Consider the following 72089-nt stretch of genomic DNA (forward strand, 5'->3'; position numbering starts at 1 on the left):
CTTCTCCTCGAAAATCGAGTAATCGTCCTTCCTGATCGACAACGTGTAACGTTAAATCCGTAATGCTCCGTACGATGATTGGTAGGTAAATGATGTGCGCCGATGTTTCCGATATCTTATATCCTGGTGATACCCTCGGTAAAAATTCGTGTATCGTATGAACGAATTTGTCGTTGTTGTACGCACCCGCGGTCACATTACATTCATATAATGTTCACGTTGATAATGTTAATCGGCAACGTCCGACTCGAACCATTTTCGCGGCTGCAGTATAAGGTTCGAGAATCCTAGCAGCGATCCAATATTGTTAGGCTTGCTAAAATGTATTCTGTAGGCCCATTTGATCTCGCTCCTCATCGTATTGTAATTAGCGCGGAGCACTGTCGGCCATTCTCCATCCTCAAAGTCATCGTCGTCAGTGTGTTTTTTATCACCATCACGAACTGTGTGTTGCGAAGGTTTTCGTGAAATTGTTTTTTTCAAAAATTCATGTATCGCTTGCAGCTCGTACGATCCCTCGGGAATCGTAATTTCCGCATCTTCTACCATTGTTTTCATCCTTCATCAAACCCGGAACTTTTTTATTCATAAGCGGTATACCATACGCATTGTTTATCGCATAGTCGCTTGGGTCGAACTTGTCGCACTTTATATTCTCATACACGTCTTCACACTCAATGTGATATATGAGACTATCCGTGTCGGTATACATGACTTTACATTTTTCTTTATAGATTGGAATCATGTAATCGTGATGAAATTCGTACAAACACATCTTGGATACATCAAGTATACACATACCTACATAGATTGGTTTGTAAAATTTCACCTCGAGTCTATGCAATTCCACAGCGATTAAATTTTCCGAAAAAATGCTCCTGCTATTAAAATTTGGTTTCGCGATCATTGCCTCTGCGTCGTACCTATCGTCCCATTTTATTATAAGTTTAACAGCTACGCGATTGCGCACATTTTCCATCGTTTTGCCGAAAACTGCATTATTCATTAATTTGTATAAATTCTTTTCAAAATCATTTTTCGCCATTGTTCTAAATTGCGTGTTTAATTCAATATATGTACGTAACCATGGAGATTGCGCGAATTGTAATATGCGATGAATTTTTGTAACGCGAAGACCGTGTCGCGTACATTGCTGCAGATTGCGGTAGTGTATTACGTATCGTTTCTTATCGTATAAGGTTGCGAGCAACTTGTTCTCTCGCTTGCCGGGTGGCTTGTCACGTGTCGGACAAAACGATAAGTCAGTATGTGCGTCATGAAGATGTTGCGGGTACTCGAGATCGACTTCGAGGATATAGCCTGTAGGCGAATCGGACGCAATCGATGATAGATCAAAATTGGATATATTGTCGACCCATTGAAAACTAGCGTAAGGCAAAGGTTGACACATTGCCCATCCATATAAATTATTTACATCGAAATACATTAGATACGATGACGGTTTCAATGAGTCGTATGACTGCATGTACTTGTTATTAGCATGCGCGTATCTGTTGGAACATTGACTCAAATCACCACGTATACCTCGTTCTATATACATTATCATATCGATGTCAGTGAGCAATTCAAACTTAATGTTTGTATGCTTCAACATGGCATCCCACGTGTATCCGGGAAGAGTATAGTAATGCGCAGGGTCGAGCCCGTAACTCTTGATACAATTGTCACGAAAATTTTCAAAAACATCGTCTAATAACAAGACATCAATTTTTAAATATAGATCGCTATATTCGCTTAGCGTTCTAATGGAGAATCGGTTCCCAACAGTCTCGGCGTGCGCGTAATCGCTCTCGGATACTGTGTCATGGGTTAAGGAACTGTAAAATAATTCGCGCGGAGGTAAACATGTATCGTGCAATTTATCTACACAATCGATATATTCGTACGGAAACCTTTTCGCGTTAACAAATCAAAGTCTTCTACACGCAAAATTTGATATTCAGATTGTAAAATTTTTAATTTATCTTTACTAAGAAAAGATGCTAATTTGTGGAGATTTGTTGTAAGAAATTTAAAAGAATCGATGATAATGTAATGTGATTTCGTGATTTCTCTTCCGTAAGTTTAACATCTTTTGTAAATGAAATAAATAAAATCTATTTTTCTTTAGTTATTGGAAGTAGGTCGATTCTTCCTTTAAACGCTGTGGCTATTTCCTCGATTATAAAATGTGAATCGCAACCGGATAAATTGTGGAAAATAATTGGAATATAAAAGAATTCCTTATAATTTAGATTGCAATTTGAATGCGGGGAACCTCTGTACCGCCCAGTGAGGTGACAATGATCGTGTACGCGAGTATCGTCTTCCACGAATGGTTTCTCACATATATGACATTGAGTAGGACTATTAAACTTTTCCAATTCTTCACGCGTCAAATTTATCATGGAAAGATTTGTAGATAAAATTGTTTTCACGCGCGTTGCTAAATTTTTTAATTCTTCAGCAAACCATGCAACGCAATTATTATCCTGACATGAATGATACGCGGATAACGATTTGTCGTACGAGCAATGTACATAATAAGCGATACTAAACATTTGATGATGCTGGTATAAATTTTTTTCTGCTTCTTCTTTGTCCGTATTTCTCAAAACACATTCCAGGTCGGCATATACGACGAAAGGAACCTGCTCCTTCCTGTTATAGTTGTTAAAAGCGAGCCACTTATCTTTATCGCTCGGTAATCGAATAGCACAGTCATTCATCTTTCCGCAGTCTACAGTATGTGACTGTAGTTTCTCATTCGAATAAAAACAATGTAGGCATCTATAAAAAATAGAAATAATAATTATATATTTGAACATCTATAAAATAGGAATAATAATTATATATATTTTGAAGAAAAATCAATAATATTAAATATACATACCGATCGCAGATATGTTTTTGTCCATTGTGTTTATTTAGTTGCGAACTCACGAGCCGGGATAAATTCTTGATCCACGCGAAATGTCCGATATCTTGCGCATCTTGAATGTAGAGCAAATTGGCGTGCTTGTCCCTCTTTTGCTCCGAAAGACGAACAGGAACAATATTTTCGTTTTGGATGATAAACACATTGATTGAAATATTGTTGTTAATTTCTTAATAATTTCTTCTAACTTTTTAATTTGATTAAGAGTCACTGGAAATTCAATGTCTCGAAGATTTAGCGCATCCATATAATGCGGGTACGATAATTCTTGTTCAACGCTTCTTTCAGCGGGATACATAGCAGCAGTCACTGCCCATGCAAAACATGCATTGTCTTTGGATCGCACGTTAAGTACCGCTCGTTTTATCATTATCTTTCGCGGTAATATAATATAACATCCCGCACGCATAGGATTATATTTATTTATATTTACAGTCAAATTAAGTATACACGGTAATGCCCACCCACTATCACGTTCTTGAAATTCTTCAAGAGATGCTAAAGTGGGCTCGATAACACGTTGCTCGTACCATTCGCGTAAATCAAATGTACGAAAGAGTTCACAGTTTTTTGTACTTACACTTTTATTGTCGTGCTTTTCACCCGCCACAAACTCACCGTTAAACACGCTATTCACTTTCACACTGCAGTGTGTTTTGATAGCGTCTCGCACATGTTCGAGCACGATATCACTCGCGTCTTCGAGAAACTGGCGAGATTCGATATAATTGATATTGATTATCGCACCAGTCGATATACGGTTCTCGAACGCTGTATCAATTTCTCGCCAAAATAGTGCAGCTTGATGCGCGCTGTGTCCGGTACCCGCGTGTACGAAACGTTTGCGCAACGCATTTTTCCTTCGAGTCGCGCGATCATTGCGATCAACAATTGTCGATATCCGATTGATATTCGACTCTGCTCTTCCAACGACTTGATATATTCATCGCATCGCACCTCCCACGCAAAGTACTCCTCCACCGAATTTATCAAGGTGGATTGATGTGTTAAAACCTGCTTCATTTTTTACACATAAGGTACACTCGCACAAGCTTCGACAATAATGGTAAAATGTGACTCTCTGTTCTGATTTATATCTCATCGTTATATTCTTTTCGCGTTGCGAAACGTTATTCTTTCGTGTAAACATCCATCATTTATATAATATCATGTCTCTTTATCTCACACATATTTTGTGGTAATGTAATATAATATGACATCCTGTACGCGTAAGATTATATTTATTATTTATATTTATAGTCAAATTAAATATACATGATAATGCCCACCCACTGCGAAACATTATTCTTTAGCGCAAACATTCGTACTGTCGGCGTTCTGTATATGTTTTCATTTAGTAAAAAAATTTTATCTCACGCTTTGTCGTATACATTTGTAACCGAATATTTGAATCGATTTCATCATACGGCAGCCATCCACGGCGCTCGAGAAAGCACGTGGGGATGATTTTTAATAATTTTTAGCAACCTTACATTGACGCTTGCAAAATTACGTCAGAAATACTCCCGTCCTCACTACGTTTTGCGATATTACAAATTGCTCGCAGTACTTTGAATAGTTTAGTATCGCATCAGTTGTCCGTACATAAGGTTGTGCTAAAAAATATGCTCCACAAAAGAAAGCAACAAAATGAATTTTTACATTCCAATTGAGAACGGTGAAATTCAATCAAAGAAAATGTAAGTTTCATTTATTTTCTAAATATTATTTTCTAGATATTATTTTCTAAATATTATTTTTAATATATTTTAATATTTTATATAGCGTTTCATCTCGTCGTGCGGTTTGCATACTTGGGAGAAGGTATACCTTAACCCCGACATCTTACAAATATTTGGAGATTGGAAAAAGCGTTGGAGCTATGTCGTATGTGGAATTGATACTTGGTAACAACCGAGGTAATCGATTAGTATTGCCTATCGTACTCTGGCACTCATTGATGCAGAAACGTACAGACATGAACGACATGTACAATTGACTGAAAGTCAACCATTATGGATCTGCGATCTATCTATCCAAATGATTGCATTAAACGGATCGAGGATTATTAAATTAACATTATCTAATAAGTCTTCGTATATGCAACCTCAAACATTATTACATTTATTCGATTTTGAAAATTGTATCGATCATATGCATTCATGTTTGTGTCGTAACCTGATGCACTTACCTGGAAAGGAAAAGTAAATACATAAAATTAAGAAATAAGAAACTAAAATCAAGCAAGCAAAGCAAAGCATTAAAAGAATTAAATAAGAAAATTAAATAAGAATTAAATAGAAAGAGAAATTAAGAAAGAAAAATAAGACGTGACCAACAAGAAAGCAAGTCACGGTCAAGCTGAATAAGCATTACGACATCCGAGCACGGAGCACATCCCGTGCTTCGACCCGGAAAACCTCATCCTTCCACCCTCGAAATTAAAGCGATATATAAACCGATCGCGAGACTCATTGCGGTCGCTCGTAAGAAAGTAGCTAATAAGAGAGCCGCGCGTAAATAAGTTATCGACCTATCGATACGGTTCGTCTACACGACGACCGAATACGCGAATTAACAGTAGTGAAAATAAGTGTAACGGTACGACCGAAATATATTCTCTTACTAAACTAGTACAGAGTGCGTTTATTTGCTGCCTGAGTTCCAACTCTTTGGGCGAATATCCCAGAAGACCCTATCCTCACGGCACGGGCACAACATTAATTGATGACAGCGGTGGGATACGCCAGCACAAGTAACGCAAGGGAAATAAAGGACGTCGTGACCAAACACACCCACTACAACGGAGAAGACAACCAGGAAACTTCCTGAACACCCGGTACGCTGAGACGACAGCCGGACTGCAACCTGAGAAGACACCGATCTACCTCAAACAGCGAGAGCGAGCAATCAAATAACGTGCGGTTCATCATACTAATGTAAGTCGAACGAACAATTTATTATTGTAACGCGTGAATGTCGGAGGGACGAAACGAACGACCAAATAATAGAGCGAACGCATCGTGGCTACACAGCGGATCGGCGGAAAGAGCCATAGCCAATAGTTTAATAAGCTCGAAAAGAATAGCAGAAACCGTGCTTAGAGACATTAGTAATAAAGTGCGTAGACATTTAGAGGCATATTACTCAAGCGAAAGTTCTCCCGAAAGCGAACCCGGAGCGAACGTATTAGCAGAATGCGAACTCCCAGTCAACGAAATAGATCGTAGCATAATCGCGAATCAAGACGGTCAGTTATCCGACGCCGAGTCAGCGATAAGCACACCAAGCCGTGTGACACACCGACGCGAATTTTCATTAACGTCCTACGACTCCAGCATTTTTAATCCGGAATTAGAATACCGCGAGAGAAGAAACATGATCCGAACACTTCCGGCAGCTCAACCGAACGTCACTGCCGTCGAGGTCGATAGGGAAATCGAACGCTTACACAACGAGATAAGCGAGGAATCGGCGGAACCACATGCACAGAGACACGTCGAACCGAGACCCGGAACAAGCGGTACAAACGATAATAGTAGAGAGATGATACAAATGCTGATGCAGGAAATTCGGAACTTACACCTTGAAATCGATTATATTCGCGAAAGACAGGAAACGCGAAATAACAGAAGCCTAACGCCAACAAATCACAGACGCGAAGTTGAAGAAGATTACTCGCCCGACGATGTACGATACCGTCGAGGACGCGGAAGTTTACCCTTGAAAGAAGCACGAAGCCTAATACCAGAATTCGACGGATCGCTAAATAAACTACAAGAATTTTTAAGCGCGACAACATACGCGGTCGAAAATATTGACCCATTAGATGAAGTCACTCTGTTAGGTGCCGTACTATGTACCAAATTAAAAGGCAGAGCGATGCTAGATTTTCAGACGCGAAAGATCCGAAATTTTGTACAATTAAAACAAAAACAAGAAGCGCGCTATGCTAGTAGAAAGAGCATGACACATTTGCAAATAGAATTCAATACGCTAAAACAGAAAACCGACGAAAGCGCGAGGACATACGGACTTCGAACAGACAAACTAGTAATAGAGCTATAAGAGTCGATGCTAGATGGACAAAATTATGCGACGGAGCACAAGCGGATAATCTTTAAAATAATACAGCAGCAAGCCTTAGAGAATTTTCAAATCGGATTACACGACGACATTAAAACCGTGGTACGTTCTCGAGGATACATGACACTGCAAGAAGCGATATCAGCCGCGAGCGCGGAAGAGAAGGTTAAGGGATCGGCATGTGCCGGCGCAAGACCAAAGAATGCTACAACGCCCGTGTATAATCATGATAATAAAAGAACTGCACAATGCCAGAAATGCGGAAAAATGGGGCATTACGGACGAGAATGCCGGACGAGTCGATACGCGACGCGATTTTCATTACCAAAACCGGAGCGACCTTCGCGCGTGAATACCGTGGATAAATATTGCAACCATTGCAAAAGAACCGGACATAGGCAAGAAGAATGCTGGATATTACACGAACGACCGTATAAGGACCAGCCTAATCGTACAAAACGAAATCAACCACGGAAAATTAAAAATCGGTATAACGATGAAAGAAGAAAAAAGAGATCTGATTCCACTCGAAGTAGCGACGAGGAGGAGAAAGAAGATAAGAAACAACGTCGACCTGCCGCCGAGTATCACGTATCACACGTAAGACGAACGCCTCACTCACACACAGGCCTAGACTTAGTTGCATTTCCCATGCGAGAGGCAAAAGGAAGAAAAATAAATTTATTATGCGATACGGGAGCAGCCATTTCTCTTATCAAAGTGAGAAATCTAAAAGGAGAAACGATGATAACCGAAGACAAAATAACCCTCACGGGCGTGACGGGACACCAGGTATATACCATTGGACGAATAAATGCGACGATAAAGTTGCGAGATGAAAAAATAAAACATAGATTTTATGTCGTAAAAAACGATTTTCCGATTGAGTACGAAGGAATAATAGGAATAGATTTTCTCAAAAAACAATGAGCGATATGCAATTACTCAACGAAACAGCTAAAAATCGAACGAAATATCCTGAGACTATACCCTTATCAAAAGATCACATTACAGCCTCGGAGCGAGACGATAATACAAGTGGCAACGACAATCAACATGATGGGAGTAACCCGAGCAGAGGAAATAATACCAGGTGTATTTATAGGGAATTGCCTAGTCAAACCCGAAAAATTTTTATGCCCTGCGAGCGTAATGAATACAAGCGAAAACGAAGTCGAAATTACAATGCCACAGATAACAGTTGAGAAAATTGAAGCCGAAGACGCAATGGAGATAAATCTCGCACAGTTGACAACGGCGGAGAAAAAGCCTGCGACGGACCGAGAAAATATTAGAAGAGCTCCGTACCGGACATCTAAATAAGGAAGAGGAAAAAGCGATAAGAGATATTTGCGAGGAATACAGCGACGTGTTCCACACCGACGGAGAGCCACTCACATGTACGAACGCGGTGACACATCAAATTGCAACACGAGCAGATAGCGCACCGGCTAACGTACGACCATATCGACTCCCAGGAAAACAAAAGACGGAAGTCAATCGACAAATGCAAGAGATGCTGAATAATGGAATAATTAGGGCAAGCGTGAGTCAATGGAACACACCTTTAATAGTCGTTCCGAAGAAATTAGATGCATCCGGAAAACAAAAATTTAGAGTGGTGGTAGACTTTCGAAAATTGAACGACCTAACAATAGGCGACTCATTCCCTTTACCGAATATTATGGACATATTGGATCAATTAGAGAACGCAAAATATTTTACTACCCTCGACCTGGCATCAGGATATCACCAGATCGAGATGGAAGAAAGTGACAAAAGTAAAACAGCGTTTTCCACGCCATACGGACACTACGAATTTAACAGAATGCCGTTTGGATTGAAAAACGCCCCCGCCACATTCCAGCGATTAATGAACGCCGTGTTAAGCGGATTGTAAGGAATAAAGTGTCTAGTTTATTTAGACGATATTGTAATTTTTGGAACTAGTCTAAAGGAACACAATAAAAGATTAATCAAAGTATTAAAAAGATTACGGGAAAATCGACTAAAATTACAGCTCAACAAATGTGAATTTCTGAGAAAGGAAGTAACATATCTCGGACACATAATTACGGAGAACGGAATATCACCCGACCCAACCAAATTAAAAGCTGTAAAAAATTTTTCGACGCCAAAAAAGGTCAAGGATGTACAAGCATTTACAGGATTGGCCGGATATTATTGGAAATTTATTGAAAATTTTTCCAAGATAGCGAAACCACTCACAAAATTAACCAAGAAAGAAAACAGATTCGAGTGGACGCAAGCGCAACAGAACGCCTTTGAATTACTAAAAGAAAAACTAACGACAGCATCGGTACTGAAGTACCCATATTTTACGAAAGAATTTATAGTGACGACAAATGCATCCGACTATGCAATTGGAGTCATATTATCGCAAGGACAGATAGGACAAGATCGACCCGTAGCGTACGCGAGTCGAGTACTAACAAAGGCAGAACAGAATTACAGTACGACAGAGAAAGAGTTACTCGCTATAGTATGGGCCGTTAAACATTTTCGACCATACTTATATAGAACCAAATTCATGGTCGTGACGGACCACAAATCGTTAGTGTGGTTATTTAATGTCACTGACCCCGGATCTCGATTGACCCGATAGAGACTTAAATTAGAAGAATACGATTATGTAATAATACATAAAGCCGGAACAGCGAATAGAAATGCTGACGCGCTGAATCGACACGTAGCGGATATCAATGCGATTAAAGAGGAAGAGGCACGCGACACGAGAACAAGGCAAGAATACACGGAAGATGAGAAACAAAAGATATTATACAAATACCATGACGCCCCCCTAGGAGGACATTAAGGAATCGAACGAGCGATAAATCGAATTCGACTAATGCATAATTGGAAAGGAATAACAAAAAACGTCGAAAATTATATAACGAAATGCGAACTATGCCAACGAAATAAACTGTTAAGAAAAAATAAGGCACCGTTAATAATCACGGATACTGCCAATAAGCCATTCGGAAAATGTGCACTAGATATAGTCAGACCACTAACAACTACAAATACTGGAAACAAGTATATCTTAACCTTCTAAAATAATTTAACAAAATTTAGTAAAGCGATACCAATAGCGAACCAAGAAGCCGCAACAATCGCAAAAGAATTTACAACGAAAATAATATTCGAGCACGGTATTCCAGAAAAAATACTAACCGACCAAGGAACAAATTTTCTAAGCGAGATGTTTAAGAATACTTGCAAATTGTTAAAAATCGAAAAGATACAAACAAGAGCGTATCATCCAGAGAGCAACGGAGCGCTAGAAAGATCACATCGTACACTAGCCGAGTATTTACGACACTATATCAACGCAAATCAAACCGACTGGGACGAATGGATCCCACACGCAATGTTCACGTATAATACTACCCCACATACAGCGACAGGATTCACACCGTTCGAACTAATTTATTGGACACAGAGCAACCCTACCGACAACTCTATCGCAGCCGTCAAAATCTACATATACGTACGAAGACTACGCAAGCGAACTGCGAGAAAAGTTACGCGCAATGCAACAAGTCGCAAAGGAACACCTACGCAACGAAAAAATAAAAGCGAAGGAAAATTACGACAAGAAGAACGCGAAACTACATTCAAAGTAGGAGAGAAAGTCCTGCTACACGACGAAACGGTTCGTAGAGGGCGATCAAAAAAGTTAGATTCCTTATGGCTCGGACCCTATCTAATTATTGAGAAGAATTCGAACGTAAACTATACGATAAAAATGGGAAGAAGAACGATATGCGTATACGTAAACCGATTGAAAGCGTTCATCGAAAACTAGGATAGTAGACGGCGACGCGCGTAGAGGAAGGCGATAGAGAAGCGAAGAAGAGTAAATGTAAATAAAATAAATCCTACCTTAAAAGGGACGAGCGTGGCCACGGCTGCGAACGGGACGATAAAGTCTCCCGTAATACCTGAAGGCACCCCGGTCCCAAATGTGGCGACCGCGCCTTGACAGCCACCACCGGTGAGGAGGCACTGAGGAAAACGGCGCGTTCGGGATAGGCTCAAACACCACCTCAGAAATACTAGACACCAGTCGCGGAACAAAACTGCGGGAAAAGTGGTCTTCTGCGGGCTCTTCGCGAGAAATAAGATCACCACTGTCACGCACAACCTGCTGGTCACTCGAAAAGTGTACTTCACCTGCGTTAGGAGCCATGAATACAACCGAACAGAAGGAAGACAACGCGGATAAACTGCACGGGATCGCGACTGAAGACTAACTAAGAGCAAGGAAAGAACAGCGAACGCAGCCACATATACAAAAGCGCAACGCGAATAAAGAATGCACGAAACATTCTAAGAAAGCGCAGTGATATAATATGATACTATTTATATTACAGGAGTCTAATTACTTGGAGCACAGTCAGGACAGAAAAAGTTGACACCGATGAAGCCTGGGAGATAGAAAGATTCTCAGGAACCAGGCATATATTTCGAGAAGATAGGAAAAATCAATCAAGTAGAGTCCACATGGAAAATGGTAATCAAAACGGACATTTCCGCAATAGAGCACCGACAAGAGCAGTTAGCAGGATACATGGCGCAAACGAGAGCGTTATGCTATGACAAACCTCTGGAAGAAAAAATGAAAAGAACTTGCAGCCTCTTACTGCAACTGACAGAACAAGAATACGAAAAATCAGTAACTCTATTAACACGTTTAAGAACGACCTATCAGTTAGCAAAGAAAACAAGGAGAGGACTCGTAGATGGACTAGGAACCATAACCAAAACGCTATTCGGCACGATGGCTGCCGACGACGAAAAAGTAATCAACGAACAATTGAAAATGCTAGAAGGAAATCAACAAACACTACAGCATGCGTTGAAGAATCAAATTAAAGTGTTAAACGCAACCATTGCACACGTAGAAGAATCAGAGAAAATAATACAGGATAATGAAAACAAGTTTTTAAATGTGACAGAGAAAATGCGACAAAGCTGGATACAAATGAAAACAGGATTCGGACGCAGAGAAGAGATGGACGAACATTTCATCGTATGAAACGCGATCATCAGAAGATTAATAACGGATATTACCGATATCGTAACGCATTTAAATAGCGCGAAAAGCGGAATAATAAACATAAGAATACTACCGATCGAAACCATAATAAATAATCTTAAGGAAATCGCAACACAAATACCGCAAGGAACGCACTTTCCGTTCAACATTGCCCCAGAAACTTGGGGCGAGATCGAGAAATTTATAAAAATAAGCGCATACTACGATAGTATAGGAATAATTACGATAGTAAGATTTCCATTAAAATAAGGTAAAGAAAATTTACCGTTAGTAAATTTTCTTTTCCCAAAGGGGGAAGGATGTCGTAACCCGATACCCTTACCTGGAAAGAAAAAGTAAATACATAAAATTAAGAAATAAGAAACTAAAATCAAGCAAGCAAAGCAAAGCATTAAAAGAATTAAATAAGAAAATTAAATAAGAATTAAATAGAAAGATTAAGAAAGAAAAATAAGACGTGACCAACAAGAAAGCAAGTCACGGTCAAGCTGAATAAGCATTACGACATCCGAGCACGGAGCACGTCCCGCGCCCGACCCGGAAAACCTCATCTTTCCACCCTCGAAATTAAAGCGATATATAAACCGATCGCGAGACCCATCGCGGTCGCTCGTAAGAAAGTAGCTAATAAGAGAGCCGCGCGTAAATAAGTTATCGACCTATCAACACGGTTCATCTACACGACGACCGAATACGCGAATAACAGTAGTGAAGATAAGTGTAACGGTACGACCGAAATATATTCTCTTACTAAACTAGTACGGAGTGCGTTTATTTGCTGCCTGAGTTCCAACTCTTTGGGCGAATATCCCAGAAGACCCTATCCTCACGGCACGGGCACAACAGTTGTGTAAAAATACACATCTCGTGAATGAAAAATTTAAACAATTTTGTAACGTTTCGCAACGTAACAATATTACTAATGTAAATGATGCTGTGAAAGCGATTCGCGAGAGTGACGCGTTCGATAGCGGATCACTCGTAGATTGCGAATTGTTGGCGTGTGCTATAAATGATATACTTTATGATACTTGTAACAAATAAAAAATAAAAATTATTATTATAATTAATGTTTCTCTTCACACTATTTTATTCTACGACTTTTCCTCCTCCTCGCGCTATCTTAGCCTCAGTCAAACAAAGACGTTTACCTCTCATAAGATCATATGCATAGTCTATTTAGAAAGAGATGAGATATGGGATCTCGTGTTATATGTTTGAAATAAATGCGCGTGGCGCGTGGTTAGTTTTTTCTCTACGCTTTAAGAAGAAGTTTATTACAGCTCGTGTCGCGAGTAAATCTATGAATTGTGCTTGTGTCGCGAGTAAATCTGTGCATTGTGCTTGTGTCTTCCGAATATGGATGAAAATAATGGTGATGATTATTTAATGATCATTTCTGACGAAGAGGAATCGGACATTGAAGTGCCACTCTTAGAACTATCTAGTGATGATGATGAAAATAATGACAATGTTGGAAATATCGGTTTAGATGATATTGAAAATAATTGTGATAATAATATGGACAATTCTGACGAAGAGGAATCGGACATTGAAGTACCACCCTTAGAGGACAGTGACTATGAGAGTGACGAAAGTGTTTTCGAGGAAAGAATCTATCGTGAGTAGTAATGGGGCAGGTATGGTCCGTCAAAACAAACCCCTACCACCGCGCCCTCGGGCACCGTGGGGGGTGTCTGGTATTTTCCTCCACCACCACCAGGACTGACAGGAAAAAAAAGTGGTGGTTGGAGGGGGAAGGGTTCGCGCTCAGGTAAGAAAAATTTATTTTTTGGAAAAATTTTCTGGTTTTCTCGGGACTTAAACCTGGGTCCTTCGTATTGCTGATCCTTCTTCTGGTGTGCTGAGCTAAATAATAACTTACTAGAATAAAGGTTAGATAAGGTATTTATGTTACGTAGTAGGGCAGGTATGGCTCTTGGGGCGATATCGGTTACGATAACGGTGGTGGGACGGAAAAGCGCTTTGGCGTTCTGCACGTGGGGCAGGTATGGTCCGTCAAAACAAATGACGTCATATGGTAGTTGACCATGTATAACGTCATGCCTGTGAAAATGAAAAAAAAGATAATAACACAGGAACGTGCAGGTTCTGTCAAACGCGATGGTATGACGCAACGAAAGAAATAGTATTATCGGTGTCTTATATTACGCTGAGCGCCTATTGTTGAAAGAAGTTGCGGAACATCCACTTTCAACAATAAAAGTAACGGAACTACTTATATGTAAAATGGGAAAGAGGTGTGGGTGAAAGAATTCGACAATAGATTTAAATGTACAAATATGTAACGTTTATATTTAAAATTTTTTACAAAATTAAAATTATTCAAGAAGTTTTTACAAAATGAATAATTGAAGAAAATATTCCTGGGATAATGATTACAATTTTCGTTTTGTTACTATCATATGTACAATTTGATTGAGGTAAAGCGAGATTATTTCTAAAAATGTTATTTTAAAGTATATATCGAGAAATGATAAATCTTTTAGCTGAATGCGAACGTTACGTTCTATTTCCTTGCTATTACTATTGATCAGAAGTTTTATAATACTGCTATTAATATTACTATTGATAGGAAGATTTATCTTTATTTCGTTCATTAGATATCGTGCACATTCGTTGACACTGTTGGAAATTAAATTTAGTTGATTCAAACGAGCGTTTACACATCCAACTATATTTTCCAGTCCCAGAAAGGTTGCTCTCTGCATTACTATCGCAACGCTGTAAGTTTTCCGTTTCTTCGGTGTAGGTCCGTTTGCGTTCGTATCCTCGATGTTTTCGGAAAGAAGATCTTCTTGCACGTTTTCGCGATACGCTACTAGCACAGCTCTAGCACCATATGCGGTAGTAAAATTTATAATTATTTTGTCGATGATAATCGTACTCTGTTTAATTTTATCACTGTTTAAGTACAAAGATATCTGTTCCATATTTTCTTGAAATTTCTGCCACGATTCCATATCGAAGCAAATTCCTTCAGCGCTATGAGATGATAATTTAACAATCGGTAGAAAATCCAGTTCCTCTTCATCCGACGCCATAAGGCCCACATGAATTTTCTTTGTATAGGATGAGTTCAGGTCATATGTTGTAGATAACAACATACGTTGCAGTTCGATTTTTCCCACGAAATTGCATTCTGACTTAGAAGCGCTGACTGAATACAAGGATTTCTTGAAATTTCCTTACAATTGTCCATGATAGCTGCTTCTGCGTAGAAAATCGAAGTTCGAATAATCACGCTCAGAATACAAACAAAAACAACGAACTTTTACAGTTGAACTTGCTAGTTTGGATGGCAGGAAACGACTGAACTTAATTTTCCCGAATACTTAAATTAGAAAGATGAAATAGAAAAGTGGTGGGGAAAATGCGCGCGCAAAATAATAAAAAATTATATGTGTATGGAATTTTAAATCAATTTAAAAAATAGATTATAAAAATGTACGTTACCCTCCGTAGCTTGCCTGTGTCGCGTCTAAAGTTCAGAGAATAATATTTTTATAACGTAGTTTTACAAAAATCATGAAAAATATAATAAAAGAAAATTTTATATATATATATATATATATATATATATATATATAAAATTGTATTCAATATAAATTTAGAGAAAGAATTTCTAAAAAGTGCCAAAAAAAAAAAAACTTTGCGTCACATATAAAAGTTATAAAAAAAAAGATATTTATTTATTGCTTGTTGGTTTTTCCAAAATTTTTTCATGACATATTTCTTATAGCTAGCCGCCGGGAAAATAAAGAAAATAATAAAAATTACTTCGCGTAACAAAAAAAAAAAAAAAAAAAAAAGGAATAAGCGTTTATTGCTAGTTGGTTTTTCCGAAATTTTTTTCACGATATATTTCTTATAAATAGTCAGCGAGAAAATAAAGAAAATAATAAAGATTACTTCACGTAACAAAAAAGGAATATTCGTTTATTACCGTACGTAATAAGAAAAGAAATGTAAACGTGGGAAATAGATTATTTCCAAAACTTTCTTTGAACTTACCGTTAATCCATCATTAAAGAAGAAAATATAATAATAAAACATTCTTTCGAAAGTTTTGCATTGTATTGTCTTATCGCATTTTGTTTAACAATCCGACTAATGCAAAATCAAAGAATTTTCCCCTCTTCCTAAAGAGGCGTTTTCTTTAAAATGTATAAATATGGTTCTCCGTATTGGAAAAAGTATATTTCAAGTTCCAAATTTGAATTTTATCCATCACGCGAGTTACAGTGCAAATAATTAATTATCATGTCGAATCTTAAAAACGTTGTAGAAATTTGCCTTTCACTGGCACAGAGTTTATGCGGCCAGAAATTTGATAAATTGTTATCGGGATTAACAAGCGACGACGAAAAAAATTATAGCGTCTTCGGAAAGTTCGCTGGCGAGTGTCCTAGCGTGGTGCTCACGGTATTATTCCGCTTAGGGCATTTTTGCAATTTTCGCGAACTTTTGAATATCGCCGGAGAAGTTATCGAATCGCGGATCTGTTTTGGTTAGGAAGAGAGCGATGCTGGTGGGCACATAGAATTTCTTCGGCTGCATTTTCATCGATTTCTCCAGAATTCGAATGGTAAGTTTTTATTTTTACTTTTATCGGGTTTAAAATTATAAAAATATGTTATTTAAATCAAACAATTTTTAGACTCAACGCGCCCGATCGCGATCGCGAGAGTCGAAGGAAATCGTCACCCTCGAATAAACGAAGATCGAACCGGTAGATTAAGTTTATGCAGGAGACATCAAGCAGACACGTCGTCAGAGGCGGGACCTTCACGTAAGTTTTAACACATATTTTATAGCGTTGGTGAAAAACAATATTATTTTTCAAATTTCAAAATATCGTACATTTCAGGACGGGCTCGCATAGTGTTAACTCCAAAACCTCCTGTTATCGATTTAACGGAGGGGGAAGAGAATGACACTGAGGAACCGCTTTCCGGAGAAGTTAGCTCGATTGACGAATTGGTCATATTCTCCCAGATTGCAAGTAAGTAAAAAATATTACATCGAATAAAAAAAAATAGTGCGAAAGATTTTTTAAACAAGAGAAATAATACAATATTTGTTAGATTACATCGCAGCAAACGAAGAAGTACGGAATGAAGACCTGATGGAGGAAAATGAAGAGTCAGAAATAGAATCGGGCGAAATGACTGAGGAAGAAGTAAAAGAAGAAGAAGAAGAAGAAGAAGAAGAAGAAGAAGAAATGAGAGAAAAGGAAGAAGAAATGAGAGAAGAGGAAGAAGAAGCGGAAGACGAGGAGGAGGAAGAAGAAGAAAATGATATAAATGACGTGTCCATGATAGAAGAAGGTAATAACGTAACACATTCTTTAGTTCTTCTCTTACGTTTAAATTTTATTTTAATTGAAAAAATTTTACTAGGAAACTTTTATTCAACAACTATCGTCTCTGACATTTCATACACGCCGGTGTACGATCCCTAAAGATATACCGATGTAACGAAAAGTTAAAGGGAGAAGATTAAAACGAGTAAGTTAACTTAACATAAATAATAACGTAACAATTTTACATTATTAACAAAATTTAAACGTAAGAGAAAAATATTTTACGAAATATTTCATCAAAATAATTTAATTATTCTTATTTTTCACAGTACAAATCGGGGGTGGAAGAAGCGGCGAAATACAACGTCAACAACATCAACATCAACAAGTACGCGTAGGAGAAAAAGAAAATCACTCACATGCAGATGAGGAAACACTTGACGCTGTGGAAAACGAGCCCGATAGAAGAGAAGAGGAGGGTATATATACTGGCGATCAGGTAGAAAATAATTTTAGAAGTATTGTATTATTATCGGAAAACGTGCGCCAATTTAGAAATTTCGGTATAGAGGGACGCGAAATTAGTTTTCGTATCCGACCCGTACCCGAGGGGGCTAATGTATATAACTGGCTAGAGAACGCGTTTCGGGAACTTCACACGTACGTAACGCGTTCGTGTTTACCAGGTGATTACGTCGGGATGACTTTTGATTCCGGAAATTTTACGCGTGGACCCGCAGGTATATCGTTCCGACCATTTCGCGACTTGACTTACGAGAATATTTGGAATCTTGTAAGTTCGTTAGCGCAAAGTTGCGACGGTCATGATATAGCTCTAGCGTTTAATATCCGCGTTTCTAAAGTTACTCCTCCTCAGGGACGCGGACGTAACGCTCTTACACGGGATATTATTGTTAAGCGTTCGATTTTAACGATTTCCAATTCGGACAATTTATGTCTCCCTCGTGCGCTTGTATCCGCTTAAATTTTTAACGAGTGTGGAAATTTGCGCACGGGAGAGTTACATGAAAAATGGAACGCAGTGAGACGACAAAACTCTGTGTTACAACGCGACTTAGCGTTGCAACTTACGAGGAATGCAGGTGACACGATTCCTGAGAAAGGAAGCGGAATTCCCGAAATTGAACGCTTTCAACAATATCTCGCCGGGGATAATATTGCTATAGTGATATATAATATTGTTACTTTTGGTCGGGGCGGTAAACCGTTGTACAACGGAGTTGAATTCTTAGCCTCTCTACAGAGAGAGACAAGTACGTGCTTAAATATATTATTTCATCCGGACATAAAGCATTTCGACGTAATTTTAAATTTAAGGGCCGCCGCGGGTGGGCGAGGATACTGCGTTCCGTGTAATTTAAGTTATCGCTCCGATAAGGGGGAGCATCGATGCTCTAACAAATGTCCGCGATGTAACGCGATGCCGCCGTGCGAGCAAACAGACACGCCACATATTAGGTGCGATAATTGTGGACGGGGATTTTTTAATCGTGAGTGCTTGGAGCGTCACCGTGCGCGGAAATCATACGATAGAAAATCGCAAAAAAGCGTTTGCGAAATTGTACGATTTTGTAACGATTGCAGCCGGTTAATTCAAAGAAATAAACAACACGAATGCGACATGGCTTATTGTGCCGTGTGTCATTCTTTACAATCGCTGAACCACCTTTGTTATATGTTACCTATTCGGCGCGGCGATAATTCCAATCCTTATTGTGCGGAATTTATCAAAGAGAATGGGGAGCAACAACAACGGAGGAACGGCGGCGAAAATAATTGTATACCCGCACGTAAAAAAAGCCGCGTAGCATTCGTGTTTTACGACTTTGAGACAAGGCAAGACGAAACGCTCCAAGATATCACGAATGTAAAAATTCACGTGCCTATGCTCTGCGTCGCTCATCAAATTTGCGAATCATGCGCGGAAATAAATGAAACCTCGGTGCGATGTCGTTTGTGCGGGATTCGGGAATATGTATTTCATCGTAATCCTGTACAGGAATTTGTAGATTTTGTAACGCGTCTAACAAAATATTTTAAACAAATAATTTGTATCGTACATAACGCTAAATCGTTTGATGCTCAATTTATTTTATATCATATCGTGGAAAACCGTATCTCGTTAGAGCCGCAAGTAATTTTAAACGGAACGAAAATAGTTGTATTAACGGTGGGACGTACAAAATTTATCGATAGTGTTGTTGTGCCTCCGCGAAGGGGCACGGGATTTGTCGGGATCGTTTTGGGAATGGCGGAGATGCGTCGGGCGGTTTCCCCTTTTTTTTGTATTACGCTTTTCTTTTAAATGTAATCTTTTTATTCTACTAATTTCACAACTTGTATAATCCTTTTATATCTCGCGAAAATATATGACAGTTTAATTAAAGTCAATGGTGTGATATTTTGTCACTGCTCCCAGCGAACGTTATACTACTCGCGCTTGCTATCGGTTAGAGTGAGAGAGCGATATCTCTCGTATACACCGTCGTACAGGTAGTCTGATACGCGTCGGCTTATCTCAGGTGCGCGTATATCTCTTAGTCATGCGTGTATGACTCTGTTGAATCTGGTCAATAGCTGCTCGTGGCGATTATTACTCGTTCGGTTCTAATTAACGACTGCCCGTCGCTTCATCGCGGCGGGTGCTGAGCTTCCCTCCGAACTGCATGGTTTTTCGGAGGGGGTCCCTTAGCAACATGACCAAATATGGTTATGTTGCTGAATTCGCGTTTTAGTGCAGGCGAGGAAGTTCAAAGTCGAATTTCCTCGTTTGTACTTTTAGCAATTCGGCAACACCTTTCCGGTGCGTTTCCGAGAGCGCTTTCCGGTTTCGCGTTCGCGCTCGGTCTCGGGCGCGCGTGGCTCGCTGCGTCAGCGGCTCGCGCGATTATCGCTTCGCTCGCGATGCATTCCTGCATCCATATAATTATATATATGTATATATTTATTAAATCTGTAGCCTTTTCTGGGCTATAACACCCCTCCCCTGTTGGAAAAGAAAACGGAGGTACAACGTTTTCTGTTTTAGTTATCTATATATATATATACTATATGTTTTCTTTTATATTATTTTCTTATTCTAGTTTACAATTTTGTTTGTTTTCGCGTTTACAATATTTAAATATAATCGTTTTTCTTATCTAAAATCGCGTGCTTAGGCTACGTTTTAATATTGGTTTCGGGAGTCGATCGATCGGTTCGGATCGCTCCTCGTCGTATATCCTAATTAATGGTCGCTTTCTTCTTTTATTTTTGTTTCTTATGACTATGTAAAGTGCAATTAATATTGTTATTATTGTTATCGTGATTGTTCCGCTTGTCGCCATTGAATATACGAATTGTTTTTTCGCGAAGAAATTTTGTTCGTTACTTTTTAAATTGTTGTCTATTTCTTCTAGTTGTAATTTTAATTTTGTCAGTTCCATTCGGTGTTGACCTATGTCTTGTATCGTGTCGTTATCGTGTGTTATCGTGTTGCGTTCTCGTACCAGTGTCAAGTTATATTCAAGCAGGTACGTTTCTATCTCCGTTTCATAGATTGTTTGCTTCGTCTGTATAGTCATGTCTGGAGTTATTAATTTGCATTTTCCCTTCAGCGTAATTTTTCCAGTGTTTTTAATCACTGTTTTGTATTCTTGTCGTTTGTCGTATTGTATTGTTAATTGTTGTTCTGTAGCAGTCGAGTAGAGCCATGTTTGTGGCTGTTGTAATGCGATCCATGTGGTACGCATTGATATATTGTATTTCGTCTTACAGTTACGTTGACGCTGCTGTGTATAAATTTGTATTTCGCATGGTGCATTTAAATTTACTCTATATGTCGGTGTCGCATGCTCACATGTGTATTGTGAGTTAATGTTAATACAATTTTTTAAATCTTTTTCTGTTACTATAACGTATGTTAGTTTTTCTTTGTCTATCGCAATTATTTTATTGTTAATTTCTGTTACTGCGAATATATTGTTATAACTGAATACAGGTAATGCGATTACATTCATTATGGTATAGCTCGGTTACGTAATTAATGGGAAGATTAGAATGGTATAAATAATTGCTTTATCGCTGAATGCGCTTATTTTCGCGTATTTTTCTATAGTAAGCCAATCTTCGGTGTGTACTGGAAAAGGAAAGTACAGTCCTTGTGGCAACTGCTGTGTTGCTTCCTTTAAATGTGTTATTATGCTATCTATCGGTGTTAATCTCGGATGCATTGCTCCGTTTTTTGTATATGTTAGATATTCTATAATGTTATCCGCGTCGCGTATTAATTCTGCTATTACTGCGGTAATTATGGTAAAGTGTTCGTTTATCTCGCTGCGTTCGATATACTCAGTTACTCGTTTCTGTAAGAGGTATTCGTTACGTTGTATTGTATTTTCGATTTTATCAATATGCCCGATAGTCGTATTTATTATTTTAATTTGATTTTGTACGGCATGCTGTATTGTTTTTTGACTGTTTTCTAATATGTTAAGTTGTTTGTTAATTCGTTTTTCATCGTTAACGTCCATTGTGCCAAATAAAGACTTTGATAAGGAACCTATTCCGTCTATGAGTCCTCGTCGTTTATTTGTCTGTTTTTTGTATATCGTTTTAATTTGTATTATGACATTTTTTAAATATTTTGCTTCTCTTTTTGTTAGAATGTCTAGGTTCACACATGTATCTCGAAGATAATGAGTGTGAAATTTCATAGTTTCGCATAATCTTTCGGTCTGTTTTAAATATTCGTTTATTTGCTCATACCTTTCGTCTAAGTTTGATAAGTCTAATTTTATTACTAGTTTCCAGTTTTCTTTTGCGTAGTGGGTTTGTCCGATTTCTTCGAAGAATAATCCTGGGTTATGTTTAAATTCTTGTATCTGGTATGAGAGATTCGTTTCGTCGTCTTTCGTGTGACCTTTGCTGATCCAGCAGGCGAATGTCCTGTAATATTATATTATATTTCATTTTATTATATTTTATCTCTTGAGTGTCGCTCGCCTTCTCTGACTTCGCGGGGTTCGCGCTAATCCAGCGGGTGATACACCGGTAATATTATAATGTGGGTTTAGTCTCTCAACGACTTTTAATTGAGGTGGATCTCGCGGTTTCATTAGTAAGATGCTGCGCTTTTTGTTGCATTGGGGGTTGCTAATATGTCGCGAGTGTGATGGGTATCGGGATGGTATTCATCCCGATATCTGCTGCGATTGTGTCAGGGGTCGCCTACCGGTGGTGGGTTTACCGCCGCGCGGGCACGGAGCGCCGTTCTCCGGAGTTCCCGGGTCGCGGGGGGCACATTGTCCCTCCGCGTTACATTTACTACACCCGGTGTGAGGTTTGTGCGGGCAGTGGTGCCCGCCCTGGACCCTATGCATCCCGTCCGCGTGGAGATGATGAAGGTCCACGATCAATTCGACTTCTTCGAGTTGAGATGTCGCCGGGGGGAGGAGGAGGAGGACTAGGACACGGATCCTTGAAGAAGGTGAGTACTAGTTTTCTATATATGGCTTAAGCTTGTTTGCGTGTAAGCGGGTGCTTTTCCTTCCTTTCTTCACCGTGTAGTTGATATTCGAATGCTTTTCGATTATTATGTACGGTCCGATCCATAGAGATTCGAGTTTTTTCGATCTTCCGCGTCGTAGCGTTTCATCATAAATGAGTACTTTATCGCCGATTTTGAACTTTGTTTCTTTTGCGGTTCGATCGTAGTGTTCCTTCGATTTCAGTTTTTTCTCTGTGAGACTATCTCTTGCAACTTGATTCGTGGCGCGTAGTCTTTCTTTTAGTTCTTGCGCGTAATCGTCATAGTTGTATGTCGGTTGTGGTGGTTTCGTTAATGCTGTCGGTATTTCGGCTTGGTGTCCGTATACTAGCTCGAAGGGCGTGTATCCTGTAGCTGTATGTGGCGTAGTGTTGTAAGTGAACATCGCGAACGGAATCCATTCGTCCCAATCAGTCTGATCATTATTAATATAATGTCGTAGATATTCTGTTAATGTTCTGTGCGATCGTTCTAACGCGCCGTTACTTTCAGGGTGATACGCGGTCGTCTGAATTTTATTTATTTTTAATAATTTACACGTATTTTTAAATATTTCGCTTAAAAAATTTGTGCCTTGATCGGTTAAAATTTTTTCCGGTATTCTGTATTCTAAAATTATTTTCGTGGTAAATTCTTTACTCACGGTGTTCGCTTCTTGATTTGGTATCGGTATTGCTTTACTAAATTTTGTCAAACTATCTTGAAAAGTTAGTAAGTATTTATTTCCGGTATTAGTTATCGTTAATGGACCGACTATATCTAACGCATATTTTTCGAACGGTTTACTCGGTGTATCGGTGATAACGAGGGGTGCTTTAAATCGTCGCGATAATTTATTTTTTTGGCAAGTGTCACATTTTTTAATGTATCGCTCGACGTCTTTCGTTAACCCGGTCCAATTGTGCGTGAGGCGAATTCTGTTTATCGTCCTCTCGATACCTTGGTGTCCTCCTGTGGGTGCATCATGATATTCATATAATATTTGTTTCTTTTCTTCTGCGCTATAGGCACGTGTCGCATCGTTGCTATCTTTCTCGTCCTCTTCTTTATCTCTTTCCTCGCTGCTGATATCGTCCATCTCTTCGTCTTCAGCGGTGAGAATCTTTTCTCTCTCTTGCTCGTCGTCGTCTCGCGTTACGTTGCGGCTTAGTGCATCGGCGTTCGCGTTCGCACGTCCGGCCTTATGTATTATCTCATAGTCGTACTCTTCTAATTTTATTCGCCATCGAATTAATCGTGATCCTGGATCGTTCACGTTAAATAACCATAGAGGTTTGTGATCTGTGATGACCTTAAATTGTGTTCCGTACACGTAGGGTCTGAAATGCTTTACAGCCCATACAATAGCTAATAGTTCCTTTTCGGTAGTGCTATAGTTCTGTTCCGCGCGGTTCAGTACTCGGCTAGCGTAAGCTATCGGTCGGTCGCTGCCTATCTTTCCTTGCGATAAGACCGCTCCGATCGCGTAGTTGGATGCGTCTGTAGTTATATTAAATTGTTCAGCGAAATCTGGATATTTTAATACGGGTGCCGTTATTAATTTATTTTTAAGTACTTCGAAAGCATTTTGTTGCTCTGCGGTCCACACAAATTTTTCGGTTTTCTTTGTCAATTTCGTTAATGGTTTAGCTATTTTCGAGAAATCTTTTATGAATCTTCGATAGTAACCGGCTAGACCTATAAATGATTGGATATCTTTCACCTTTTTTGGCGTCGGGAAATCTCTTACCGCTGTTAGTTTAGACGGGTCAGGAGATATTCCATGTTCCGATATTATATGGCCCAGGTACATTACTTCTTTGCGTAGGAATTCGCATTTATCCGGCTGTAATTTTAAATTATTAGTTCGAAGTCGTTGCAGCACTTCCTTGAGTCGCTTGTTATGATCTTCGAGGCTTGCTCCGTAAATGACGATGTCGTCTAGATAGACCAGGCATTTGAGTCCTTGTATTCCTGTCAATACAGAGTTCATTAATCTCTGAAATGTCGCCGGTGCGTTTTTCAATCCAAAAGGCATTCGGTTGAACTCGTAATGTCCATACGGAGTTGAAAAGGCAGTTTTAGGCTTGTCCTTTTCGGCCATTGGTATTTGATGATATCCAGATGCTAGATCTAATGTTGTGAAGTATTTTGCGTTTCCCAGCTGGTCCAGTATATCCGTAATATTAGGCAGAGGGAAGGAATCGCCGATCGTCAAGTCGTTGAGCTTTCGAAAGTCTATAACTATTCGAAGTTTCGGTTTACCTGATACGTCGGTCTTTTTTGGTACTACTAATAGCGGAGCATTCCATTGACTCGCGCTGGTACGAATTATTCCGTCTTCCAACATCTGTTGCACTTGTTTATTTACTTCCGTCTTGTGTTTCTCCGGAAGGCGATACGGTCTTACATTTACCGTTGAGGCGTCTACGCGCGTATTTATCTCGTGTGCTACCGTCGCAGTGCACGACAGTGGTTCTCCATTCAGGTGAAATATGTCGCTATATTCATCACAAATCCTTGAGAGTGCCTGTCGTTCTTCAGAGTTGAGATGCTGTGTTCGCAACAATTGTCAAATGCGCTCGTTACGCGGGGTATTTTTATCGTCCGTCCCCACGGCTATTGTATAGATACCGTGCGGGTTATCTTTATCGATGTCGTCTATTGTTACAACGGGTGTACGTATCTCAATAGTCTCGTCTGTTGTGTTGATAACGCTGATTGGGCAGAGAAAGTTTTTCGGTTCTACTAGACATCTTCCTATATATATTCCAGGGGCTGTTTCTTTCGCGCGTATTATTCCCGTTTCGTTTCGATTAGTCGCGGCTTGCACGATGGTTTCACTGCGTGGTTTCAAGATAATTTTATTATATGGTTGCATCTTGAGTACATCCGTACCGATTTTTAACTCTTTATTTTTGTAATCGCAGGATACCTTTTGCTTCCTTAGGAAATCGATTCCTAGTATCCCGTCGTATTCCATGGGGAAGTCGTCTTTTACTACGTAAATTGCATGTTTAATGTCTTGTCCGGTTAGATTAATTGTTGCATGCATCTTCCCTATTGTATATACTTTGTGTCCGGTTATTCCTATTAACGCTAATTTTTTATTGTATATCAATGTTTCGCCTTTTAAATGCTTTACTTTTATTAGTGATATGGTCGCACCGGAATCGTATAGCATGTTTATGCGCCCTGTCTTCGTTTCGCGTATGGGCATTGTTACGACGTCGAGTCCTTGTTTATCTCGCGTCTGTCGTACGTGTGTCACCTGATATTCCAGCGCGCGCTTTGCCTTGCTATCGCTTCTTTCTTCTTCGTCGTTACTACGCTCGGAGTCGGAACTCTTTCCTCGCGTCTTATAACGCGTTCTTTTTGAATTAATTTGAATATCGCTCGATTTATTCGCGTTGTTCGGGTTTTTTCGAGCCTGTGGTTCTCCTTGCGGTCGGCCGTTTAAAGACCAACACTCGTCGCGATTATGTCCGCGCATTTTACAATGCTTGCAAAATTTTTCTACCACATTGACGCGTGGTCTTTCGGGTTTCGGCAGAGCGTATCTGCTCGTTCGACAATCTCGTCCATAATGTCTTATCTTGCCGCATTTAAAACACGTTGCATTAGTATCTCGAGGCGGTCGCGAGTAATTCGAGTCGAGTTTATTTTTATTTTGATAACTGTTTGTTTTCGCTCCCATCGGCTTGATAAGTTTTTCTTCCGAGCTCGCGCCGTTTATCGCCTCTTGCAATGTCGAGAAGCGTTGTGACCGTACGAGTACTTTCAAGTCGTCGCGTAGTCTGATTTGGTAATTAATTAACGCTTGGTCTCTGATAGTTTGCTGAATCGTGCGTTTTTGTTCTAGAGTATGCTCTTTTCCTTCGGTCATAGAGTCATATAATTTCATAGCTACTAGATCGACACGCTGTCCGAACGCGTAGGCGGTTTCGCTTGTTTTTTGTTTTAATGAATTAAATTCGACTTGCAAGTGGGTCGTGCTTTGTTTCGTTTGATAACAAGCTTCGAGTTGCGTCCGAAATTCATCGAAAGTGCGTATATCACGCGTTTCAAAATCTTGTCGCGCTCTTCCGCGTAACTTTGTATATAATATCGCTTGCATAAGAGATTCTTCTACCGGACTTGTATTTTGTATCGCGTATGTGCATGAATTCAAAAAATCTTGCAACTTGTGTCGCGACATTCCGTCAAATTCCGGAATCATTTGTCTCGCTTCCTTTAACGTCAGGAAACTTGGTGCCATACTACGTCGGTTTCTAATGTCGCGATCGGTCCGTCCGTAATATATGCTTTCGGCAAGTTCTTCTCGACGGCTTGTATTTTGATCGCGTTGCTGTAGTTGAGCTACTTGCTCTGTTAAGCATTGTATTGCATAGCGCATTTCTCTTAACATGGCAGACGTAGAGTCGTTTGTCGATTCTTCTCGCGGTTGTACCGGTTGATTAATTGTTCGTCGCAATCGTGCGATCTCGTCGTCTACCGCGTCATTAGACACGTTTGCGGACGTAGACGCGCGGGGATTTTGAGCTTCTGCCATCTCGCGCGTTCGTGCGTAGATTTCTTCGGGATCAAAAATCTCGCTCTCGTAAGATGTCAATGAAAATTCTCGCCGAAGTGATACCTGGCTTGGAGTTCGACTAAGATACGGTCTCGTTCGTCTGGTTGAGTCGTGTAAATCGTCAGTGGGGTCAGTCGGATTATTTTCAACAAGACTCGCGTCGAAACTCGTAAATAGAAATTCGCGTTCTGTTATAACATTGCTCGGTAGCTCTGTGTCACTATCACTCGAGTATCGAGTTTCGAGGTTCCGTCGGACACTATCGCGTATGTCTCGGAGCGCTTCTACGGCTACACTCGCGGGACTTAATTCGCAATATTTTATAGCTCGATTTGCTCGTTCGCTAAGCAACCACGACTTATTTGCTATCGGTTTCGGTACGTTTCTCCCTTCCGACATTCACGCAAATTTAATTAAAATTAATTTGGTTCGGACTTACAGTAGTAGTATCGCTCGCATATTCGCTCGCTGTCTCGGTTTCGCTGACGTTGCGTCCTTTGCTCGGCGGCTGATAAGGCTGGTGGTCGCGTTCCGGCGGCGATGCGTCGTCGATGGAGTTGTCGTAGGTCGGGCGGCTTGGCGGCTCGCGTCCGTGCTCCAATCCTGCGATGCTCTGTTTATCTCGTAGTCCGTAGTCGTCTGCTCTGCATGTAGTTTTTCCTTGGCTTTTTGTTATCCGTCAGTGTTTGCTAACTTTCTGACGTGCCTGCCTGTTTAAGCACTTTTTATTTTATTGCAAGTCTTGCACGACGGTCGGGGTGCCAACTCCGTGACATCCACCGGGGGTGTTCCCTGGATCCCACCGCTGCCACCAAAATTGTTGTGCCTCCGCGAAGGGGCACGGGATTTGTCGGGATCGTTTTGGGAATGGCGGAGATGCGTCGGGCGGTTTCCCCTTTTTTTTTGTATTACGCTTTTCTTTTAAATGTAATCTTTTTATTCTACTAATTTCACAACTTGTATAATCCTTTTATATCTCGCGAAAATATATGACAGTTTAATTAAAGTCAATGGTGTGATATTTTGTCACTGCTCCCAGCGAACGTTATACTACTCGCGCTTGCTATCGGTTAGAGTGAGAGAGCGATATCTCTCGTATACACCGTCGTACAGGTAGTCTGATACGCGTCGGCTTATCTCAGGTGCGCGTATATCTCTTAGTCATGCGTGTATGACTCTGTTGAATCTGGTCAATAGCTGCTCGTGGCGATTATTACTCGTTCGGTTCTAATTAACGACTGCCCGTCGCTTCATCGCGGCGGGTGCTGAGCTTCCCTCCGAACTGCATGGTTTTTCGGAGGGGGTCCCTTAGCAACATGACCAAATATGGTTATGTTGCTGAATTCGCGTTTTAGTGCAGGCGAGGAAGTTCAAAGTCGAATTTCCTCGTTTGCACTTTTAGCAATTCGGCAACACCTTTCCGGTGCGTTTCCGAGAGCGCTTTCCGGTTTCGCGTTCGCGCTCGGTCTCGGGCGCGCGTGGCTCGCTGCATCAGCGGCTCGCGCGATTATCGCTTCGCTCGCGATGCATTCCTGCATCCATATAATTATATATATGTATATATATATATTTATTAAATCTGTAGCCTTTTCTGGGGCTATAACAGTGTTAATTATATGCCGATGCGTTTATTTGAATTATCCAAGGCTTTCGGTCTGACGGATATTTCGAATAAAGGTATTTTTCCTCACTTATTTAATACTATCGATAATCAATCTTATGTCGGTCAACTGCCCGATGTACAATATTATTCACCTGATTCCATGCTGGTGAAAGAACGCAAAAAATTTTTGGCATGGCACTCGGAGATGACGCGTGCGAACTACGTGTTTGATTTTCAACGCGAAATATTGGATTACTGCCGTAATGACGTAGATATTCTTAGACAAGCATGCATGGCTTTTAGAAAGACCTTTTTACAGCGCGGGGATGTGTGTCCATTCGAGGAATGTACAACTATTGCTTCTACGTGCATGAGAGTATTCAGAAAAAACTTTTTGCGAGAAAGAGAGATAGGTGTTATTCCTGCGGGCGGTTACAGACATGTAAATATTCAGTCGCGCAAAGCTCTACAATGGTTAGTGTGGAAGAAGCGTGAGTTCGGTCATCGCATTATCCACGCAAGACGAAACAGGGAATATCGTTTACCCGACGGCACGCTTGTCGATGGGTACTACGAGTCTGTGGAAAACGGAATAACGCAATATTACGTGTTACAGTTTCACGGATGTTTCTGGCATGGTTGTCCGAGATGTTTTCGAGTCAATCGCGATAAACCGCTTTTGTCAGATCATACAGATACAAACGATTTACGTTATGAGCATACCGTCGCAACGACATCGCGTCTTCGAACACGGGGATACAGGGTGATAGAGAAATGGGAGTGCGACTTTGATCACGATATAAATGTAAATGTTGAGATGCGTGAATATTTACAACATCATCAAATGTTAGACAACGAACCGCTCGATCCTCGACACTCCTTCTACGGAGGGCGCACGGAAAATATTGTGACGCGCTACGAGATTACGGGAGAAGATACGATACGTTGATGTATGTTCACTGTACCCGTATGTGTTGAAAACCGGTGCTTTTCCGATCGAGCATCCAACGGTATACGTAGGCGAGGAATGCGCGGAATTAATCGGAATATCGCCGGGATATAATTTCGACTCGGTCGAAGGAATCGTTCGTTGCATAGTACTCCCTCCCCGCAATCTTTTTCACCCTGTATTACCCTATCGCGTGCAAGGTAAATTATTATTCGCGTTGTATCGTGCTTGTTGCGAAACATTTTCTCAATCCACGTGCGCTCATAAACCTTTCGAACGCGAATTCGAAGGTACATGAATATCGTGTGAATTAAAGAAAGCTATTGAGAAAAGTTATTTTGTGACAGAGGTTAGTGAGATTTGGCAGTATAATGTCACTCGTTATAATCACACCACGCGCCAGGGAGGTCTATTCGCCAGATATATAAACACATTTTTACAATTAAAGCAGGAGGCTAGTGGTTGGCCGAGCGAATGCACGGATGACGATGCTAAAGAGCGATATCTTCGTGAGTACGAGGAAACAGAAGGTATTGCTCTTGAGAAAAATAACATCGTACACAACCTCGGTTTACGTTTTGTCGCGAAACTAGCGTTAAATTCTTTTTGAGGAAAATTTGGTCAACGCGAAAACTTGCCACATACTGACATCGTTAAAACGCAGCAGAAATTAATGAGCCTACTCACTAGCCCACAACACGAAATAATCGATATATTGCCCGTAAACGACGAGGTAATATATGTTTCGTCACGAATGCGGCAAGAAGCAATTGTACCATCGCCTCTTACTAATGTAATAATAGCAGCTTACACAATGGCACAAGCAAGATTAAAATTATACGGATATTTAGAAAAATTATAGAAAGCCGCGTTTTGTATTATGATACCGATTCATGTATATACGTGAGTACCGGCGATCCTCAGGAATACGAACCGCGTACGGGTAATTTTTTAGGCGATATGACGGATGAACTCACAAACTACGGCGAGGGTAGCTATATAGAGTCGTTCGTATCCGGTGGACCGAAATTTTACGCGTATGTGGTTCGTACACCCGATGGACTCACTCGTGAAGTTTATAAAGTAAAGGGTATAACTCTGAACTTTGAAAACTCGCGCTTAGTTAATTTTATTAGCATTAGAGAATTATTATTACAAAGAGAAAGAGAGGAACAGGCAGAGGAACAAGTAGAAGAAACAACCCCTGAATCGATAAATTTTCGGTTTAAGTCATTCGGCGCACAGTGTTTCATGATATAATTACGCGTAATGAAACAAAAAGATGTGCGCCTGTGCTATTAAAACGAAGATTTATAAAAATAAAACGATATTCTCTACCTTACGGGTATTTATCAGAAACTTGATAGATATTAGCATACTTTCCTGTTCACTCCTCTATCTTTACGTGTAAAAATATAGAATTGCGCACGTTTTCCGCCCACCCTGCGTAAAATATAAATATTGTCAAAATGTAAAGTTTTGTAAAATAAAATTTTAGTTTTAAATATAGCTGTAATTTTTTTTATAATAAAATGTAAATCTTAGTTTAGTTGAAAAATATAAATATAGCTAATAAGAAAAATGCTATGTAAATGCAAATATAAAAATAAAAAATTCATTTTTAATAAAAATACTGCTCCTATTTCCTCCCAACTTTTTATATTTTTTAGTTTTATTAATTTACTTTTTAAGTGGTATATTTTTTATTTAGTAAAACAATAATTTTTTTTAAAAATAGCACGTACGCTCAATCACTTGTTATCGCGAGGATATATATGCAGGTGAGAGCATTTTTACTAAAGATACTGCTTATCACCGCGCCATTACGCTCACCGAGATATTCGCTAGCGCGAGCACGCGACCGCTGCGTGTGGAGGGCCCCGAAGCGTGAATTAGCTTATTCCTCCGCATTCCAACGTTTAACATTAAAAATTTATCGCGCATGCGCATTTTTAACAAGTTTATTATTATTTGTAAGGGTGACGATGAACTTATTTCATTTATGAATTTGTGTGTAAATGCGCAATCGCTCATTTTGCAAAATGGATGTACGCTGGAAACATCCTTGGACGTCAATCGTCTGCGGTCCTACGGGATGCGGAAAAACGATTTTCGTGGAAACTTTCCTTCGAAGTTTATCAATCATGTCCGATGTACGATTCGAGAGAATTTTATTTTATTACGCCGAATGGCAAGATGCGTATCAGCGCTTACAACACGCTGTGAGTGAAAGAGAAGTAGAAGAGAAAAGCGCGCGAAGAAGCGGATACTTTAGCGGTAATAATACTTTGAGAAACGCGAAAAAAAATATAATCGAATTTCGAGAGGGATTGCCGCGCCCGGAAGATTATTTCAACGATCCGCTTTCTCCGAAATTGGTAATAATCGACGATCTTATGAGAGAATCATCATCGTATGACGCTATCGTGGATCTGTTTACGAAAGGAAGTCATCATAAGAATCTCAGTGTTATTCTTATCTCGCAAAATCTGTTCCATCAGGGGCGTGGACAGCGTGACATATCTCTCAACGCGAATTATATAGTTGTTTTCAAAAATCCGCGTGATCGTGCCCAAATTCGTCATTTAGTATGTCAAGTATATCCCAACGACCCAAAGTTTATGAAAGAAGCATACTACAACGCAACCTCGAGACCGCATGGGTATTTATTGCTTGATTTGAAACAATCGACTCCAGACGAATATCGATTTCGGGCGTGTATCTTTCCCGACGATTCGCTGCATTACGTCTACGTACCTCGTAGATCGAGCAATAGAGGAGGGGGTATATGGTAAAGGAAGATAATTACATACGCATCTTGCCAGTCGCGCTATTACATCGTAATGGTAAAAGAGAATAAATATCCTTCGTCACTGATGTCGCGGAATTCGTCGGACGGAACAATAAAAACTGCTACACGATCAATCGGTGAGCGAAACGCATGTCTTTTGAAAACTTTGTGCTATCTGAAAAAAATCAAAGAGTGTCTTTCTTACGCACTGCAGATAATAAACTAATAAAGTGCATACAAGAGTGCGCTTATAATACGCTCAAAGAAAACGTACCGCTTGGAAGTAACGAAAAAAGACGATTAGCCAAGCATAAAACCATCCTACGACGCGTCGTGACAAAATGAGGTAATTGGAGAGGCAGAAGAAAGCTACTGGTACAACGGGGAGGATTCTTACCCTATCTTATTGCTCCTTTACTCAAGGTTATATTATCACGGATTATCGGGAAATGAAAAATTATACAACTTTTTATATCAGTTTTTTTTTCAAAATAAAAAGTAAAGCATTAACGATTACGATATTTGAATAATGGAAAGAGCTAAAAAAAATGGTTTTAATTTCTCGGAAAATCTCGAGAGAATGCAGCGCATGCAACATCAACATCATCCGGAAATAGCACCAAGCGCATCATCGTCGGATAATTCGATAAAAAAAAATCTGAAAAATGTTAACGAAAATAATAATACGGTGTAGACGCTTGGAACTACTTTATCGCGATGAATACTGAGATGTGCCGTATTCTTAATCTCGCGACTCCCAGCGACGAGGGAGAAAGATGGAAAATGTATAAGGAAATACTTCAATGTTATCTTCACTTTGTTCGAGCTGCGAGAAAACGTTTACGCAAAGATAATGGCGAGGTAGATGAAGAGCAAAACGAAGACATAAAAGATTTGTATGATGACGATAACAATGAACTTTTGCAAACTTTAATTAGCAGTGACGGTAACATTAGCGGTAGTAATGCTAGTAGCAGTTTCGGGAAAAAACGCGCTCAATCGGTGGGAATGATAAAACAAATAGTCGTCTCCGTGCCGAAATCTTATCGCGACAAAGCACGCGCTCTATTGAAATATTTGGTAGACATCCCGGAGTCTAAGATTAGCTGGGATAGACGCGGAGTTGTGACTATAGACGGTATAGTCGTAACGGGATCGAATATCTCGGATCTCATAAACGACGCGACACGGGAAAGAAAAATCGTAAAAGTAACCGGAAGAATTTAGTTTGCTCGATTACTGCATGATATAAACACGCCTTCCAATCTCATAGATAATCGCGATTTGTTACGAGTTCATCGTATCAAAAATCCGTTACCTCGCAGGAGCTCCACTCCGAAGAAAACTCTGCGCTCAAAATCATACACTCGTAAATTAAACGAATCCGACGCAGACACGATATTTGTATCCGCCGGCGAAGACAGCGCCGATGAAACATTAACACATGATAACGAAAATTCTCCGTCGAAAGGGAAAAAACGTTTACTCGATTGGATGAGACTGTAATGTCGGAATTCGAAAAACTGTATTACGACCCCTCGCACTACGCAGGGTATTCCGCGGTGCGGACAATTTAACGCGAGCCTTTAAACTGAATTTTAGTCGCAACAATGTTCTTGACTGGCTTAAATCGCAAGACGCGTACACGCTGCATCGACCGGTACGATGAAAATTTCCGCGTTACATTATAACGTGACAAATATCGACGATTTGTGGGAAGCTGATTTGATTGATCTCCGTAATCTCAAGAGCTATGATGACGGTTATTCCTATTTACTCGTAGTAATCGATGTGCTTAGTAAATTTGTATGGGTTGAACCTTTACGTGACAAAACAGGTATCTGTGTAATACGAGCTTTTGAGCGTATATTCTCGAGAAGCAATGGTCGTCTACCAGTTTTCCTACAGACCAAGGTAAAGAATTTATCGCGCGTCCTGTACAAAAATTCTTAAAAGAAAGATATTCGCTTTCGCGTAACTCCTGATATTAAAGCAACTATAGTGAAGCGTTTTAATAAAACATTCAAGGAACGTATGTGGCGTTATTTTACGCATAAAAATACACGACGTTACATAAATGTTTTGCAGGATATCGTTCACGCTTATAATCACATACGTCATTCCAGTATCAAAATGCAACCTGCGGTCGTTACGCAGGAAAATGCCCGCATCGCGTGCGAAAATATAACTCTTCGCTGGAAAAACGAGAAATGCGAAAAACAAAAGGCTAAATATCGCGTTGGCAAACTCGTGTGGATCAGTAGAGCAAAAGTCACCTTCGAGAAAGGATACGAAGCGAAGTGGAGTGAGGAGATATTTCGAATTCATCGGATTCTTGATTGGCGAAAACCGTGAGTGTACGAACTAAGTGACTTAGCCGGCGAGGTCATAGACGGTATTTTTTACGAGCAAGAATTAGCCCGAGTTGAGAAAATTTACAGGAGGAAGAATTTATCGTCGATCGCGTGATAAAGAGCAGAGGACGTGGTGATAATAAACAGCTGTTAGTTAGCTGGCGTAGTTATCCTAGCAAGTTCGATAGTTGGATTCCCGCTTCAAGTTTAACAAATCTTTGAGATGACGGGGACCAATTTCTACTGGTTCTTTCGAGCAATAGCAGTATGCGTTATTTTTCGGACAATACTACCTCGTCATTTATTATGGAATTGCCTCAATCGATACAGTTACACGGCGAATGGGAAGTCGCGCTCAGCGAAATTCAATTTCCCAATACTTTTTTTCATATACAGCGCGGTGAGAATATACTCACATTCGCCGATGTTGACATTCGAGGTAACGAGGAAAAAGATTCTGTGATAATTTCGAGGGAAGACGAAATACGGGCTGGCATTTATAAAAATATGGACGAACTTCTCGACGCGATTAATACGACGTGTAAAGGAGTCGGTTCGCATTTTCGTCTGGATCGACGGGGATTATCTGCCGGTAGTATAGAGTTTTACCTTGAGTGTGATGAAAATAAATGTAAACTAAATCATTATGTAAACTTTTCCGATAAACTTCTACGAATACTCGATTTAGGGGATGCACTTTATAATGCTCTTAAGTGGGAAGGACGATACTATACTATGCTTACGACGTATAATCCTGATTCAAAAAAAAATTCTACATCAATTTTTGTTAAACTCGATTTTGAAAAGGGACACTTTGGATTCTTAGTTACGAACCCTATAGTTTGGCTCGCGGTATTCCTGATAAACTATTCGTTTATTGTGATATTTGCGAACCTTACATAACAGGCGATGTGCAGTCTCCTCTTCTCCGAATAGTGTCGGTCGAGGGGCATGGTCGCGATTACGAGTACGGAACGAATCAAGTGAAACATTTCTCTTCTCTGCATTATATCCCGTTACGACGAACAAATTTCAGTAGGATTGAAATTGATATAAGAGATCAGTTCGGAAGAAAAATAGCATTTGAATCCGGAACATCGACTGTGACGTTACACTTTAGGCGAACCTGTTAGTATTGCGAACGTCGGTGTCATAGGGAAAAAGATAACAATTAAGTTCTCAAATGCAACATGACAGACTATTACGAGTATTACAATTTACAAAGCGGCAAAGGTGGTGGAATTCCGAGAGTTTTCGTCGACGCACCTTATCAACGCGGTCATAGAATCGGAAGTTTTCTAGGAGGATTATTTAGACGTATTATTTAGACGTATACTACCTTATCTAAGTAGAGGAGCGCGTGCAGTAGGGAAAGAAGCTTTACAAGCAGGTGTTAATATAATCGGTGATATTGAAAATAATATACCGCTAAAGGTGTCGGCCGAAAACCGTTTTAAAGAATCGCGCGAAAATCTCAAGAGAAAGGCTAAAGAAAAAATAAGTAGTCTGATGAAAGGCTCGGGATATAAGACAGATGCGAATGCATGCAGCTCAGTTTCCTTTCGCCGGGCTTAACGCGCGTATCGTTAAATCCGCGGTAACGTCGTCATGTAAACGTCGGCGATCAAATAAGAAAAGATTACCGAAAAAAACCAAAGCGCGGAATAAAACATTAAAAAGCAAGGGGAGAAAGAAAAATCACAAGTCAAAGAAAAGACATAACTCCTCCACGAAACGTCGTAAAACTTCTAGAAAGCGCACCGTATCCGACATATTTTCTTAAACGATACCACGCTAAACACAGTAGACAACGAAAATATCGGTAAAAAATATTGATAAAAATTTACGGTAAATAATCATGTCTTTTCTTCATACGCATCCGAACGAGTGTTTAAAAAGTGAACTCGATCTTTTTTCTTTACCACCCACGCAGACTAACATCGAAAGTTCACAATAGATCTATTACCTAACCCGTCAGCTTGCTCTCGGACGACTCGCCGATAGAATTTGTCATCTCAGGCCATGGAGAAGAATATTTAGATCTCACACATACCATGCTGAGTCTTCGAGTGCGCGTGGAAACCAATGACGACCTCGCGCCGCGAACGGGAGGTACCGCCGCCGCCACAGAGGTCAAAGTAGGGCCCGTAAATCATTTACTCCACTCCATCTTCAATCAGATCGACGTGTATTTCAATCAAAAGCTCGTGTCGCCTCCGAATAACGCTTACGCGTACCGCGCGTACATCGAGGCGTTGTTAAATTACTCTTCACCCGCAAAAACTACCCATTTAACCTCGAGTCTGTGGGACGCGGATACACCCGGATACATGGACGATCTATTGGAATCAAAAGGCAACGCCGCGCTCGTGAGACGAGCTCGATACATTCACGGAGAACGAGCGCTAGATCTTATAGGACATCTTCATTGCGACGTTTTCAATCAAGACAAATTTTTAATTAACGGAGTAGAAGTACGCTTACGACTCGTACGCTCGGAAGATTCATTTTGTCTCATGGAAAGTAACAGTTTATCGAAAATTCATATATTGGATGCCAACTTACTTGTGAGAAGAGCGAAAATAAGCGCCGAGGTGTTACTCGCACACGCTAGAATGTTGAGTAAAGTTACTGCCAAGTATCCACTTACGAGAGTCGAGGTTAAAACTTTTACGATTCATAGCGGGGTAATGGCGGAATCAATAGATAATGCAATATTAGGTCAACTACCGAAACGAATAATAGTCGGCTTCGTCAATAATAAAGCATTTAATGGTGATAGAAAATTAAATCCGTTTAATTTTAAAAATTGGGGTATAAATTTCTTCTGGATGTATGTCGATGGTATGCAAATTCCCAGTAGGCCGTTACAGCCGGTTTTCTCGGTTGAAGAAGCTTTATGTTGAAGCTTATCAAACGCTTTTTTCGGGGACAGGTATCCATTTTTTGAATGAAGGAAATTCTATAAGCAGAGAGGATTATTTCAAGGGATATACGTTATTTGCTTTTGACCTTACACTCGATTTGTCCGCTAATTGTGCCGGCCATTGGAATCTTGTGAAACATGGAAGTTTGCGATTAGAAGTGCGATTCGAGAGAGCTCTCGCCGAGACCGTTAACTGTATTGTTTACGCAGAGTTCGATAATGTGATAGAAATCGACGCGTCGCGTCAAGTCATCGTCGATTTTTTTGGCTAATTTATCTATGCACGATTTATGCCTCGTAGTGTAATACTCGGTTAAAAATTCCCCCTCCACTTTCAAATAAAATCGATATCACCGTATTTTCCAAAAACATGTATTGTAACAAAAGAAGATTTAGTTTCATTCGAGACGTGAACGCGAGCGTTTCGTGAAGAGGTTATACTTTGTCATTGCAAGCACATAAATTTTCACAATATGGACATAGTCATCGACATACAAGGCTTCCGTGATGTCAACGATAAATTTATCCCAAAGGAAGTCGCTATTGTCTCGATTGACGCCCCACTCGTCGGCCATTGGATTATGATGCCTCCACATCCATTTGGAGAATTATCCGCAAAAGCAAGATGAGAAAACAATTGGCTCTCGCAAAATTATCACGGTATCGAGTGGTTCGACGGTGAAACTAATCTGAAATATTTTATTTCACATTTGCGCGAAATTACAAGACGTGTGCGTTACATTTACGTTAGAGGCAACGAAAAGGCAAGCTACTTGCGGAATATACTTTCCAGAGATATAAATAATATCTGGAAGATATGGATATGGAAGATATCTCTCCGCCATTTAAAAACCTATCAAAAGAAGAAGACGGACGATATTGCTCTCACCACGGATTTTGGAATTTTGAAATCTTCCGTTGCGCATTACACAATGCTTATAAACTAAAATGCTGGATAGTCACACAAAATAATCGTGATATCGACGTTACGTTTAGTACTCAAGTTAGTTGTAGTACTGAGAAAGATTGTGAAATATACTCCGAGAACGCAGACGACGAAATCGCCGAGGAAATCGAAAGCAAAGATTATGTTTTTTGTGACATGAATGAAAATATTAAATCGAGTAATGAAATAGAGAAACAAAACCTGCAAAAAATCGAACATCTAATTGAAAAAGAAGAAGAAGAGGGATTTGTGAAATTGACGAAATCAAAGACGTTGCTAGATGAAAACAAGTTCAAAATTATTAATATTTCTACGCAAACCGACATTGAAAACCCGAAAGCCGATATTGATAAAATCGCATTATCAAAAAAGGTAAAAACCGACGTTATTCAAATAATACCGTACGTTCGTTCGCCTTTGTTGGAAAAAAATGAACTCTCGCGAAATTTTGCAAGCACTCCATCATCTCGATGCCAGACATGTGGGAATGTATTCTGCCTACAGAGTTCCGAGGGTGTGGACGAGGTTGACGGCCATCGTTGCTAACACCGACAACCATACTCGACCTGGAGAACATTGGGTCGCTTTCTTCCTCGATAAATACGATTCAGGCACTTACTTCGATAGCTACGGATTATCCCCTTTGTATTCCGGATTTTTACTCCGACTGCGGCGAAATTCCACCATCCACCATTGGAACACCCAGCAATTACAAGGAATTTTTTCTCAAACTTGCGGACAATACTGCTGCGTATTTTTATATTATATGTGTAGTGGTTACGATCTTAATCAGTTTCTTACTCTTTTTACCGAAGATTGCAAACGTAAGATTGATAACGATCGCTTGATTGTACGATTATTTAATAAAATTTTCTTTCATGAAAAACGTATTAAACATACCGACATGTAATGTTTAAACATGTAAACCTTTGTGTAATAAAATATAAAAAAATACATTATACTATTACTTAATAAAAATTAATTATTACCTTAATTATATGTAATAAGAATATTGATTTTTGTAATAAAAATCTGCATCAATAAATGTGAGAAATTTTATTTTTAATCATCTATTTCTTTCACCCACTCCTCTTTCCCATTTTATATATAAGTAGTTCCGTTACTTTTATTGTTGAAAGAGGATGTTGCGCAACCTCTTTCAACAATAGGCGCTCGTAATATAAGACACCGATAATACTATTTCTTTCGTTGCGTCATACCATCGCGTTTAACAGAACCTGCACGTTCCTGTGTTATTATCTTTTTTTCATTTTCACAGGCATGATGTTATACATGGTCAACTACCATGTGATGTCATTTGTTTTGACGGGCCATACCTGCCCCACGTGCAGAACGCCAAAGCGCTTTTCCGTCCCACCACCGTAACCGGTATCGCCCCAAGAGCCATACCTGCTCCGCTTGCAGAACGTCAAAGCGCTTTTTCCTCCCTTCACCAGTACCGTAACCGATATTGGCCCAAGAGCCATACCTGCCCCACTACTACTATCGTGATATAGACTTACCGGAAATTAATTCATATGACGGACTAAAAAGGATGTGCTGCATATATTTTTATTATGCAACTACAGATGGTACATACTTCTGCGCATCATGTTTTATGAAAGTGGCGGAACTTTTTGATGAGATTCGTGTTGTGCGGGAACACTCAATTAATATTTACTCATTAATTCTCGAACTATTTTGTAGCGAGTGTCGAAATCCATTATATCAAATATTACTTTGTAATATGTGTCCGATTTGTATAACTTAAGACTTATGTGTGAATACAACAAAAACTATTATTGTGTAAGTGTCGCACATACACCGAGGACTTATGTGTGAAAACACCAAAAACTATTATTGTTCCGCATGGGTGCGTGATGATGTTCCGGGGCCTGAGATCTCGACGTGGAGTATCAGCATTTGTATGCGGATATATTCGACCTCCGCAGGCTATTCGGAGAGGAGCCTCCTCGTAATGTAAGTATGCGCAAATTTTAAATATTTTTAAAGTACTAATAAAAATGTTCATTTCTGTTACAGACGCATTTATGACGAGTTCCCCTGGCGCCTTGCTCCAACAGATTTTTAGTTTTTTAAAATTTTTACATCTTTACATTTTTAAATTTTTATATCTTTTATATTTTTAAATTTATATCTTTTTAAATTTTTAATTTTAAAACACACACACACACACACACACACACACACTTTATATGTATACACATACACACTTTTTAATAATAAAAATTTATGTTAAACTTATACATATATATTTATTACTTATTTCCACTTTGATCACTTATCGCATCCTTCTTCCTCTGTTTTAGTTATAATTAGATAATAAGATATATTATAAGATAACATTTAACATTATAAAAAAAACTTAACATACAAAAATTATCTTTTTCTCGCGCCTTAGCCTCCGTCTTATCGCGCTATCCTTCTTCCTCTCTATTCTTTCTCTCGCACCCCATAACACGCTCTTCTTCTCGCTATCCTCCTTTCTCTCTATTCTTTCTCTCACACCCCATAACACGCTCTCCTTCTCGCTATCCTTCTTCCTCTCTATTCTTTCTTTCGCACCCATATCTCCTTTTCCTACCATCATGCTTTCCTTTTTCCTATCATCATGCACTCCTTGTCATACACATACAGCGCTTTCCTTCTCACACCACGTCATACTCTCCTTGTCCTACACTATATAGAACGCCTATAGCACCTTCTTCCTCTACCACGTTACGAACGCCTATAGCACCTTCTCCCTCTACCACGTTGCAAACGCCTATAGCACCTTCTCCCTCTAACACGTTGCGAACGTCTATCGCGTCGTTACCATGGGGATATAAAAAATTTATTAATATTAATCTAAGTATTTATTGCAAATATACATTATGGATAAATAGTGGGGTGAATATTTTATCTATAACAGTTGACATTCCTCTCTCTCACCATCAGACCTCCGCAATCAGTGGGAGAGGACACTCCCTCACCTGCGGAGGCATATGTACCCTCTCCCTTTCCCTCAATCTGGGGGACATTTAGGTACCCCCCCTTTCCCCTCAATCTGGGAGGACATTTAGTACCTCCCCCCCGGGAAATATTAGTACCGGGGGATGAGGTAATCAGTTCCCTCGCTTACCTCACCCCCCTCAGATCTCTGTATTAGAACTCTCTATATATATCTACTTCGATCTTTCCAAAATTCGGGAGTGTCGTCAAAGTATCGCGCATAAAAGTGCGGGAGTGCCGTCCAAAACTATCTCGCGTTTTCACTTTTTTATGGTTTAAAATATTGCGCAATTTTATTTTTGTGCGGTTTAAACAAATTAAAAGCAGTATATCGCGCGTATAAAGCATAGATCCTGACTTCCCTGACAATCTGAGAGGAGGAGGAGGAGGCCTAGGAGAGGCATCCTGCATCGGCGGAGCAACTAATATACCCTAAGGGTAAACATTATTTGTATATTAATTATTATAAATCCTTTATATGAATAAATTCAATTCATTTATTTGAATGATTTAATCAAGAGAAACTCAGAGATAAAGATTTTCACACAAATCTTATAAAATTTTTATTTAAAATTTTTTTTTTAATTTACAAAATTATTCTATATTTATATATCTGCTTATTATTGTATGCATCGAATATAAATTTATTAAGTATAATAATAAATTCTTTAATATTAATTATTTAAAATCACTTCTATAATTTGGATTTTATTTTATATGTTGCAGACAACGTAGCTTTAACGTCGACAACTCCGCTGTTATGCACCAGTGTCGGTGAGCGAAAGTTTTTATTTAAAAGCAACGGATTTATGTAGAGATTTTGATAGATAGAGATGTAGATTGTAGATAAATCCGTTGCTTTAACCCTCGGACGGCAGGATAACGTATTCTAGTAAATTCTGAGTCAATTTTAAATCATAGAAAAATTTCATTTGTACCTTTATTATATGTAAGATAAAATTTTATACATTTTATTAATTTTTTTTAATAGAAAATTTTGTTAAAATAGAAAAGTTATACATATAAGTTGAAAGAAAAGGAAAAATATTTTAGGAATAAGAATATGTAATATTTATTCCAATTTTATGCAAGACACATATATAAAATGTATATGATAGTAGATATAATTAGAGAGTTCTAATACAGGGATCTAAGAGGGATGAGGTAAGCAGGGGGGACCGCTTACCTCACCCCCGGTACTGATATGTTCGTGGGGGGAGGTACCAAATGTCCTCCCAGATTGAGGGGGAAGGGGGGGTACATATGGTTCTGCAGGTGGAGGGAGTGTCTTCTCCGACTGATTGCGGAGGTCTGATGGTGAGAGAGAGGAATGTCAACTGTTATAGATAAAATATTCACCCCACTTTGTTTATTCATAATGTATATTTGCAATAAATAATTAAATTAATATTAATAAATTTTTATATCCCCATGGTAACGACGCGATAGGCGTTCGCAACGTGGTATAGAGAGAGACGGTGTTATAGGCGTTTGCAGCACGGTAGAGAGAGACGATGCTATAGACGTTTGCAACGCGGTAGAGAGAGACGGTGCGATAGGCGTTCGCAACGTAGTAGAGAGAGACGGTGCTATAGGCGTTCTATATAGCGTAGGACAAGGAGAGTATGACGTGGTGTAAGAAGGAAGGCGCTGTATGTGTATGACAAGGAGTGCATGATGATAGGAAAAGGAGAGCATGATGATGATAGGAAAAAGGAGATATGGGTGCGAGAGAAAGAATAGAGAGGAAGGAGAACGTGTTATGGGTGCGAGAGAAAGAATAGAGAGGTAGAGCGGGAAGGAAAGCGCGTATGGTGAGAAAAGGACAGTGCTATAGGCGTAGGACAAAGAGAACACAATACGGCATGGCAGTAGGAAGATAGTGAGAGAGAAAGAAGGAGGGTGTAGGGAAATGATAGCGGAAGCGCGATAAGACGGAGGCTAAAGCGTACGCGAGAAAAAGGTAAATTTTGTATGTTAAGTTTTTTTTATAATATTAAATATTATCTTATTATATATCTATTATATATCTTATTATCTAATTATATCTAATACAGAGGAAGAAGGATGGGATAGATAAAGAAGGTGCAAATAAGTAATATATATATGAGTTTAACAAATTTTTATTTAAAAATTGTGTATACATATAAAGAGTGTGTGTGTGTTTTAAAATTAAAAATATAAAAAGATATAAATTTAAAAATATAAAAAATATAAAAATATGAAAATTGTTATATGACCTATAATTTTTATTATCTAACGAGATATAAAAAATATAAAATTAAAAAACTAAAAATCCGTTGGAGCGAGGTGGCGGGGGAACTCGTGATAGCTGTGTCTGTAACAGAAAAGAAAATGAACATTTTTATTAGTACTTTAAAAAAAAATATATTTAAAATTTGCGCATACTTACAATACGAGGGGCTCTTCTCCGAATAACCTGCGGAGGCCGAATATATCCGCATACAAATGTGGAAACTTTGCGTCAAGATCTCGGACCCCGGAATCATCGCCCCACAAATCTTCCCACTCAGCGCTCTCCTTGCAGTAGGCCCGCACCCAGCGCACCTCCTCCCTGTGCACGATGTTAATATACACTTACCTAATAATAGTTTTTGTTGTTTTCACACAAGTCTTATGTTATACAAATTATAGAGAGGACACATATTACAAGGTAATATTTGATATAACGGATTTCGACACTCGCTACAAAATAGTCCGAGAATTAATGAGTAAATATTAATTGTGTGCCGGCACAGCACGAATCTCATCAAAAAGTTCCGCCACTCTCATAAAACATGATGCGCAGAAATAAGTACCATCTATAGTTGCATAATAAAAATATATGCAACACATCCTTTTTAGTCCATCATACGAATTAATTTCCGGTAAGTCTATATCATGATAGATTCTTTCCGAAAAAACACTTTCGTCACTATTATAGTCACTGTCCTCTAAGGATGGTACTTCAATGTCCGATCCCTCTTCGTCAGAATCATCCATATTATCATCACCATTATTTTCAATATCATCTAAACCGATATTCCCAATATTGTCATTATTTTCATCATCATCACTATCTTCTAAGAGTGGCACTTCAATGTCCGATTCCTCTTCCTCAGAAATGATCATTAAATAATCATCACCATTATCTCTGACATTATCAAAACCGTCATTATTTTCATCCATATTCTATTAATATTATATACAAAACACAGATTTACGAAAGACACAAGCACAATGCACAGACTTACTCGCAACACGAGCACAATGCATAGACTTACTCGCGACACGAGCACGTAACAAACTTCTTCTTAGAGCGTAGAGAAAAAACTAACCACGCGCCACGCGCATTTATCTCAAATATATAACACGAGATCCCATATCTCATCTTTTTCTAAATAGAGTATTTCTTTCTAAATAGACTTTGCATATGATTCTATGAGAGGTAAACGTCTTTGTTTGACTGAGACTAAGAAAGCGCGAGGAGGAGGAAGAGTCGTAGAATAAAATAGTGTGAAGAGAAACATTAATGTTAATAATAATTTTTTAATTTTTATTTTGTGACAAGTATCATAAAGTATATCATTTATAGCACACGCCAACAATTCGCAATCTACGAGTGATCCGCTGAACGCGTCACTCTCGCGAATCGCTTTCACAGCATCATTTACATTAGTAATATTGTTATGTTAGCAAAACGTTACAAAATTGTTTAAACTTTTCATTCATGACATATGTATTTTGACACAACCATGAATGCATATGATCGATACAATCTTCAAAATCGAATAAATGTAATAATGTTTGAGGTTGTATATACAAAGACTTATTAGATAATGTTAATTTAACAATCCTCGATCCATTTAATGCAATCATTTGGATTGATAGATTGCAGATCCATAATGGCTGACTTTCAGTCGATTGTACATGTCGTTCAATGTCTGTACGTTTCTGCATCAATGAGTGCCAGAGTACGATAGGCAATACTAATCGATTACTTCGGTTGTTACCAAGTATCAATTCCACATACGACATAGCTCCAACGCTTATTCCAATCTCCAAATATTTGTAAGATGTCGGGGTTAAGGTATACCTTCTCCCAAGTATGCAAACCGCACGACGAGATGAAACGCTATATAAAATATTAAAATATATTAAAAATAATATCTAGAAAATAATATTTAGAAAATAAATAAAACTTACATTTTCTTTGATTGAATTTCACCGTTCTCAATCGGAATGTAAAAATTCATTTTGTTGCTTTCTTTTGTGGAGCATATTTTTTAGCACAACCTTATGTACGGACAACTGATGCGATACTAAACTATTCAAAGTACTGCGAGCAATTTGTAATATCGCAAAACGTAGTAAGGACGGGAGTATTTCTGACGTAATTTTGCAAGCGTCAATGTAAGACTGCTAGTAATATCATAAAACGTAATGAGGAGGGGAGTATTTCTGACGTAATTTTGCAAGCGCCAATGTAAGGCTGCTAAAAATTATTAAAAATCATCCCCACGTGCTTTCTCGAGCGCCGTGGGTGGCTGCCGTATGATGAAATCGATTCAAATATTCGGTTACAAATGTATACGACAAAGCGTGAGATAAAATTTTTTTACTAAATGAAAACATATACAGAACGCCGACAGTACGAATGTTTGCGCTAAAGAATAACGTTTCGCATAGTGGGTGGGCATTATCATGTATATTTAATTTGACTATAAATATAAATAATAAATATAATCTTACGCGTACAGGATGTCATATTATATTACATTACCACAAAATATGTGTGAGATGAAGAGACATGATATTATATAAATGATGGATGTTTACACGAAAGAATAACGTTTCGCAACGCGAAAAGAATATAACGATGAGATATAAATCAGAACAGAGAGTCACATTTTACCATTATTGTCGAAGCTTGTGCGAGTGTACCTTATGTATAAAAAATGAAGCAGGTTTTAACACATCAATCCACCTTGATAAATTCGGTGGAGGAGTACTTTGGGAGGTGCGATGCGATGAATATATCAAGTCGTTGGAAGAGCAGAGTCGAATATCAATCGGATATCAACAATTGTTGATCGCAATGATCGCGCGACTCGAAGGAAAAATGCGTTGCGCAAACGTTTCGTACACGCGGGTACCGGACACAGCGCGCATCAAGCTGCACTATTTTGGCGAGAAATTGATACAGCGTTCGAGAACCGTATATCGACTAGTGCGATAATCAATATCAATTATATCGAATCTCGCCAGTTTCTCGAAGACGCGAGTGATATCGTGCTCGAACATGTGCGAGACGCTATCAAAACACACTGCAGTGTGAAAGTGAATAGCGTGTTTAACGGTGAGTTTGTGGCGGGTGAAAAGCACGACAATAAAAGTGTAAGTACAAAAAACTGTGAACTCTTTCGTACATTTGATTTACGCGAATGGTACGAGCAACGTGTTATCGAGCCCACTTTAGCATCTCTTGAAGAATTTCAAGAAAGTGATAGTGGGTGGGCATTACCGCGTATACTTAATTTGACTGTAAATATAAATAAATATAATCCTATGCGTGCGGGATGTTATATTATATTACCGCGAAAGATAATGATAAAACGAGCGGTACTTAACGTGCGATCCAAAGACAATGAATGTTTTGCATGGGCAGTGACTGCTGCTATGTATCCCGCTGAAAGAAGCGTTGAACAAGAATTATCGTACCCGCATTATATGGATGCGCTAAATCTTCGAGACATTGAGTTTCCAGTGACTCTTAATCAAATTAAAAAATTAGAAGAAATTATTAAGAAATTAACAACAATATTTCAATCAATGTGTTTATCATCCAAAACGAAAATATTGTTCCTGTTCGTCTTTCGGAGCAAAAGAGGGACAAGCACGCCAATTTGCTCTACATTCAAGATGCGCAAGATATCGGACATTTCGCGTGGATCAAGAATTTATCCCGGCTCGTGAGTTCGCAACTAAATAAACACAATGGACAAAAACATATCTGCGATCGGTATGTATATTTAATATTATTGATTTTTCTTCAAAATATATATAATTATTATTCCTATTTTATAGATGTTCAAATATATAATTATTATTTCTATTTTTTATAGATGCCTACATTGTTTTTATTCGAATGAGAAATTACAGTCACATACTGTAGACTGCGGAAAGATGAAAGACTGTGCTATTCGATTACCAAGCGATAAAGATAAGTGGCTCGCTTTTAACAACTATAACAGGAAGGAGCAGGTTCCTTTCGTCGTATATGCCGACCTGGAATGTGTTTTGAGAAATACGGACAAAGAAGAAGCAGAAAAAAATTTATACCAGCATCATCAAATGTTTAGTATCGCTTATTATGTACATTGCTCGTACGACAAATCGTTATCCGCGTATCATTCATGTCAGGATAATAATTGCGTTGCATGGTTTGCTGAAGAATTAAAAAATTTAGCAACGCGCGTGAAAACAATTTTATCTACAAATCTTCCCAAGATAAATTTGACGCGTGAAGAATTGGAAAAGTTTAATAGCCCTACTCAATGTCATATATGTGAGAAACCATTCGTGGAAGACGATACTCGCGTACACGATCATTGTCACCTCACTGGGCGGTACAGAGGTCCCCCGCATTCAAATTGCAATCTAAATTATAAGGAATCCTTTTATATTCCAATTATTTTCCACAATTTATCCGGTTACGATTCACATTTTATAATCGAGGAAATAGCCACAGCGTTTGAAGGAAGAATCGACCTACTTCCAATAACTAAAGAAAAATAGATTTCATTTATTTCATTTACAAAAAATGTTAAACTTACGGAAGAGAAATCACGAAATCACATTACATTACGTATCATCGATTCTTTTAAATTTCTCACAACAAGTCTCAACAAATTAGCATCTTTTCTCAGTAAAGATAAATTAAAAATTTTACAATCTGAATATCAAAATTTACGTGTAGAAGACTTTGATTTGTTAACGCGAAAAGGTGTCTTTCCGTACGAATATATCGATTGTGTAGATAAATTGCACGATACATGTTTACCTCCGCGCGAATTATTTTACAGTTCCTTGACCGTTGACACAGTATCCGAGAGCGATTACGCGTACGCCGAGACTGTTTGGAATCGATTCTCCATTAGAACGCTAGGCGAATATAGCGATTTATATTTAAAAATTGAGGTCTTGTTATTAGCCGATGTTTTTGAAAATTTTCGTGACAATTGTATCAAGAGTTACGGGCTCGACCCTGCGCATTACTATACTCTTCCCGGATACACGTGGGATACCATGTTGAAGCACACAAACATTAAGTTTAAATTGCTCACTGACATCGACATGGTAATGTTTATAGAACGAGGTATACGCGGTGGTTTGAGTCAATGTTCCAACAGATACGCGCATGCTAATAACAAGTACATGCAGTCATACGACCCATTGAAACTGTCATCGTATCTAATGTATTTCGATGTAAATAATTTATACGGATGGGCAATGTGTCAACCTTTGTCTTACGCTAGTTTTCAATGGGTCGACAATATATCCAATTTTGATCTATCATCGATTGCGTCCGATTCGCCTACAGGCTATATCCTCGAAGTCGATCTCGAGTACCCGCAACATCTTCACGACGCACATACTGACTTACCGTTTTGTCCGATACGTGACAAACCACCCGGCAAGCGAGAGAACAAGTTGCTTGTAACCTTATACGATAAGAAACGATACGTAATACACTACCGCAATCTGCAGCAATGTACGCGACACGGTCTTCGCGTTACAAAAATTCATCGCATATTACAATTCGCGCAATCTCCATGGTTACGTACATATATTGAACTAAACACACAATTTAGAACAATGGCGAAAAATGATTTTGAAAAGAATTTATACAACTTAACGAATAATGCAGTTTTCGGCAAAACGATGGAAAATGTGCGCAATCGCGTAGATGTTAAACTTATAACAAAATGGGACGATAGGTACGGCGCAGAGGCAATGATCGCGAAACCAAATTTTAATAGCAGGAGCGTTTTCGGAAAATTTAATCGCTGTGGAATTGCGTAGGCTCGAGATGAAGTTTTACAAACCAATCTATGTAGGTATGGTGTATACTTGATGTATCCAAGATGTGTTTGTACGAATTTCATCACGATTACATGATTCCAATGTATAAAGAAAAATGTAAAGTCATGTACACTGACAGGGATAGTCTCATATATCACGTTGAGTGCGAAGACGTGTACGAGAATATGAAGCACGACATCGGCAAGTTCGACACGAGCGACTATGCGATAGACAATGCGTACGGTATACCGCTCGTGAATAAAAAGGTACCGGGTCTGATGAAGGATGAAAACAACGGTATGATAATAACAGAATTTGTCGGGCTTAGAGCAAAAATGTATGCGATAAAAGTAGATGGTAAAAAGAATACGAAAAAGGTAAAAGGTGTCAAGAATAGCGTTGTCACGAAAACGATAACATTTGACGATTACATGCAGTGTTTGAACGAAGGAATTGAAATGACGCGGCAGCAATCAACTATAAGATCAAAAATGCATAAAGTATATACCATGCGGCAGAAAAAAATCGCTCTAAGTCCACACGATGATAAACGGTATATAATACCTAAAAGTATCGATACGCTACCATGGGGGCATTACAGAATACCATTGTAAAAAGAAAAAAAGTGTATATATTTGAATATTATATATTTATATATATGTAAACTTTATATAATATTTGTTATATTTTTACAATACATTATTTTTATGTATCCAAGAATTCCGTGAACTATCGAATCCCAATCATTTCACAAAAACTTGATCTCCCCTCTTCCTCAATATTTTTTCCACAAGATATATATTGGGATTAGCAACGCGATGTAGTTCGTATTCGTAAAATCCACCGGCGACGGAATTTCCGCGCGAATCTTTTAATATATATGTCACGGGATTAGTTTTCCGTATCTTAACAATTTCAAACACTCGGTGGTCTAATTTGGTGTGTAGCCTTTTTCGAATAAAGTCTTGAATTTACTCAGCTGAATTTACTAGCTGTCTCTGAGTTAGCGTTAGCCGCGCATTGAAGTTTGTTTAGCGCAATCTGTAATGCTCGCACGTCCTCAAGAAGTAAGCTTCTCGTCTGATTCTTTCTGTCGATTCATTAATCTTTTAACGCAATGTTGGGTCGCATTTAGGTCTCATTTGCGGCCCAATTCGAAAGGTATTCGGTAACATTTTTTTATGTTTGTGTATTTCTTTTTCAGGCATTAGCCTATTGTCAAAATTTGTTACTTTAATTACCGTTGGTTGTAACACGAATCGCATGACTTGTCTAATCAGACTTAACAATACTTTCTGAGGAAGAGGAGGGGGAGGAGAGCCTATTTATAGATGCGCATCAAATCGAAACCGCTCAGTATCAAACATGTTTCTTTCACTGTCGGATGACTGTGATATTCTTAACCTTACCTCAGAACAGTTACGATATATACCAAAGATTATTTTATTGAAACAGTTTGGTCGTTACGTGGAACGTCTGTGGGACAAACTTCCGGAATACATAAAGGCGGATTCGGAGGTTCAGACCTATCGTCGCTGTTTCGAACATTACAATCGACCGTGGCAACGAACGCACATTGACGGTCCAGCGCCGATGATAAAAGATTGTTACGAATGTGAGCGAGAACCGTAAGAGGCTGTGGTCTGTTGAATCGCGCGATAAATGCACTTCCTATCGAATTACATATTCCTGGATATCAGTTTTGCGGACCGGGAACTCGTTTACAAGAACGATTGACTAGAGGTGATCGAGGCATCAACCCATTGGACGTCGCGTGTCGTGAACACGATTTAGCTTACTCGCGAAGCAACGATCTCGGCAAACGACACGTAGCGGATCGTATACTAGCTGCGAGGGCGCGAGAACGTATTACTTTGAAAGATTCGAATTTTGGTAAAAGAGCAGCCACCAAGGCTGTTTGGACGGTCATGAAAGCAAAGACGAAAATGGGTATGGGGATGAAAAAGTCGTCGACGAAGAAAAAGATTACGAAAAAACGAATACTTCCAGTAGCGAAACGTGGGGGCGTATTACCGATTCTACCAGTGTTGGGTGCTCTCGGATCTCTGATTGGTGGAGCGGCTGGTGTAGCAAAGATGGTAAACGATGGAAAAGCTACATAACGTCAGTTTCAAAAGATGCTACGTCACAATCGCGCCATGGAAGGTCGCGGATTGTATCTCGCGCCATACAAATACGGACGAGGAGTCTCAATAAGAAAGAAAAAAAAAAAAGTCAAAGAGACACTAAAAATGCCAGAGGATGCAACTACCAACATACAACTGCTTCAACTAGCAAAACGTATGCGCATTCCGTATTTTAGAGGTGTTTTTATGCGTGACTCATTACCGATTGGCGGTATATATCGAAACGAAAGCGGCATCATAAATTTGGATAACGCTAAAGGCTCGGGTACTCACTGGGTAGCGTATGCAAAAAGGGGGAATCGCGCTATATATTTTGACAGTTTTGGTAATTTTCGCCAAATGAATTGGTACGACATTTAAATGTGGCAAAAATAGATTATAATCACATATCCTATCAAACTTATAATCAAAGCATCTGCGGACAATTATGCTTGCAGTTTCTTCGAACGGTCGATGCATGCGAATTTAAATTTTGACACATATACATTATATGTATGAAAACACATTTTGAATACAAATTATATATATTAAACATATCTCGCTAAGTATCTTCTTTATAAAATCCTATCCTTCTTCCTGTATGTTATATAATAATAAGTTACATTTATATATATTTTTTAATTGAAATACGTAGTTAATCTGAGCTATTATATTGGAAATGTGTCAAGAATACTTTTAATATCTTAATAAGTTACATTTATATTTCTTTTACTGCAGCCTTCTCCTTTGCTCTCTCCTTTCCTTACACATCATACTCTACTTGTCCTATGCCTATAGCGCTGTCTTTTTCCCACCATCATGCTCTCCTTGTCTTACACATACAGCGCCTTTCTTCTTACACCACGTCGTACTCTCCTTGTCCTACGCTCTATTGTGCTTGCAGTTTCTCCGAGCGGTCGATGTACGCGAATTTAAAGACATACATTGCGCTTTTTAACTTAGTATTCGTTAACCAGTTTAGTCAACATGTCTATGACATTCACGCTGACTGGGAAGAGCAGCGTTCTCGCGGCAAATTACTCTCCCACCGTAGATTTAAGCGATGGTGAATACGAGCTCGGTCTAGCGGATTTTGAGAATTATCACAGGATATCGAATGTGAACTTCTCGAATAATAAATTTTATTTTGGCAAAGACGATGCGGAAATTACGATTCCCGGGGGATCGTACGAGCTGCAAGCGATACATGAATTTTTGAAAAAAACAATTTCACGAAAACGTTCGCAACACACAGTTCGTGATGGTGATAAAAAACACACTGACGACGATGACTTTGAGGATGGAGAATGACCGATAGTGCTCCGCGCTAATTGCAATACGATGAAGAACGAGATCAAATGCGCCTACAGAATAAATTTTAGCAAGCCTAACAACATTGGATCGCTGCTAGGATACTCGAACCGTATACTGCAGCCGCGAAAATGGTACAAGTCGGACGTGCCGATTAACATTATCAACGTGAACATTATCCGCGTCGAATATGTCACCGCGGGTGCGTACAACAACGATAAATTCGTTCATACGATACATGAATTTTTATCGAGGGTACCACCAGAATATAAGATATCGGAAACACCGGCGCACATCATTTACCTACCGATCATCGTACGGAGCATTACGAATTTAACGTTACGCGTTGTCGATCAGGAAGGACGATTACTCGATTTTCGAAGATAAGAGATCACCATTAGAGTGCATGTACGACGGCGGCAAAATTAGCGTGTGATGCTCGTGTTGAACGGATCGAAAGACTTGAGAGACAACACAATCTTTACGACGCCCGCGACAACAACAACATCGAGATTTGCTAATACGCAATCATCTTGCACTAAGAAAAAGAAATTGAACGCATCAAACATTGCGTTTTTACAATCTTTGGGATTCGCGGTGCGAAACATTTGAACGATGACTGACATTCTCAACATCACGGACGAACCAATCTTTGACGATCGCATCGTCAAGATTGAGACTCACGCCTACAACTCATTCGCCAACACAATGTTCGACATAGTGACGAGATAAGCATACAATAACAAGATCTGTATACATTGCAGTACGAGAGTTTCTTATACATCGAGGGAGAATTGAAGATAAACAATCCAACTGCCGGATCTAATGTGGCACTGCAAAATAATTGCGTCGCATTCATGAGATTTGATGAGATTCGATACGAACTTAATGGCGTGGAGATTGATCGCAACAGAAACGTGGAAATAACAAGTATGCTCAAAAACTATGTAACAATATCATCCGATAAAAGCGTGATTATGAGATATGCTGGCTGGATTGATCCAACTACTGTGAATGGGCACTTTACTTTTTACGTACCGCTCTACATGTTATTGGGATTTTGCGAGGATTACAAACGCATAGTAATTAACGCTCGTCACGAGTTGATCTTAATACGATCGCGCAATAACAACAATTGTCTGGTTGGAGCTTCGACGGTGGAGCCTGTGATCAACATATTCAAGATACAATGACGAATGCCACATGTGCTGTTGAGTGAAATTAAGAAGCTGTCTATGCTGCGCGCTCTGGAAAGCGGACGCTACCTCAGCATGGGTTTTCGCTCGTGAGATCTGTACGAGTTTCCGCTGTTGCAGCGTACAACCAAGCATTCGTGGGCCATTAAGACCGCGACTCAGCTGGAGAAACCACGATACGTTATCTTTGCTCTGCAGACAGGCCAAAAGAATATTATGCTCGAGGATATGAGTAAATTCGACGACTGCAAATTAACGAACGTGAAGCTTTATCTGAACTCGGAATGTTATCCGTACGACGACATGAATCTGGATTTCGATAAAAACAGATGGTCGATTTTATACGACACGTACGCGCGTTTCTGCAAAAACTATTATGGATACGAGTACCTAGAACCGAGTCTCACCGTCTCACTGTTTCTACTTTACGGTCCGTTTGTAATCATCGATTGTTCTCGACAAAATGAATCGGTAAAAAATGCTCCCGTAGACATAAGAATAGAATTTGATTGTAAAGAAAACGTGCCGGCAAACACTATCGCTTAGTGTCTCATTTTGCATGATCGCGTTGTCGAATACAATCCTCTAACGAACTTAGTACGTAAAATTACATGAATCAGCACGAGCAGGAACGCTCGTCTTATCAACCAACGATTGAATCTTCCGTAAACAAAATTGGAGAATCGCATACCGGATCATATAATATAAAAACTTCCGATACTCGATGATTAACATCAGTCGTTCGTCGTCGTAGTTCTCGCCAATATCTTTTCATTATGGTTGTGCCAACGTTTGTGGATCTTCAAGGATTTATTATCGATAAAAAATTTATCGTGAAAGAAATTGCGATTCTGACTAAAGGATCTGTACTGTCTCATTATATTTTTACGAGTCTTACATCATTCCGTTTGCTCACGAGGTCTGAGAGATCTCAAGTTGCATGGTTGGTTGGAAAACATCACAATCTGCAATGGGAAGATGGAAACGTTCCATACTACATGACTAAACGTTTAATCACTGAGGCTGTGACGTTGAAAGATGCATCTTCTCGAGTGTATGTCAAAGGATATGAAAAACGAGAATGGTTGGCAAATTTACTGGAAGATGATGCGAGAATCGGTCTTATTATCGAGACATTGGATAACGACTATGATGACGTTCCTGCTTTAGATAAATTAGATGTTACTCTGCGTTGCGATAGACATGTACGAAATTGCGCTTTACAAAATGTATTTAAAATATTCAATTGGTGGTCGAATCATCATCATGAAGGTTCAATCAACCCATATTTACATTAAAACTATACTTCAAGTATTATTTTCTATATTCTGTAATTAAATTTTTTTTAATTTTAAATAAATTTGGAATTTTTATACATTTATATTTCTTTTTCTGTCACCTCCTTTCCTTACAGATCATACTCTCCTTGTCCTACGCCTATAGCGCTGACCTTTTCTCACCATGCGCGTTCTCCTTCCTCTCTAATCTTTCTCTCACCATGCGCGCTGTCCTTCCTCTCTATTCTTTCTCTCACCATGCGCGCTCTCCTTCCCGCTATCCTCCTTCCTCTCTATTCTTTCTCTCGCACCCATATCTCCTTTTCCTACCATCATGCTCTCCTTTTCTTATCATCATGCACTCCTTGTTATACACATACAGCACCTTCATTCTTATACCACATCGTACTATAGAACGCCTGATTATATTTATTATTTATATTTATAGTCAAATATACATGATAATGCCCACCCACTATGCGAAACGTTATTCTTTAGCGTAAACATCCGTACTGTCGGCGCGTTATTCTCTAGCGCAAACATTCGTACTTCGGCGTTTTGTTTATGTTTTCATTTAGCAAAAATTTTATCTCACGCTTTGTCGTATACATTTGTAACCGAATATTTCAATCGTCGTATACATTTGAATATTTGCATCGATTTCATCGTATGATGCCACACACGGCGCTCGAGAAAGCACGTGGGGATCCCCTCCTCATTACGTTTTGCGATATTAAAAAATTGCTCGCAGTACTTTGAATAGTTTAGTATCGCATAAACTACAACGCCTTCAATAGTGTTATAACTTTTGAATAGTTTAGTATCGCATAAACTACAATGCCTTCGATAGTGCCATGAATTCTGTAGTGCAATTTTTACAAAATCGTGAAATTCGTTTACCAAAGACTTATACAAGATCGCTAAAACTGTTTTTCAAGATCCGTGACGAAATAGATTTTTTATGTGATGTAGTCAAGGAAAATACCGATATAGAACTTATGCAATTTGAACATCCTGATGTTCCGGAAATAAAGTATCTTCGAAAAGTGAGGCTGCTACTGATAAAAAGATTAAGAAGAAAAGAATTTTTAGAAGAAAGAAGAAAGCGACTTGTACATAACTCATTTAATACACACACATGTATTGAAAAAAACTGAAAAAGGCTCAAAGATCTTTTGTCTATCGACCTCGCTGCGTAATTTAAGTCTAGATACTGCTATACATCCCCTACTTTTCTTTCTCGAGACGTTGTCTAACTCCGTTGGAGCTGGCATAACGTATCTGACTGTGGTGCAGTGAGCGTATTTTGTTAAAAAACAAAAAAATATCGCAAGTAGTCGCGTTCATGCAAGCGATGTTCGAGACGGGCTTTCGCAACCATCGTGTTCCTGAGGGGATTGCTCGCCGGTACACTCGCCGCCGGTTACTTCGGCGAGCGCAAGATTTGGCCCGCGCCCTGTTCCAGGCGCTGATGAACGTTTTATTCGGAGATGTGAATAGTTTTTTATTATTATTTTATACGCTTCTTTTTTTATAATATATTTATATTTATTAATTTTTCATAGATTTTCTGGATAAATAAGTATCCGATCCCTGGATATATTAACATCGCGCACAAGAAGAGAAGACGCTGGGTGCGGGAGAGAGAGAGAGCGCGCGCCGAGTGTGACGATTTGTGGTGATAGTCCCAACAACCGAAATTACGACGCGCACTTTCTGTGTGCGTACGTGGATTATATTCAGCCTCCGCAGGCTATTCGGAGAGGAGCTCCTCGTATGTAAGTATGCGCAAATTTTAAATATTTTTAAAGTACTAATAAAAATGTTCATTTCTGTTACAGACGCAGCTATGACGAGTTCCCCTGGCGCCTTGCCTCAACAGATTTTTAGTTTTTTAAAATTTTTATACTTTTTATATTTTAAAATTATTATATCTTTTATATTTTTAAATTTATATCTTTTTAAATTTTTAATTTTACACACACACACACATTTTATATGTATACACATACACACTTTTTAAATAAAAATTTATGTTAAACATATATATATTTATTATTTATTTCCACCTTGATCATCTATCCCATCCTTCTTGCTTTGTTTTAGATATAATTAGATAATAAGATATATAATAAGATAACATTTAACATTATAAAAAAACTTAACATACAAAAATTATCTTTTTCTCGCGTACACCTTAGCCTCTGCTATGCTCCTTCCTCTCTATTCTTTCTCTCGCACCCCATAACACGCTCTCCTTCTCGCTATCCTTCTTTCTCTCTATTCTTTCTCTCGCACCCCATAACACGTTCTCTTTCTCGCTATCCTTCTTTCTCTCTATTCTTTCTCTCGCATCCATATCTCCTTTTCCTACCATTATGCTCTCCTTTTTTCTATCATCATGCACTCCTTGTCATACACATACAGCGCTTTCCTTCTCACACCACGTCATACTCTCCTTGTCCTACACTATATAGAACGCCTATAGTACCTTCTCCCTCTACCACGTTGCGAACGCCTATAGCACCTTCTCCCTCTACCACGTTGCGAACGCCTATAGCACCTTCTCCCTCTAACGCGTTGCGAACGCCTATCGCGTCGTTACCATGGGGATATAAAAAATTTATTAATATTAATCTAATTATTTATTGCAAATATACATTATGGACAAATAGTGGGGTGAATATTTTATTTATAACAGATGACATTCCTCTCTCTCACCATCAGACCTCCGCAATCAGTCTGAGAGGACACTCCTTCCACCTGCGGAGACATATGTACCCTCTCCCTTTCCCTCAATCTGGGGGATATTTAGGTACCCCCCCTTCCCCCTCAATCTGGGAGGACATTTGGTACCTACCATTTGGTACTCCCTCCGGGAAATATCAGTACTGGGAGGTGAGGTAATCAGTTCTCCCGCTTACCTCACCCCCCTCAGATCCCTGTATTAGAACTCTGTATATATATCTATTGATCGAAAATCCCATTTCATCACGCGCGAGAATCATACTTGGAGTCGACAAGTCGGGCACGATTAAATTCCGAACAAGAGTTCTTGTTCGTGCAGGTCCGCATGTCAAGTCGACTCAAACTCATTAGGTACGATTTCGGATGAGCATACGTGTCTATCATACAGACAGTGAACATGGTACGTCATAGGGCTGATAGACGGATCAAGAAAAACACACATTTCACAAATGTTCAACAATCTGAACATTTATCAAATGGATCGGACATCTTTACCGAGCGAAAATCATGACCTAAATCCTCCAGTCAACGTCCTGAATGCGATACGTACTGCTGATAGACGGTGCAAGAAAAGGGGCCCATCAACGACTTATTCCAATAATCGATCGACTTCTATTCGGTTAGGAGCGAAAACTGTCGTCGAAGTAGACCGTGCTCTCAACAACCGATTATCGAGTGTTAACTCAATATTAACCGCGTGTTCATTCATCTCTTTATATACGAACCTACGTCTATTTACGCGATTGGCATTCACTTGAGCCGCGATACTGACAAGGAGACTTACGGAAGTGTCACTCACCGATTTTAATGAAACTTTGCACAGTTGTAGAACATCGAAAAATAATCGACATGTATTTTCTTATTTCTGCAATGGTGCGGTTTTAAGGGTAGAAACTACCCCTTGAACGTTAGGAGTAATCTCCAAGGATAGACAGAAAACAATCATTTAATTTAGAAGACAAATATTTCCAGGGGGTTTTTAATACAGCTGATTCTGAATCTGACGTCGAAATTACAAAATAGCGGATCCAATATAGCGATTAAAATTACAAAAATTCTTCTGGTTTGAAATACTTTGTAGTTAATCAATAAAGATTATAGTTTTCAGGGTTTACCACAAAAAGGTTGCAGAACGATTTTAAACTCCTTTCTGTACTTATTTTAACGAGATGCTTGATTAAAGTGAGTCCCCTTGCTTCTCACTATTCGAGGTGCTTGATTAAAGTGAGTCCCCTCGCCTCTCACTATTTAGTCGCCATATTGGATCCGCTATTTTGTAATTTCGACGTCAGATTCGGAATCAGCTGTACTAAAAACCGCCTGGAAATATTTGTCTTCTAAATTAAATGATTGTTTTCTGTCTATCCTTGGAGATTACTCCTAACGTTCATGGGGTGGTTTCTACCCTTAAAACTTCACCATTGCAGAAATAAGAAAATACGTGTCGATTATTTTTCGATGTTCTACAACTGTGCAAAGTTTCATTAAAATCGGTGAGTGACACTTTCGTAAGTCTCCTTGTGAGACATAGTAAACGTTGTTGCCCAGTAAGAAATAATAATTGAAAAAACGCCAAATAAAGACCGATAAACGACATCAATTCGACATCTTCTTCAATCAATCATTTTTTACTGGAAAGCAACGCTGAGAGAATTCCAGTTAGTCGGCATCAAATACAATCACCAACAACATAATTTCGTGATCGAAATCAGGAAATATGAACGAAAACACGACCGCGAGCGCGATGAAGCTGAGAGCCAAGAGCCGAGACGAATGTCAAAAACAATAGCGCGCTATATCAGGTGGAATGTTAATATTATATTTCGGAATCATTTTAGACATATTTTGACACATTAAGATTTATTGTAATATTATTACATATTATTCGTATTATCGTCGCGAGAAAGGTGTACGGTGCGCTCGACGTCGAGGTGACCGAACGCGAGACGCACGTGCCGGCGCACAGGATCGAAGACTAACACATAGCGGACATTTATCTAAAACTTTAAATTTTAATATTTACATTTATGTTTTGTGACGTGACGTTTTTCTTTCGTCCGTCACAAGGGCCGAACGGCCCGATCGGGAAGGGTTTCGCGGGGCCTGCGTCCTCCTATTATAGAGAGAGCGCCCTGCGAAATTCGATTTTTATTTGCGCGCGTTATTTGCGGGTTTGGCGGCAGCATCTTCTGGATCGACAGCTACAGGGATCCGAGGAGCCTGGTTACGATGGCGAGCGGAGGTCAAGAAATACGAAGAGGTCACGCCCGGTAAGACTCGTACATTTTATTTAATAATTTATAAATTGGCGGAAACATCGGCTGCTGTTAAAAGGTTCACATCCGCAGGATTGGACCGGGGGCAAAGGACCGGAGAGGTACGGTCAAGGGGATGGCCACTCCCGACGTATTGAGCATCGGAGCCCCGACTATGGAGTTACAAGGTCTGACTCAACCATGGGGTCCGAGGAAGCTAAGGGCACCAGACCGAGCCGACCGGAAGCTGCCGACAAGCCGCCCCGGGAAGTTGCCTCGCGGGAACCGACAGATCGAAGATCAATAAGAAGAATCGAACCGGCCGCGATAAGAGACGGCCATAATTGGCCCTAAGGGCTACGATAGCGCCACAAGTGGCCTAATTACATACGACGTCGCCGACGTGTCTCCCGCAGGCCTCACGCTCGTCACTGTTCGGCGAGCGACCGAAGACGACAGGTCTATCGGGAGGGTCCCGTTAGCACACATCCCGATAGCACACAACCACACATATTGACCGATGCCTAGGGTAACCAGCACGGTTAGCCAATCAGAAGGTTCAATTGTTCATTGGCCAATTAGCATTGTGCGCTATCGGATCCTGTCCGGCCCGAATGCAGAGATCCCGAGAGAAACCGGAAGACAGAAGGGGAAGGAGATTGTAAGGCCGTCAACTCATACGATTCGGACGAACGGGCCCTGTCGCAATTGTCGTAAATTAGCTGTCGCAATTAACGGGGAGATAATATTCCGTCGCGTATTTGTTGCCGTATCATTGTTAGAATTCACGAGGGGCTGTATTTCGTCCGAGTTGTAAAAGGGCATAACATCTCTCTCTATAAATGCCGCTGAAAGTCATAATTGTATCGTCGCGTTAATTGTTGTGTAGTTGTCGAATTTTGAAATAATAATTGCCGTGTTGTATCCGTCGAGAAGCGACTTCGTGTACAACATACCGCGTGCGACTTTAATATCCCGTGCTGCTTATCGATTCGCGATCTGGGAACTATTTATGTAGTCGAAATTCATCCGAGTGTTTAATTTCCTGTAACAAAATAACGTCGAGTTTTTGCGTCCTGCGTATTTGAAGAATTTCACACGTCGTATATTGCGTAGAATAAGTATCGCGGTGATCGATAGCGAAGGTCGATGCGTGCCACTTGCGCATGTTTACGCGCATTTCTGCTAGTTTTATTGTAGATCGATTAGCGCGATTAACGGACGATTCGCGACCGAGGCTTACTACATTTCATCGAAATATTTATCTGTATGATCGCCGTGACCTTAATAAGCCGCGAGCGATTTACGGCAATATCCAAGATTCTCTAAAATCAAATGTAATTCGATACCTTTTGGTCACGGCATCGCGCCGTCACGCGCCCAGAGCGTGCGACTTTTACGTTTAGTTGTCGCATTCAGAATAACTCTCTCCGATACTTGTCGCTCAATATAGAATTTTCTGTAAATATAATATCCGTTTTACTTTATTGTCAAATATATTTAATCTTTATATTTAATAATTGTGTCTATTTCACAAACTATCGATTTTCGATCCCGTATGGCTCCTTACGCACCCCCCCCCCCCTCTACCGTTTATGTGCTGGCTAGCCGTTGTAGCTACCGTCGCGGTTCTAATTACTTTAGAATTTGTCGCGGAACATACGAATATCGTGTTAATTTGAGACGGCGCGGATTTTCGCGTTTGGCGCCCAAAATTACCGTCATCGGGGAGGAAAATTCCGATTAATAGAAGTGATCGCGCCGAAGGTGTGCCGTAGGCCAGTCCACCGGCCAGAAATTATATAAAGGAGCTTTCCCAGTAATTAATAAAATTGTATACACGGTCACAGTTTATAAATTCCGATAAATTAGTTGTAGATTATCGAAATAACTTTATTTATTGTAAATAATTTCGTGTATTATATGTAAATATATCGTAAATATATATCGTTTAGTGTGTTGTACTAAATGTGATTTTTAAGATTCTTTTTCTGATTTTTCTAAGCTATTTTATTTTTTTTATATTTTTCTAATAATTCAATAACTATATTTTCTATATGTTGATACATATTTTGAGTTAATAAAAATGACTTAATAACAATTTTATTAATAATCGTTGAAAATATGTTTTGGAACAACTGTCAATTGTAGATGAAACATATGGGTTGCTCAACATACAACATTAACTTCCAAAAAAATGTTTAAGAATGTTACAGTTTTTTATGATTTTTTTTATGATTTAAATGTGTTCAAGGGTAGTTCCATTTCATTTCTAAACAAAATTTAAATGCCGCTAGATGCCGCTTTGCAAAATACATGGAATTTTCTGAATGGCTGTTAATTTAATTTGTGTGGCTGTTTAATTTAAATTAAAGAAAAGACTGCAATAGCGCTATTTTATTTTGTCAAAAATTTTTAAAAATTTATTATAAAATATAAAATTGTTCAAGTTTTATCAATGTTCTTTTGCAATTTTTTTTACAAATATGCAATAAAGGAAAAATCTGAAAAAAATATCTAGATATGACAACATATAATTCCATGTATTTTGCAAAGTGGCATCTAGCGGCATTTAAATTTTGTTTAGAAATGAAGTGGAGCTATCCTTGAACATATTTAAATCATAAAAAACTGTAACATTCGTAAACATTTTTTTGGAAGTTAATAGTAAATGTTGAGCAACCCGTATGTTTCGTCTACAATTGAAAGTTGTTCAAAATATATTTTCAATGATTATCGATAAAATTGTTATTAAGTCATATTTATTGACTCAAAATATGTATCAACATATAGAAAATATAGTTATTAAATTATTAGAAAAATATAAAAATAAAATAGCTTAGAAAAATCAGAAAAAGAATCTTAAAAATCACATTTAGTACAACACACTAAACGGTATATATTTACGATATATTTACATACAGGGTGTCCCATTTTAATTCCTCCATTGAAATATCTCGAAAAGTAAGCATTGCCGGAAAAAAAGTTTCGAACAAAAGTTGTAGGGTTTCAAGGGGGCCATAAGATGGTACTATTGATTTGACCTTGAATTTTCATTTGAAAGTCATGTGAAGGTTACGTCGATTTTTTTAAATGGAACACCCTATATATTATTACATATTCTTGTAGCTTATCTCGAGAGTTTTCCAAAACACTATATTCAAATGTTTTATCGTGAAATACTTTTCGAGTTATAAGGCTTTAAAGTTGCAATATTTTGACATAAAATACAAGATATCTCGTAAAATATTCATTTTTCGATTATCTTACCCTAATACTTTTATGCACAGAATAATGAGACAAATCAATTGGCGTAATTAAAAACATAACGATGTTAAACTAAAAATGTGTAACTGCTAGTTGCAAATTCAGATTTTTTCTTAAAGATAACTATGTGTTTTAATTACATCACTTTGTGCGTGTGTGCGTGCGTGCGTGCGTGCGTGCGTGCGTGCGTGCGTGCGTGCGTGCGTGCGTGTGTGTGTGTGTGTGTGTGTGTGTGTGTGTGTGTGTGTGTGTGTGTGTGTGTGTGTGTGTGTGTGTGTGTGTGTGTGTGTGTGTGTGTGTGTGTGTGTGTGTGTGTGTGTGTGTGTGTGTGTGTGTGTGTGTGTGTGTGTGTGTGTGTGTGTGTGTGTGTGTTCATATATTTAAAAGATAGAAGCAGAATTTTTTTCAAAGGGAGAAGGGTGACATAAAATGACATAAAATGTCACTTCCACATTTATTTAAAACTGCTTTCAAAATTTTACACCTTTCAGTATAAAACTTTCTCACCACGACAAGGTAGATGTAAATCAAGAAAGTTTTTTGGGTTTTATTGTTACCCAGAGAGGAGGCAAGTGATTCCATTGCTCTTCTTCCCTGCAAACGCCCAATATTTGCGATATTCATGGAATTATACAATATTTGTATATTGAAAATATGGACAACAGAAGGCCTCTTCATTGCGTTCATTCCCGTGACAACACAATCACAATATATGTACTTTTTTCGTTTCCGACTAATTGCATGAGTCATTTACATTGAGACGTCTTTTTCCAAAGATATTCATTGGAATTTTTACCATTTTGGAAAAGCCGACAATTCATTTTCTATTATAATGTTTAGAAAATGTTGCCTCATATATTCAACCCGATTAGAATATTTCTCATTACAAGGATTTCCTCTTAAAGCTATAGTTGTAGCAAAAGCTGCAGCATAAATTCCACAACATGTGCCATCAGGTTGTGTTTGAACCTTTTCAAATATTATATTACTTACACTTATTTGTAGATAACGACAATGAATGTAATTTTTTTCTTTAGTTACCAAAATATCGTATGTACAACCGAGTAGATTGTCGTACACTCGAAGCTTGGTACCGTCAAAAAATATACATCGCCAGTGATCACTGCAGTTTCCCCCAATAATTTGTAAGTTTTTGTCGCTACCACTTGCTTCAATTAAGTGAGGTTAGTGTCCGACCGAAGATTTGGTTTCGGTTTCGGCCCAAAACACGAGTTTCGGCTAAATTTCGGTTTCGGCTAAAAAATGGCCGAACTTTCAGCTATCGCCTTAACTATGCTCATCGCGCCTCGGCTTGCTTTTGCGCGCGACATGCGCTGCACAGAATGCTCTGGCAGTACACGGTACATGTACACGGTTCTTTGTATGACTGTGAGTTGCTTCCCAGTCCCCGTTCTGGCATTTATACTAGGTTTAAGGACATTATTCAGAGCCTTTAACCATTAACTAACGAGAAGGAGAAGAAGAATACTGATCTAAACTGCTGATGCGTATTGTTTAGGTACGTTTTTCAGGTTATGTTAGCAATAAATAAATTCAAATACTTAAATTTTTCTATTTTTTAGTGCTAGCGAAATATTTCATTAGTTATATAGTAAATTATATGACTGAATTACATAAAAATTTAAAAATTACTTATTATAGTATAAATTTAATAAATTAGTGTTGTAATGTGAATTAGTATTAATTTTGTTTAGTAATTATATATATTATATAACAAAGCATTATATGTTATATAATATTAATTATATTAATTTAGTTATGTTATATGGAATTTAGTCACAATATAGGGTTTACGTTAAAAATTATTGAAATTATCTAATGGTTATTAATTTATATAATTATGCATTTTTGTATAATAATAATTTAGAAATTTAGTGATTTTTATTTTTAGAGATAAAAACAAAAAATGTCTAAAAAAAATCCGATTTGGGAATATTTTTCTAAATCAAATGAAGACCCATCAAAAGCTGTGTGTAAGGTTTGTAAAAAATCATATTCATTAGACAGCCATAAAAAACAAACTGTACATGGTTTAAAGCAGCATCTGTCAAAGTTTCACAATGCAGAAAATAGAAATGTTTTAAAAAGACAATCAGAAGTAGACTCGGAAAAACAAGAAACCAAACAGAGACGAAAAGAAAGCAAAAATATTAATCTTATTCAACAAACTATACCCAACTTGACTGGACAAGCGGCAAAATCATCTAAATGGTCAGACGACCATGAAATTTCGCGTAGAATAGATAAAGCCATTATGGATCATATTATTGTCAATATGCTTCCATATTCTCTGGTGGAAGGAGTTGCTTTTAGACGCCTAAATTTATCAGATCCAGCTGCTACACACAAATATAATTTGAAATCTGAAAAATTTTTTCGAACTTTATTAATGCCTCAAACATATGAAGAAACCAAGATGATGAATATCATTGAGAAAGCTGAGTGGGTTAGTTTCATTACTGATATCTGGACCAATTCCTGTAAATCCTGTTAAGTTTTACAGCACATTTTATAATAGAATTAGAAAGATTGAAAGTAATATTAGGAGCATCAGTGTTAAAAGAAGACCATACTGGTACATACATAGCTGAAAAACTAATCGAGATTGCTAACGAGTTCAACATAATTAATAAAATTCATTTTGCAATCAGAGACAATGTAGCAAATATGGGTTGTGCGACACGTATCGCGCAGTTTGAATCATTAGGTAGCTCATACTTTGCAGTTAGTCATAAAAGCTATGTTCAGTGATTTACATATTGAAAATGTTATAAAAACATGTAGAAAAATAGTTAGGTCATTTTAGAAGAAGTGAACAAGCTTCAAGAAATTTGAAAGAATGTCAAAAACAGTGTGGTCTACCATTACATTTATTAATTCAAGACGTAGAAGTGCGATGGAATAGCATTCATCTAATGCTGGAGCGACTCTCGGAACAAAAAATTCTATCAACTTATATAGCGTCGAACATGGTAGAATAAATACGTTAAATAGCGCGGATTGGGAACTTATTAAGAAAATTACAAATGTACTAAAATTTTTTCTATTTATCTTTTATTTTTGAAGATCCGTTAACAAATCATACATCATTTTCGACGAAAACTGGTCATTGCTGATCCAATAACGCACATAACTAAATAATGTTTAATTTAAAACGTCTTTTTTGTGACATTTTAAAGACGTTGTACAAAAACGTCATAATATCATGATTTTTAAGTCATATATACGTGTTCCTTTGCTTGCCGCTACGCGGCGTGCTCAGACTAACTAACTCGTATTCAAGTTTTCATAATATGTAGATAAAGCCTACAAAGACCAAGTACTATTAAATATTTAAAATATATTTTTTTTGTCAGTTTAATTTCTGATACAATTATAACAAAAGATTCAAATCTTGAAATAGGTTATTTACAACGTCAGATAAATTAGAAATAGTTCGTTTTACTACCTATTTGAAGCACAAAATCGAAATTTCTAACTTAAATGCATATATGTATTTAATGTTATACATATATGTATATAATTTATAACTTAAATACACTGAGCAACAAAATTAGCGCAACAAAAATTTTTATCAAAATTTCACTCAACTTCAAATAATCATAACTCCGCGGAAAATTGTCTTATGTAAAAGGTTTTTTTTTATTTTGAAGTTTGAAATCTCTACTTTAAGAAGCATTTGTCAGATTTCGAAATTTTTCTTCCCCCCTCTCGCCTTCTTCTCAAAAGTAAGGACGTGTTTTGTCTCGGAAAATTTGCACAGTTTGACGCACTCCACGGAGTGGAATGAATTTTTTTCACAAGTATCATGATAATCATTGTAAAATTTGGACTTTTCTTTGCAAATTAAAAAAAAATTGAAATCGATACGATTTTTTTTCGCGGACTTATCAAATTGACTTATACATTTTTGTGCCTTTTACCGCCAACATTAGCATTATTCGATGCGCACTATGGGGAGGTTGTTAGACGGATTTTGCGCATCATGTGTGTGCATGTGTGCGTGCGAGCGTGCGTGCGTGCGTGTATGTGTGTGTGTGTGTGTGTTGGAAAGAAATGTTTGCACTTAATTTTAAAAGTGTGTATTTTCGCCTCGTTTCGGTACGTGCACATATGCACGCACACGCACACGCACGCATAGCATACACACACACACACACACATACATGCGCACGCACGCACCCACGCATACACACACACACACGATGCGCAAAATCCGATTAGCAATCTCCCCGTGGTATGCATCGGGTATTGCTAATGCTGGCGGTAAAAGGCTCAAAAATGTATAGGTCACTTTGATACGTCATAAGTCCGCAAAAAAAAAATTGTATCGATTTCAATTTTTTTTTAATTTGCAAGGAAAAGTCCAAATTTTACAATGATTATCATGATACTTGTGAAAAAAATTCATTCCACTCCGTGGAGTGCGTCAAACTGTGCAAATTTTCCGAGACAAAACAAGTCCTTACTTTTGAGAAGAAGGCGAGAAGGAGGAAGAAAAAATTCGAAATCTGACAAATGCTTCTTAAAATAGAGACTTCAAGCTTCAAATAAAAAAAAATCTTTTACATAAGACAATTTTCTGCGGAGTTATGATTATTTGAAGTTGAGTGAAATTTCGATAAAAATTTTTGTTGCGCTAATTTTGTTGCTCAGTGTACATATATAATTTATTAAATTATTAATTATAATCAATCTAAATGGAATTACAAAGCATTTCGATATAATTAATTGAATTTAAAGTTGAAATTGTCATTAAAACGACAATAATAGACCAAAAATGTTCATGAAATCACGTCTTTTTATCGTCTTCAAACGTCATTTGTCCATTATTTTTACGTCATTATATCACGTCATATTTTGTCCGAACTGAATATTTTGATGTCAAAATGTCGTATTTACTACCTGGGAAGTTTGCGTCCGCATCTTCGAAGAGTGACTTTCACTTCAAATAGACACGTTGCAATTGAACACGGTTCAAATAGATACGATATTTAGCGTACGGTTATATTGGATACGATGCAGTTACGCATTGTTCGCTTGGACACAGAAAATTGCGCACCGTTCACTTGTAGACAGTTCACTTGCGCACCGTTTATTTGCACATCGAAAAGGGAAAGCCTATGTGAAACCGTATAATTACAGACCTCGTTACGCATTCGAAGCACAGAGCGATGTGTTGTTTCTCGCTTCGCGAAAAGTTGTAAATTCATGTGGAATCATATAATTGTAGACCTCGTTTCGGGGCTCTCAAAGGACGCCGTTCCATAAACCAACCCCACTTCCTCGTGGTGAGAGCCGGTACCTTCGAGGTTTTTGCCGAGGGCTGACAAGGTTCTGGCTTTGGGCAAGGTGTGTGTACCGATACGCATACCTGGATCTGCGACTTGGTCTCTGCTATGGGCGCGACAATCGTAACTAAAATCCTGAACAACGCCAGAAGAGGTCGAGGACGGAACCCCTTAAGCCGAAGCGTGGCTGGTCGCAGGCTGGGATCTTCCCGAGGGTGCACTACCTTGTCGTGGTGGGGGGCTCCGGTTCCGATGATTCCTGAGGCGATGCCGGAGGGGGCTTTGTCCCCGGCAGGTCCTACCGTGCCGATAAGGCTCAGGATGAGAAACTGGCTAAGAGTGCACCAAAAGAAATATGGATGACATGACGACCCATATGGAAAAAACCTCCGTGGGGTCGAATACCACGGGCCGGATTGGGAGAGAGGGTACTGTCCCTGTTCTCCCCCGGTCGTCATCAAACGAAGGGTTACCCCGGGGTTCTGAGGCGGGGCTCCGGGGGAGTATGAGCTACCGCCTACGAGAAGGAGTTGGACTCCTTTGTGGAGGAGATACAGTCTCTGGAGGAGGCAAGGCATAAGGAGTTCATCCAATCTGGGCTTCTGAAGAACGTAAGGAGCGTTATGGCTTCCGTGGAGAAGAATAAGGAGGGCTATCGAGGGGACCCTGATAAATTACTTGAGGTGGTCAAAGACCTCGAGATTGTCGCAAGGGCCTTTTTGGGACGTATCGGTTCCCTGGATGAGGGAATAAATGAGCGGGATCCGTTAGCGCACGGTGGGATAGCCCATTACTCGATAGCACACGACAAATTTAACGTTATTCCCGATAGTCTACAACTATTTAGCACACATCCCGATAGCACACCAAATAAATCGAGTATTTTTCCGATAGCGCACAATAAAAACGCACATTGTCCTGTTAGCACACAAAATAAATCGGATATTTTCCCGATAGCGCACCATGCCAGTTACACGCGACGACGTACGCAATCGGGAAAAAAATGGAAGTGTTCTGTTAGCGCACGGTGCGATAGTCCACCACCCGATAGCTCACATTCAATTTAACGTTATTCCCGGTAGCCCATTTCTTTTTAACGCACAACTCGATAGCACACAATAAAAGGATACGTTGTCCTGATTGCGCACAAAATGTTAAACGCATGGTGCCGATCGCACATATTACTTTAACTATATTTTTTTTCTAGCTCACTATCCTTTAGCACACATCCTCCTCGATGGTGCGCCACATTGACGTGGTGGGGAGGCTCTGTCCCGAAGCCCCGGGAAACTGGAGTGGAGGGATAGCTAAGAGCGCACCTTTAGCCGGATTTTTTCTTGGACCCCGGCTCGGGCAGGATGCATAGCACTGGCATGCATATCTGGGTGTCGGATGCGTACAAATCGGTCTCTGTTACAGGCGCGACGGTCGCGGCGGAAATGATGGTGAACGCCACATAGTACGCCGGGGGCGAAAGCCCTTAAGCCGGAGCGTGGCTGGGCGGGGTCGAGGAGTAACGAAGACACTACGCGAGGGTCTTAGCGTGTCCGCCTGAAGAGCGTCCTCCCCTCCGGAGGAGTCCTCTTCAGAAGAGCCGATCGGATGGTGAGGGAATTATGATTTAAGGCTCGATGAGTCCTGATCCTGAAGTGAGGTTTACGCGTCGCAAATCCCAACAAGACGGGAAGCGAACGATTCGGGGCATGGCTTCTTGGGAGGAGGCGGACCTACGGGTGCCGACGAGCCCCCTGGGACGGTCGTTGCTTCCGGGCCATCTCGGTGTCGGGGGATCCGCCGGCTCTTCGAGGACGACGGGTTTCGCCGGCATCGCTTGGTCATTGTAGGGTAGATAGTCATCCTACGATGCAGGGTTTGGGTAGGACCTTGACCTGTTGGCTTGACAGCAGAGCGAGGTATCAGGGGGTCGTTCCCCCCTGATTCGGGTTCTGGTGGTGGGTGATGGAGGGATTTTCGGCTGGATTCGAGTCCCAAAGTCACCAAACACCGCAACAGGGTTCTCTTTCTTCTGTATAGGAATCTCAAAAGATGGATCGGTTAACAGGACGCCCGATGTAGGTTAAATAACCGCAGTCCCGATGCTATACACGGTACGCACAGGGGTCCGCCTTCCCCCTCGTATAAAAACGCGGAGGCAGGGACACGGGTTAAGAAGTCCGATGTGAATTGAAGAACATTACCGTCCCGATGCTAAACACGGTTCGAACAAGGGTGCGCCTACCCCCTGTACAAAACACGGAGGCGTTCATCGACAATGCGATAACATCCTGTGAAATAGCTGGTGCCTGACCAGGGGAAATCGGTTCGCACTGAATTTGGGGCGTCGTTGCATAGAAAACTCCTCTGAGCCAACTGCCGTTAGGGCTAGTACGTGTATCGA

General features: G+C 39.2%; 3 protein-coding genes and 2 pseudogenes across 3 annotated transcripts; 4 read left to right on the forward strand and 1 right to left on the reverse strand.

The window, feature by feature from the left end:
• Window positions 1-14506: 14506 nt before the first annotated feature.
• Window positions 14507-15235, reverse strand: LOC140674471 (uncharacterized). Its single transcript, XM_072908060.1, has one exon. The coding sequence runs from the start codon at window positions 15233-15235 to the stop codon at window positions 14507-14509; it is 729 nt and encodes a 242-aa protein (XP_072764161.1).
• Window positions 15236-34541: 19306 nt separating this feature from the next.
• Window positions 34542-36558, forward strand: LOC140669795 (uncharacterized; annotated as a pseudogene).
• A 726-nt stretch (window positions 36559-37284) lies between these two features.
• On the forward strand, window positions 37285-38136 carry LOC140669802 (uncharacterized protein F54H12.2-like). The gene has a single exon (XM_072899927.1). The coding sequence runs from the start codon at window positions 37285-37287 to the stop codon at window positions 38134-38136; it is 852 nt and encodes a 283-aa protein (XP_072756028.1).
• Window positions 38137-38571: 435 nt separating this feature from the next.
• On the forward strand, window positions 38572-40619 carry LOC140669807 (uncharacterized; annotated as a pseudogene).
• Window positions 40620-50261: 9642 nt separating this feature from the next.
• LOC140669808 (uncharacterized) lies at window positions 50262-50813 on the forward strand. The gene has a single exon (XM_072899955.1). The coding sequence runs from the start codon at window positions 50262-50264 to the stop codon at window positions 50811-50813; it is 552 nt and encodes a 183-aa protein (XP_072756056.1).
• Window positions 50814-72089: the final 21276 nt, after the last annotated feature.

This window comes from Anoplolepis gracilipes, chromosome 1 (assembly GCF_047496725.1).
Source record: "Anoplolepis gracilipes chromosome 1, ASM4749672v1, whole genome shotgun sequence".
In the NCBI taxonomy this organism is placed as follows: Eukaryota; Metazoa; Arthropoda; class Insecta; order Hymenoptera; family Formicidae; genus Anoplolepis; species Anoplolepis gracilipes.

Bases quoted from the DNA above. Each gene is read 5' to 3' on its own strand.
- LOC140674471 (XM_072908060.1), bottom strand. From the start codon at position 15,235: ATGTTGTTATCTACAACATATGACCTGAACTCATCCTATACAAAGAAA.
- LOC140669802 (XM_072899927.1), top strand. From the start codon at position 37,285: ATGCTGAGTCTTCGAGTGCGCGTGGAAACCAATGACGACCTCGCGCCG.
- LOC140669808 (XM_072899955.1), top strand. From the start codon at position 50,262: ATGTGTTTGTACGAATTTCATCACGATTACATGATTCCAATGTATAAA.